A 54,582-nucleotide genomic window follows, 5' to 3' on the forward strand; every position below is an offset into this window, starting at 1 on the left:
TGGTCATGTAAAGTATTAGCTATAACTTCAGAAATAGAAGTAAAAAATTCATTAAAAAAGATATATTCAAGTTGCTTACTTCTTCCCAGTTGCAAACCTAACAGATAGAATCTTCTGCTAATTTGATTTTGTGGAGATGTATCCTCAATCCAGTTGAATGCGCTGCAGATTCTCTGAACCTGATTTTGCTTTGACTGACATTTTATTGATTATTTTCTACGGAGGAAGTTACTTTTCCTCCCCCCCCCCCCACCCATTTCATCAAATGATGCTTAATTTATCTTTTAACTACATTTACATAAAATATTGTCGATTTTAAGAGACAGATTAAAGATATTAGAAAACCCGTCATGATTCTAGTCATAGATTTACTGAATTTAAATATCCCACACAGAAATAATTATGCCTACATACAAAAAAGTCAAATTTTTATTATATGATCCGCCGCATCATACGATGATTACTTTTTATTTCGCTCTCATACTTCAGCGACTGAGAGTTATTGTTCCGATATTTAGTGGGGTGGTCTAATACAAAACATGCCTTGTGTGGTCCACGACCTTGCAGAATTTAGACGGGAGACTATTTTTCCGGTACGCTAGTTAAAATTCCAAAACAGCGATAACACTTCTTCGCATCAAACGTCTCATGGACTGCGTTCGCACACAATTTCCCCGTGTACCTCTGCTTCGAGCATCATCTCAACATAAATCATAATAAATACTTCTCGAGTACAGCGTATGATGCCGATTCGTGTAAACACAAGCAGAAGAGTTCACTGTTGCGCCTCTATTCTACTTCTTCTGTCTTCCTCGGCCTCCCATGATCGCTGGGCCACCTCTAGAGAAGTAACCTGTTGGTGACGTCACTTTATGCAACCGGCGACTTGATCCGGTGAAGAATAAGGAATCCACCGAATCCACAGACCCTCGCAGATCACCGAGCGCAAAGCGCGAGTTTGGGCCCGACTCCACTCCCGAGTTTCGCCGTAAACAAACAAAACACCGTGTACACGGACAGTTGAGTGTTATTTGACGCGTCGTGAGTGTTTTGTTTAGTGTCCATCATGGATAAGTAGATTAACAAACATTCAGCTGTCTTCGGATACGCTCTAGGATGGATGAGGTATGTTGAGGATCGTAGAATGTTCAGTTTTCGGTGAATAAATCGGCCTTGGTTAGTTGGCGTTACATTTTTGATTTGGATTGGGATGATTCGAGTTACGGCACGGTCGTTAAGTTGAAGATTATTCCGAGATTAATTATGGGGGTTTGCAGAGCTAATTTAGAAATTAATGGGGCTCTCTTGGATGGCTTAATTAGCGACTCGAGTGAAATTGTTAATTGCAACGTAATTATTTCTTAGTATCATGCCATACAGAATACATGTCATTTTAAATATTTAAAAAAATGCAGCACTTGCGACGAAATATTGTTATTTAACAAATGTAATTACTTTTAATAATGGTTTATCTTCGTTTTTATAACACAGCGTCTTTATTATAATGATTAATAATAAAATTGTAGTAAATAATGAAGGGTTTAGTCGTTAGTTAATGCCGAATAAGTAATCTAATATTGAAGACATTTTAAATTGTGTAAAAATAGTTGTGACAAATATATTTATAATAAATTATACAGGGTGATTCACAAACGGAGGCCAAAAATGAAACCTCTTATTCTTTGGTGGATTTTAAGGGGTCTTTCGTATAAAGTTTTTATCTAGGAGGCTTCGTTAAAAAGATACAGTGTTAAACTTAAAAAAATTATAATTTTTTAAAATGATTTAAAAACTAGTAAATGAAATAATTTGAAATGGGGCACATGTACCTATTTATGTAATCATTGTCGAAAATCTGAGGCCTTTTCCTAAAATTTATATGTCTTACATGCGGAGATACAGGGTATGGGTGGCATACTTTTCTAAATAAAATAGTACGCCACTATTTTACGGTAACAATCATAATATTTTTGGATTCGTCTTTCAATTTTATACTAATTATCCTCTCTTATGTTTTTCGAAAAAAGTCTGATTTTCGAGTAAAACTTTAAAAACGAACTGAAAACGCACTTCGATATTCGAATAAAATGCGGTTTAAAATTATATTGTCATGACTGCGACAGCAACTTTGACATTCTGAGCAGTTAGAAGAAAAAATAAATAATGCTTTTTGTCAGATTAAAGCAACAATAAATTTCGAACAAATTGCATTTTCGTTAGATACTAAAAAGATATCGCACCTGTGTTCGTGGAAATGGAGGCATTTTTGAGTATTTATTCAAATAAATAACCGAATGATTAGTGTTTGTCATGTCATCTAAATAAAAGTGTTTTCAATAAGTTTTTTAAGTTTTACTCGAAAATGAGGCTTTTTTCGAAAAACATGTAAGAGTAGTAATTCGTAGAAAATTGAAAGACTAATCCGAAAATATCATTATTTAGAGAATTATGCCACCGATACCTTGTATCTCCACTACTGGAGCATCAAAATTTTAGAAAAATGCCTCATATTTTGGACAATGCTTACATACATGTGCCCATTTTAAAATTATTTCACTTATTAGTTTTTAAATTATTAAAAAAAATAAGAATATTTTTTTAAGTTTAACACCCTGTATTTTTTTATCAAATTATTATTATTGCTTTAATTCTGTACTATTGAATTACTTTTCTTTAAATATACTTCTTATACAGATACCTATAGTCCTTGCTAATTAGCCGAAAAAATGGCAAGTAGAAGAAGTAACTCATATACAAATAATATTCTGTCCAGGGGTAGTTTATAGGAGTGGAAGTAAGGACCCGAAAATTTCCCGCCCTAAAGGTGGGCGCATCAGTGGAGGATATGTTAATAATCTATAGGGCATTTTTTGTGTAGAATTTAATAGACAACATTTCCGTTTCTGAACCTTTTTCCCGCCAGAGTGATAGTTTCAAAGAAAAACACGAAAAACCGCAGTTAAGTCCAGCCCAGGGGTAGTTTTTCGTGAAAAAAAGGTGGTTGTGCCCACCGTTAGGTTGATAAATTTTCGGGTTCTTACTCCTATAACTATCCCTGGACAAAATATTATTTGTATGTTATATGAATTATTTCTTCTGAAATGTCTAATTAGCTTGGACTACTAATATATTTTTACTATCTGTATCGACGTATTACGATAGATCTTATTTCTTGAATATTACAGTATTATAAATTAAGAATTACTAACTAATATTCCCTTTGCCTTGAAATGTATCAATTTGTAATTAAAATATTTAATTATTTATTATTTCTAACAATGGAATAAAAAATGAAGTCGCAGAAGATGACAAATAAATCCTGCCATCAGAAGAATCTCAATGAACAACTAATTTCTGCATAAAAAATGAGGCGGAAATTGTTTTTTATTTTGGATTTAATGATTCGAAATGAAACATCACTTTTCTTCCCCATATAAATATCAAAAGGAACTTTGTTGTCTCAAAGAAAACTTGCTACCTGTTTATACTATATCAGCAAATCTTTAACCGGAATACGATTGATTTCACTCTCTTTTAACCTAACCGCAGTTGATACGTTAAAATTATTTTAATACAAAACTATAATTTTCTGTACTAAAACGTTTTGGATGGATACTTATGAACATATTTAATCAACAGGAAAAAACATATTTTTCTATAATCAATAGTTTTTCAGTTACAATGCGATTTTTTTTAAATGATATTTACAAAAAATATCAAAGAAATAAGTACCAAAAATTATTATTTCTTTATGTAAGTATTTGAAATATCGATGATGAAAATTAAAAGTCATCATTCAAAACGAAATTTTATAGAAATTTTAAAAGTGGAAAAGTGTTAAAAAAAAGTTTTTATTATAACTGAAAAATCGGTTACTTGTAGAATAATTGCCACTAGATCCTACGCAAAAAGTCTGTGTAAATGATATCGTTACAAAAATAAAATTTATTCACAAACAAAAAAATTTAATGAACTGTGCTAGAAATGTGTCAATACATTTTTACTCCAGTCTCTTTTTGTTCGCTAAACCTTTTACTATTAAAGGTTTAAGTAATTAACAACTTATTCCATGCCCACACCGAACTGTTTGTCGCAATACATTTCGGACGAAAATTTTTTGATGGCTGTGTTTAATGTGGATTCTGACACTTAAATTACAGGCGATGCGGCATAATGATCTTTTAAAAACGGATATTATGTGCAGTACAAAAACAAAAAGTACCTGCGTATTATAATCTCGGAAAAATTAAGTCCTGTTCTCATGCATCGCAATGATTTATTAGAAAATTTTGATTGGTTAATTTACGAATATTTCTGTGGAGATTCCTTAAAAATCTCTACTGGGTTCACGCCTTTCCCCTAGGTTTTCCAGATTGTGTTTCAAGTTAGTTAAATGTATTTCAAAATGCATAGAATTGCATATTTCAGAAAGTGACAATAACATTTCAGGATAGTTAAGCTTTAGAAAATTAAGATGTTCAACCGTGGATTTTTTTATTAGGTATGTCAATGGTGAATTTGTGTCAGGTTATTGGTATTAATAAAATTAGAAATACTCCAAAATGAATTTAACATATTTAAAATTACCGGAAGCAGAGAGCTACACTGGCCATTGCTTCCGAAGATCATCTGCTACACTGCTAGCTGATCTGGAGCGGATTTCGCCAGTCTTAAAAGACTTGTGGGTTAGCCAAGGTTGAGGAGGGGTGTATTGAGGAATCAGTTGAGACATTAAAATTTCTACCTAGTATCTTATCTGCCCCCAAATCTGGTGCTTCTTCAATAATTACCCAGTACCTTAATCAAGAAACTATTGCCGTGAGCGACTTACCATCCTCGGGTAGAGTCAGTTTTCACAATTGTACAATTACTACTTTAAATTTAAACGTTTAAAAATTAAGGGTTGATTGTTAAAATTTATGTTTTTGTTGATAATAATAAATAAACTGGACTTTTACGTTTTGTAGACAAAAAAACTGTTGCTTTTCAGAAAGGAAAGTACGGGATGTTAAATTTATTTAATTAATTGACGATTTTATAAAAATAATCTCGCGTTCACTGTTAAATTGCTGCCATCTGTAAAATTAATCGATGTTTTTTCGTCAAATATACATTAAATTTAAATGTTAGATTGCCATTTCTAAAATTATACTTAACGGTAAACTAAAGTAGTTTGTTTGATAAAAGGACATAAAGAAATATATTTATCTGTCTGGGTTTCCTTTATTAATTAATTACTAACGCAAGATCGATAAATACTGGTATTCAAATGGCCAATTATATGTTTCCTTAATACGTATGTGATACAATACTAAAATTGCAGAATCGAATTAAGAAGGGGGTCCCCCGTATACAAGGCGGAGCACAGAGCGCGCGTTCGTTGCACTCCTCTTCTCCTCCCTACTTCTTTGGATTTTTGACCTCCTCGTTTTCTCTCTGTCTCTTTCCTTTTTCCTCCACTCCTTTGACATATGATTTTATACTTCTTCTATTTACATTTTTGTCGTTTATTTTTTCATGTACCTACCTCTCAATCAGGCATTGTGAAAATTGTATTCCTCCGAACTTTGACATTGTCAATGAAAGTTTAATCAATATTTCGTTTGGAATCGAATGTTTTGTTTTCAAAGCTTCGTGAAACAAGTTTATAATTCGATATTTCGACGAAAACAAGAAGGTACGCCATAAAATGTGAAACATTATTGTATTTATATATGACACCCATAAAAAAAAACAAAAATTGCATGTCGTTTGTCCATTCCGGAAGGCACCAGAGCTAATACGATTACATATCTGAATTCGACCCAATAAGGTACCCTAACCATCTTACATCAACAATGAAGATCAAAATTTTGACCGACTTATATCCTCGTAACTATTATCCCAGTTGAATGACTCGAAAAACGGGTACCCTGTATAAAATATTTGCAGAAACGACTAATGATGTCATCAATTATATTTTTTCCAGAAACATACCCAAATTATTTCCTATTAAAAAGCTCTATTTCTCACAGTAGGCCCATACTATCGAGTTTGAGAATATTAACTTTTGAATTAAACTCGGTAAAACTTTTACCGGAACGTTTCAATTGATTTAAATTCAAATGCGATTTAAAAACGGCCGTGGCCGCAACATGTTGGCCAACCGATCATCAAAGATCAGCCAAAGTCTTCGTTGAAATTCAAGGAATTGGAATCGAGCATCTCAAAAACACCAATTTATCGCATTTTGGCCGAACATTTGGACTTGTTCCGCACAAATTGACTGACGACCAAAAATTACTCAGAATTTAACATTCGAAGAACATCAAGAATACCAAAAAAAGATAAAAACTCCCTTTACAACATTGTGACTGGTGACGAAACGTGGTGTTTTGAATACGATCCAGAAACGAAGCACCAAGACGGTTGTGCCAAAAATACTTTATATTCTTATTTTTATCCCGTTTACTTTGGATCGTACCTTGTTTAAGACGGACACGAGAGAATTTTTTATTAATTTTATTATACTATTGGTGTATAAGATTGGGAAACCATTTGTTCACTCTTGCTTGGCTATTGAAACTGGTTTTTCTCGTCCCTTTCATTCCAATCATACTATTACACCATCTGTTTAATATCTATCTATAATTACGTTAATAGTCACTTTGCATATTAAGTTTTGTCTCACCTATACTCCCCTACGGAAAGCCACTCTCGTAAGGCTGGCATTCTGGTACTGTATCCGATTAGATTAGATCTACGGTTGACATGCCTCATCCTGAAATAGCATTTCTCGATATTAATAATATGCATTGTCGGCATAGCACGTCAATTGCGGATCTGAGATTGTATCTCGGCAATTTTAATATTTGATTCACAAAACGTAGGTGCTTTATGGGAGGAAACGTCCCGTGTATATGCTTCGGACACCGTTAGTTACATTATTAATACCTCTAAAAGTCGTAAACTTATCCGCGCATCTCCGGAATTCTTAAATAATTCACCTTCTTATCATTCTAATAGCCACGTAGTATTCGAACAGTACAATAAACAATTGAGTACAAAAATGGAAACGTTTATGGGCTTCTTCTTTACATTTAACACTAACTGTAAATTTCTGGAACATTATTTGATTACAACTGCACTCACTGTTATTGAATTGAATTAGTTTTGAGGCAAATCTTCAACTAGTACGGAAATACTGGTTGTTAATAAACTTATGTCAAATATTTTTCATAGAAGATGTTCGATGTACCCACCATTTGCTTGCACACAAGCTTCAGCGCAACGTATCCAATTCGCTCGTACGCGTTGCAACATTACCGATGTCGCAGTTGGTCATTGTCGCAATATTAATTTATTAAAAATTGATATTTAATCATTCCTATAATGTTGCATTACAGAAAATTGCAAAAGATGTTGATATTTTGCAAAAAAAAAATTTTTGTTAATGTTGAAACAAATTACTGGATTAATTTAAATTTTTATTTATTAACAAAATGCATATTTGTGATGTACGCAAGAAGGTACCCCAAATTAAAAAAAAAACATCAAAATCGGTCAACAAGTTCCGGAGATATAACTTGCTCGTGGATTTGTAGGTTCCCCCTCCACTGACTTACAGTCATCTTGTATCGAAGTCATTATTTGGAGCATTCTCAGAGATGCTGTTACAAAGCTATCGTCCACAAAAATTTCATATAGAAACTTTAGCTCTTTATCTTCGAAATGGCACTTATTAGAAGTCTTAATTGTTATAAACAAAGTAGCTGTGATAAAAAAAAGTGTAACTTTGCCCCAAATTAAGTTAGAGCAACTTTTTTTTTAATTTGTGTAAAAATACCAACTTTACAAATTACAGTGTTTTTGTGGTCGGTTTTTGCAGTGGTAAAAAACAAATTTTTTGCAATAAAATAATTTCTTCCAATAAAAGAAGTCTTTCTCTTTCATATGACACCCACAGAATTAAAATATCTTGATAATTTTGCGTATCAAGTTATTGCAAAAATAATGCCTCTGGGATAAACATTTAGAATGTTGCAAAAACTATTCGATGAATCGCTCTGAAATTTTAATCACATATTAAGGACTATAAAAGCCAACTATTTGTGCAATATCAAAGTCGTAGGTTGACTTTTGCAGAACTTATTGTTTATTTAGTAATAATCGAATTTTGACAGTTGTTTTGCAATTTCCCGAGCAACAAATTATCGTATCGGATTTTAAAAACCGCCATTTTAAAGGTTTTTTATTCCCTACAAGTTGGTTACTTTCACATTATAATAAAAATAATCGTTTTTTTGTGGTAGGCAAGAAAGTGATATTTTGGGTTATTTTAGACCTTTTATTGTTAATTATTAAAAAACCTCACCTGATGGTGTGTGGGTTTTGCACATATTATACTAAAATTCACCCAAATTTTATGAAAAACTTTACAGATCCTTGGCTACTCAACAGTCACCACCAGGTAATTTATTTTCTTCATATCCCTGGACTAGTACGGGGGCACGTCATTCAGGATATCTTGCACGGTACATTTGACAAGCTCTGTGGACGATTTGTTTGCTTCGCCATAAATTATGAGCATATAATATTCAGGATTGCTAAGTAAATGCGCCATTTTCAAAAGAAAACTTGGAAATACGGCTGTTAATAATGTACTCTCGAAAACAGCACAGCAATCACTACAACAAACTGACTTTCGAATACAGTCCGGCTCATCAGTTAACTCAGTTTTTGCTCCTTTTTCACATAAGTTCATTAACACCCTGTACATTTTGAGTAAGTTGACTGTGTATAGTAATCTGACTTGACCAATAAAAAGGTCATTGTTAAAGATGACTTTCATGTATCGCAGGTTTTATAGAGATGTTCATTATTAAAATTAGTTACTCTTCGCATAAAAGCACACTTATCGGTAAAAGGCTTAAGAAGTCTTTTTATGATCCAGTCGATGGTGCTTTTCGAAATTGTTGTTGCTTGTACTAATATTTTGTGCTTGTTGATTCTTATTCAACCTCAACAATTTATTTCATGAATATTATTTCATCTGCTCCAGACCTAATCATTTTTGGGCGGAGAAGTTTCAAATTTCAGTAGGTACGTATAAATTTATAATATGGGAAGCACGAACACGAACTGTAGAAATCGCTTGGGTATTACGAATTTTTAACCAAGCGTGCTAATTTTATCGTGGAACTGTCGCTACTCGAATCATTTATCTAATGAGCCAATTCAAACGTCGACACCAAAAAAACTATTTATGAAATCAATTTTACGGGCGTATTTTGACCAGCGGCAAAAATATCGTTGATCCCACACAAGACAAAATCCAATTCAACCGTTCCCATTGTACTTGGTTTGATATTTAATAAAACTCGATTTGTATTTCCTCTTGTAATAAACACAAAAGCGTCGGGTCCGTATGGGATGATGAAACGAAACGAAACGGTCCTTATTTGGGAGGATAATAACTGTTCCGTGTTAATTATTGGCAAATGTATTATAATTTAACAGGGAAATTAATTACAGCAAACAATAAACGTGTTATTACGACGACCGCGAGCATTGTGGGTATTAAATATTTGAAAATTAACGTGCATATCTAATACTTTATTGTATGAATATATCTCGTGTCTGTGAGAAATGATGCAGTTGATGAGGTAAGGGTCACATGAAAAAAATAGTTGATTAAAGAGAAAGTGTCATTTACATTCTCAAAGAACGGAAAACTGATTATGTGAAAGAACATAGTACCTATTGACATAAATAAAAATTGTACAGAAACAGAGATTTCTTAAAAAGTTGAAAGGGGTAAACTTTAGGGGTGCTTTTTACCTCTTTAAAATGTTTATCGACAGAAAAGAAAATTACTAGAAAATCAGGCGTTTTTAGAAAAACATAAAAGAGTAGTAATTTGTAGAAAATTTAAAAACGAATCCGAAAATATCATGGTTTTATCGTAAGGCAGTGGCGTACTATTTTATTTAGAAAAATATGCCTTCGATACCCTGTATCTCCGCTACTGGAGCATGTAAATTTTAGGAAAAACCCTCAGATTTTGGACAATGTTTACATAAATACATGTGCCCAATTTCAAGTTATTTCACTTATTAGTTTTTAAATTATTTAAAAAAATTATTTTTTGAAGTTTAACACCCTGTATCTTTTTAACGAAGCATCCTAGATAAAAACTTTATAGGAAAGATTCCCCTTAAAATTCACCAAAGAATACGAGGTTTCATTTTTGGTCACCATTTATGAATCACCCACCGACGTAAATGGCTTAATTTTTGTTTTTCCAAAAAAAATCTTGTTTTCTCCGCAATAAGACTTAATGCCGGATCCGTTAACTTAATACTACCAATTACATGTAGGCAGCTGATGCATTTTTTCGCCAGTGAAAACAATTATTGCTACCAGTCACCGAATATTGTCAATTGCCTGCATTGTTAAAGGGTTCGGATTGCGTGATAAAACCGTTTAAGGATGTCTCCGTGGGCTCGCAACAGATGGCATCCTTAAAAAAAACGACTTCGTCGATAATAATACAAAGCCGTTTATTCATCTAAAAACCGGAGCAGGGTGCCCGTTCTTCCATTGTATTAACATCGAAAAAAATGCTGCCATTCATACCATACAATTAAGTGACATATAGAGTATAAAAGATTATTATCTGGTGATGCGTTCCTCCATACAATCGACTCTTGAATGCCATATTTTAAAAGGTGTTACACAACATTTGTTATTGTTTGTCGTGCTGGGCCGCTAACAAATTGCCGTTTTATGCGATTTATGCGCGCTGCCGTGAATCGAAACACTGATATTTTCTTTAAAATTATAGAGTAATAAATGACAATTATGTACTAATAGTTCAATGTCTTTATTTAATGAGAGTTATCATTGGTTTTGCAAACACGTAGTTGTCAGTTGTGCTTACCAATTCACTTCCTAGGACGTGATGGACAGCAAATGAAGCTTCAAAACATGGATCCACATTAAAGAAACTGTCCAATAGAAATTTTATTTTGCAGCTAGAAAAAATGACAATGATAATGGCATTTGCGCTGACAGAATCTTTGAATCTAAATTGAATTGGGTTAATTATAGAGTTAATAAAAATAAAACTCAGTGTAAAAACTAAATTCATTAATAATTATATCTACTACAGCAAAGCAGCTCGAAGAAAGAAGTTATTTACACCATTTACACCGACACAAAGTCGCCTTGGTTGTTTGGATTTTGTCGTTTCTAAGGTGTTTACGCTGTTTTATGCGCTATCAAGCAGGTAGATGTTACAATCAACCAGTCGGTAAGAATACCCTTTCTATGATTCCTAATAAGATTGCACAGTTTTCGAAACTAAAACATCCTTAAACATATACAGTCCATTCATTCCGAAGAACATCGGCAACGTTACTGGCTAATATAGGAGTTGATGTATTAGCAGTCAAGAGACATGGTAGGTGGTAATCAGCCACAACTGCAGAAAGTTATGTTGCTGACAGTTTAAGTAACAAAAATTAAATAGCCAACAGGAATCTTTACAATGACACTTCAACTCCAGGTTCTAGTAGTAGGTACGTCGCATCATGCTGTTTTAATGGATCAGTCAGATAATATTGAGCCTCCGGAGACTGAAATGGAGCGCTCAAATCATTCTGAGAAAAATATGACAATTAGTAAATGCGAGAGGAATAATTATCCAGATTTTATAAATGTTACTAAATGTAATAACTGTACAATTACTTATTATTTAAATATTTATTCATAATAATTAATAAAATGTAACGTTCATCAAATATTTCTATTTATTTGTTCATAAAATATACATTTATAATTCGAAATCGCTTTTCCCTAGGAGGTAAGTAACCTCACTTGTCCATAGCCACATCCACTTCTACGGTAAAATGGACTTACCTCCTTAAAAACAATCTATTTACTGTAGTGTAAGCAGATAAATTAGTTTTTCTGTCTTATATACTAGGTGATGCTGCTTATCATTACTTATTATCTTAAAAGTAAAATGAATATTTAAACAACATATTTTCTCTGATAAATAATAACACCTAATGGTTATTTTCTCTGGTAGAAGAATACAAAGCTAAATATTCTTTAAAGCCAATAACAATAAACAATAACTTAAAACAGCATTCGATGCAAGCTTCCACGTCTCAATAAATATTGCAAATGAATTCCAACAACTTACTCCTACCATTTCTTTTCATTATTTTTACAGACTCTGTCTCTCTGTCATTTTGTAATTCCGTATCTCTGAGTTTTTACTCAAAAAACAATCTATATATTTTCGACTTGTCAACATTATATATTTTTCAACTAAACCCCATGTACTAATTTCATGCCCCGCGTATAACGTCTTGTAACGCCGAGTTTTGTTACCTATTTATTTAAGGAATATGGCTTCTGTATCAAGTTACCCCCGAAATACACCAATTTCGAACAGTTGCTAGTTAAATTTATAAATGCAGATAAAATTTTATACATATTTACATTTGTTATAATAAAAACAATAAAATATCAATTTTTTAATCATTTGTCTTCCATTTCAAGTGACAGTCTTACCTACGCATTTTTGCTAGAATATTTCCAAAATTTATGTAAAGTAATTCCTTCCATCTGAGCCGAAATTAATCACGAAATTTAAGTAAACGACAGTAAGTAATCAATCTCTTGTTATGTAAATTTCTAAAAACCTAACTAAATTGTTGCGGTTAGCTTGGGTTACATCCCCATAAATTTTAATAATCAGGAATTATTACCGGACATTAATCTTTTCTATGGTACCATTTAATCCTAATTTATACCTGGTCTTTGACACCGGGTTGACCTAAAACAAGTCTATATACGACTTGCACCTCGTCATTTGTGCGCTAACAGGGATTATAATATATTCTCTTAATCTGCTTACAGCATGCAGTGATGTAATGACAGAATTCTTTTCAGCGTTCTCTTCCACCATCAGGGCATTTCCGAAGCAGAAATAAACTAATGGATGAAAGTGAAGGACTATACTTGTGAAAATATGGATAGATTTAGTCATCTTTTTGTTGAGGAGTGCATACAGACTAGCAGTTCCGAATAAAATTTTGAGGGTCGATTTGAAAATTGATCCCCATCTTTTTACAAGATAGATATGGGTGAAAATGCACTCCTTTTAGTTCTTTAATTGTAGCTCGAAAGTTAAGCAAAATTTCGCTATAGTTCATAAGCAAAATTATTTAGAGTGGAATTTCCCATCGAAATAGCTTATTCAAAAAATTTAAAAGAAACATTTTATGCAAAAAATCGTTAATAAACAATTTTAAAAAAAGCAAAAAATAAGATTTTTTGATTTTTTTTACTTTTTTGACTATATTTTTTTTTAGTAGAAGTAGGCAAAGAAATCTGCTTTACAAAAAAACTAGATGAGATTCCCGTGTGTGTTATCTCATCTATTTTTTTGTACAGCAATTTTCTTTGTCTACTTCTGCCAAAAAAAAATAAAATTAGAGTCAAATAATAAAAAAATCGAAAATTTGCTTTTTTTCAAATTGTTTACTAGGTAACGATTTTTTTCATAAAATTTTCCTTTTAAATATTCCTATAATCAATAGCCTATAAATCTGATGGATAGTTTTGACCGTAAATGTTGTGTCGTCAGTTTTTTTGTACCACTTTTTGTAACAAACAGAAAAATTGCCACTAAATTTTTGATATTTACCGTTCCGATTTACTTTTGATTACGGAAACTATGTAAAAGAAAAAAATATTCTAGTTTTAATTGGTAGCAATTAAAAATATACTCCAATAATGTCTTATTTGCAGTGCCTTAAACATACAATTTTTTAAATATATTTCTTGGAGGTATTATAATGAATTGATGTAATGCAATATCCCTTTTCGATGCTTTACTTACATAGATAATCAAATATGCCATCAAATTCAATTTTTTAGCTTTGGTGTCGGTTCAATAACTTCAGTAACAGTTCGGTGAACATGTGAGCCGGTAAAAAAGGAATATGACCACAACCCAAGTGTGTTACAATTCAATTTGGTTACAGTCTATACATCGCAACTCATGATCGGGCTTTAAATTAAATTATCAGCCAAAGAAATTTTCAATTACGAAGGTTAGATTTAGTAATTGTAAACACACAAGAACTATTAGACAAATAATGGCTAATCATTTTTTTTTTTTAGTTCAAGTTTAAGGATTTAGTTAAGAATATTTAAATGTTGTTCTCCTTAAAATCAAATTGTAATGAACAAATCGATATATAGAAGAAAGAGATGTTCGCAGTAAAAAATATATTTCAAATATCAGTCAAAACTTTAAATTCTGTGGGTACTAATAATTATTACTGGTGATATAAGAGTACTATTTATTCACGACATTTTTTAAATAAATAAATTTATTACAATCCAATAAGTTATATTAAAATTAATTAAAGCAAATTACAAACTGATCTAATTTTGTTTTTGGTAAATAAAAATGTTGGTTACCAACCCAAAATTAAATTACAGTTTAACGAACCTCTGTTTTACAGTTTTCTATAATTACAGAATTTCAAGACTAACTTGATACGGTAGTTACGAACATCATCTACTTTTAATTGTGAATAAAAAAAAACTTGATTTCATGAGATATAAATGGTTTGCAGCGAATTAAGTATAATCAAAGCAATCATTTCCTTAGAAATTCTGGTTTGAATCATCCTAGGTAAAAGGCACTAACCAAATTTGGACAAGGCATAGTTAATACAATGCGAAACATCGCCTTAATGTTAAAAATGTTGTCACCGCCGTTCTTGGTGGTGAAAATTCAAAATATTTGGAAGTATTCAAATTTCGTGGCTGAAAACGTACATAGGTATTGTATTTTTGAAACCGAGTGAGTTGCGCGAAACTAAATGTGTACAGGACATAGCTAGTACCATGCGAAACATCGCCATAATTTTAAAAATGTTGTCACCGCCGTTCCTGGGGGTGAAAATCCGAAATATTTGGAATTATTCAATTTTCGTGGCTGAAAACATACATAGATATTGAATTCTCGAAACCGACAGAGATGCACTAACCAATTTGGGCAGAGCAATAACTAAACATTTGATTTTATGAAATATAAATGGTTTGCAGCGAATTAAATATAATCAAAGCAATCATTTCCTTAGAAATTCTAGTTTAAATCACACCAGATAAAAGGAAACATACCTTCATATCCATAGACTTATCTATTACATTCAGAATTCAAGAAAAATGTTTTAATATTAAAAGTTTAAAACTTTTAATTTTCAAGTACAAATTTTTTATGGCGTTGCTTTTAATAATTGCTAAAAAGAGATATCTGCGTCTAAATATATTTAAGTAATTTAAAAAAAGCGTTTTTGGAGATATGTTCATAAAATAATTGTTCGTTATTTGTGACCAAAATCCACCATTAAGGCCACTCAAGCATATTACTTATATCCGGTAAGCAATTATTTCTTATATTTCATTCTCTTTAGGGAAAAAACCACACGCTGTAAAATATATTCATTCTTTAAGATTTACTAAACCTGTCGTTTCTTTCAAACTTCCATTTTCCGTTTTATCTGCTTTCATATACAAAATAAATGTACCAAGACAAATAAACAATTTCGGACATTGCATTACGTTATCCTGTAACTGCCCCTATGCGATATTTATGCGCCTTTTGATTAATAAATTGTCGTCCACCGCAACATTTATAATAAATTCCGCACTATTTCGATTACAATATCTCGCACAATGCCGCCCGACATATTATATTGCACACATAATTCTCGTGTCGAAACAATGGACGGAGCCAGATAGAAATCTGTGCAAAAGCAATGGAAATAATCGTTTTCATTTATATAATTATCAATTATTGTTATTATCTGAAAACCCACGCTGCTCCGTCTGCGATGCTGGCAACAGATATGAAAGGGATGGGAACGGTGTGAAAAATCGCTTCATATTGTTGTTGAGGCTGACAACGAGGAGGGCATCGCGATATTAATTACCAGGAAGACGTTTTTCAACGAGTTTAAGTCCTGAGCAACACAATTAGAATATTTAGCTCTAAGCAATGTAGTATAAAGCATGCCAGTGCCATTAAATGTGAGGCAATCGAAGATCGCGAGGAAAACTATCTGCTACTACTGTAACTATTTAAAAAATATGCATACAGTACACTCCCAAAAAATATACGCTACAGAAATATTTCATTTTATGTTCTTTTTCCACTAGAATCTGCCAAATCTAGTTGGCAATGCTTGGAGGCCATTTGAAGCAGAAATTTTGCATTTCGCGAATTAATTCTGAAACAACCTTTTGTTTTTGATCCGCAAAATTTGTCAAAGATTAGAATACCCCACCCACTGACAACAGAAAGATGTCCAAAACGCAGTACGATAAAATGTATTCTTAAGAAAATCGAGGTTGACATTATACACAGAAATAGCTTCTAACTTTGCATATCTTGATACTTAAACGTAAAAATATGGAATTATTTAGGGTCACCTGGAGTAAAGTACTCTTGTATCGGATCTTATCAGAATAACTGTTTTATAAAATCGTTTAACAGACAAACCAAAAAAGTAAATATCTCATATATTAAAAATTGTGTATTCAAGTCTACACTCGTATACGCGTAAGGGGTCTTCACACTCATTATGTGTGGGATCAAAAGGCTTGTGGGTGGTGAAAAACGTGCAGGTGTTGTTAAAGCTGAAAAAATTGTAAAATATTTGGTGTGGGGTGGTAATACAGGGATTCAATTTCTAAAGGTGCGGAGTCACTATTAATTTCAGTTGTGATAACGAAGTAAACGATAAAGTAAAAATATTTCATCTGCCAAATACGAGGGTCATTTGATAAATTTGACAAATGTGCTATAATGCCAACCCACCTAAGCTAAATTTCTTCCAAAAGTGGAGTATAGTTCAGATTAGGAAGTTGTTTGAAGTGAACAATTTGAGTGAAACCAATAAAGGTTCGGAGTGAATTTGAAATGAAATTATTGAAGACATTTGCACTAAGTATTGAGCATTTTGATCGTTTCACTTATTTGTGATTATATTTAAACTGAAACTGAGTACTTTCACTCAAATATAGGTACTCCTTAAATAAATTCTTCACGTAAACTCGTATTTCGTGCACTTGTACCTAAATCAGAGCCTTGAAGATGACACCACTTACACTTACACTTCTGTAATCTTGACCACAGTTGATAGCGGTCATTTAGATGCTCCAGGAAGATGCTCCAGAAAAGCGTGATCGTAAGGGGAATAGGTCTTAGCCGGTGGCGGCGGGTCTCATCTGACGGGTCTCAGCTGACGGGTCTCAGCCAGGACAGAAGGAGGCCCCCCGAAGTGAATAAATTTCAACACTGTATATCCTAATTAATCGTTTATTAGTGATTTATTTTATTAAATTGAGTGAAATAGTTTTAGAATGTACCTCAACCATTCTATTACAACTATTAGGTAATAATATGCTTTGATTTTGTTGGTTTTAGAAAAATAAGACATCAATTTAATTTATCATCTGTAGGTCGACTGTTGAAGTATTTGATTTCAAATAATAGCAACCTGAAAGGTAGCCCAGGAAACTATCGCGTGGGGTACAACTTATTGTTCCAAGACACACCAAAATAAGAATTTATTCAAACCGTCACTTCTCAAATTTCTATTATTCTCCAAAAAATCGTCAATTTATCAACAATGAGCTTCACCTTTAATGTGTAGGAGATGCAGAACAACAACAAAACGTTCAAGACAGCACGCAATTAATTTGTTGGTTCTTCCTTGAATGAATTTCAAAATCAATTAAGGATGAGTCACAACAAACAAACATATTAAATAAATGGCACATTCATTTTGTTACTTCATAAGTAATTTTCAGTAATTAATGCGTAACAGGATGCATTTTAAATGTTTGTTTCATTGTTTTACGGTTACATTGAGAGCAAGAGAGTAATAAACATTGTATGCGAGCATCTGGTGGATTTCATATGCGTACAGTTGTACTAGTATCTAATTATAATAATTGCATAGTGTTTGATCCCGGGTCGCTAGCAAATGTTACTGTTTACATGATTTTCTCCATGCATTATGGAAGCACTCAATAACAGACGTTAATACCAAGATCAAGGTATTTTTTTAGGAAATAAAAACTCTTTAGTACAGCTGCTAGCCTGATTTTATACCTGTCTGTCCATGTTACTAGAAGAAACTTATCGCATACATCGCAGGAAATAGGTCATTTTCTTGTAACGCATTAGAAGTTTCTGGAAATATTGTCATTGGATTGGGCAATGCTTGGATGGTTGGGGCTCTAGAACTAAGGTCTAAACCGGGAATAATGTGCTTGTAAAAACGTGAATTGTAAAAATTTTGAATTTAATCAAAATATGGTATTTACAATATATGGTATTTCATATGCAAAGAGTCTTATTCAACGCAAATATTAGTTTTATGTCTTACTGCATATACTGATTAGGTATCATTCCCTGGTTATTGAACTGCAAAGCACCGGGTCGACGTTTGATCACCTTCCTTGATGAGGTCCTTTAGCAAAGTCCGCCTTTTTACTCATATTTTCCTGAGATGATTTTCTCAACAGCCATGCGACACTAACATTATCAATTTAAAAAAAAACTCATAATCGTCCTTTATGGTCGTAATGTCACTTCAGTATTTTTTCCTCTACCAACACAACTACGTAATCATGGAATCATTCATCCAAACGCTTTTAATAAAATGACATAACATTCACTCAATCTTCGAATGTAGCGGTTGGTGTTGCATTGCAATAAAAATATTGGAATCGTCTAAATTAAATAAAAACCATTACAAATCGATCGGGTTCGACTAAATTTACAAAAAACTTATCCGCCACCTTCTGAGAACCATAAATAATAAACTGGAATGCTTTTGTCTATCGCCAGCTATTTGTTTTATTGCAATTATTGCTTCTTCTTGTGTAGTTCAACATTTAGAGCTTTTTCAGAGAGAGTAGCGGTTTCTGCTTCCAAAATCCAATTAATTGCGCCACCTTTTTATAAACCCAGAAAAAAATTCAGAGAAGTATCTTCCTCTTCCTGTCTTAGTACTTTGGCGTTATTTTATCTGTATACAAGATCCATGATTCTTAAGTTGTTGCCATTTACTTGTTACTTGCCAAAAAATGTTCTGCGAATTATTTTCTAAGAAATCCCAGCTTATACCCTTTAGAAAATAATATAGCAACTTATTTCATTAAAGTTATATACATATTCATTCGTTCAATCCTTAATTTGACCGAAAGTTATATTCAATCTAATCTATTTTTAATTAATCTGGTATACTTTACTAACACCAGACAGTGTTTTGAGTTTTGAATTCATTACTGTGTTAAAACTTTGACACTTTCATGCAATATTATCAACAAAACAAAATTGTTCAAATATAACTCGATACAGCCTGCACTAAAAGTTTGTCAGAACGGAACTGTTACAACTAACATTAGTTAGAAAAAAATTGTGGCGTCTTTTTTCTTTTCACAAATCGCTTGTACTGTTTCAAAGAAATCAGCACCCTGTATCTTCATTTTAATGATTAGCAATGAATGATCTACTGTATTTTCGAGTTACTTAAATAAAAAAATATATTTCAGCACGTAATAAACGATAATTTTTTGAGAAACGTTTCGTGCTAGCCATTTACATTACTAATATCATTTATTACGTGTTTCGTCAGCTACTTCTTTGCATAAATATTCCGCCATTATCCGAAGATAATGACTTCTTTAAGCGGAATACGCAACAACGCCAAGGCAGTAATTTCTCTAAATAAGTTGCCCGGTACTTTGTACTAATTCGTACGTCATTTGTGCTTTTGGAATATTTGGTACTTGCCCCTGCAATAATGATGCATCCCGGAGCAAATTACATACCGCCAAATACAGTCGCACTCGCCTGGATACGAATTCCCCAACAATTTTATTTATGAATTACTCAATTATGCTGATCCGATGTGGATATATACTTTGTGCCTGTCAGGTAATAAATGTATTTTTAAAATCACGCTTGGTTGCTCCATCAGGTTGTAGATGAAATAGGAACAAGAGTTGGTACTGAAATAAAAATGGTGGCACTGAACGCGGATGATAACTGTGTAAGTTCTCTTGAAGAATTATAGCAGCCGGAAATTCACTTTAAACATTGACGCCCATCAAGTGCAGATGTTAATAGTTTTAATTGGTCAATAGATAAACAGGGTGTTTAGATGAAAACGAGATCTGCATATGAAAAAACCGGAAAAAACAGCATGACAATAAAGTCTAGAAAAAGTGGGAGTGTATTGTGAAATGTACGATCTGTTAAGGTGTTAAAAAGTCAAAATCATCCAATAACTCACTCAGTTTTTTGCCACTTTGATCTATCGCCGCACTAGACAGCGCCACAGCAGGTAGTAAGAGTCTCCAGTCGCGGATTGCCAACCCAACTATGATACAATAATAAAGGAAACATGTTTTAATTGTCTTAAGCTAAAAGATTGCCAACATATGTTTCAATGCCTGTCTAGAGTGATCTATACAAAGAGAGGCCAGTGTCCATTTCAATTCGTCAAGACCCCGCCCACAAGGATCTGTATATGCCACTGCGTACCTCAGCGGCTTGAGAAGGTACATGTTACACTTAGTTTAACATTTGAAGGACTAACTATAAAGGGTATTGTCGGTTTCCAATTCGTGAATGTATTTCGGATTTCACTCAACTTTCGTATGTTTCGAATCGAAATTTTCACCTATGTTTTGATTGAAATTATCGACCTCTGAATTACTTGATAGTGTTGTCTGACCAATCGCCGACGATTCTCGCAGTACTCCCAAAATTTTGTCCCATTTTCGAATGTTTTCACTAAAAAGCCAGAAATGACACGATCGATTTGGGTTACGAGGCCCATTTGTCTTACATAAATCTAAAACAACAGCAAATTCCACAACGGGATTAATCAACAGCCATAAACCACCTATAACAACAACAACAACACCAGCAGCAGCAGGAACAACGACATCAATAACATGTACAACAGCAGCAACAGTAAGAACGGAGAAGCCATACTGAAGAGAAATCGAATAAAAAATGATAATTGAGAATTGGCGGAGCCACCATGAACTGCGATCGAACGTCAGCTCTGATGATTTTACATGAGGCTGAACAAATCAGTGCGTATGAACGAATAGACGTTTTACCCAAAATAAAGATATGCGGAATATAAATACAGGACAATAACTGTATAAATATGAAAAAATGTAATCGCACTGTTCTTGAATGGACCTGTAAAAACAAATTCAATATCCAGGCAAATACGCTAGCCTAATATTAGTTTACTATTATTGCTTTTCATATTACTTACTTTTTCGTGTTAATAGACGTCCAGACCATCTCGGAACAATCAATTTTTCCGTAGATATACAATACCATCAAAAACAACAAAGGAGTCGCAACAGAGCGATATTAAAACCCGATACTGCTACTCAAGCGTAAAAATTCTCACTTAATTATTCTTTGGTATCATCGTCCATCTCGAATAGCTTGTACAGTGTAAGAAAATAATCCCGACTCGACTAAATGTTTTTATCTATTGGCAAAAATCTGTAAAATTAATAATAGAAGTAACACGGCTACACATCGATGACTTTTTAATTTATCCTAGAATTTAATTAATGGGGATAGATAGCACCTTAATAATTTGCATTTGCATGGATGGACGATTTCAAATAAAAGAGAATAAATCGCGTGACGATCCCGATAGAGAGGATGGAATTATTTTGAAGGCCGATTTGTACATATTAGCTGGACTATGCGCATTATTCGATACAAATAGTTGTCCATTTCTTAGAAACAATCAGATATTAACTAATTTGTTGATTTCTGATTCAATTTTAGTAATTTATAATAATAAAAAATATAAGTTTTTTTAAATGAAACAGGTTCATCATGTTTTTGATATCGCCAACATTTTATTCTAAACATCACTACTTCAACTCGCACATACGGAAGTGACCTGGGATTTAGTTCGAGATTTTAACGGGCTCGATATGTTCTGAGGCTGCTATCAATCTCTGTAAAATAAGAGATAATAAAACACATAATATTGCCTTAATCTATAATACATAAACGATTCGAAACACTTCGTGAGCATAATATCGTAGCAGGTTAACTGTAATTTTAAAGATTCCATTTTTGAGTCCAATGAGGCATATCTATAGTTGCCCTCATTTCTGTTCAGCATAAGAAAATGTACAAGGATACGTTACGAATGATAGATTTTCATTCTAATGTATAGGTATATAACAGTTAACAATGCATTGAAGAACAAGATATATGATATCCGCATTTACCGGTATTTACGTCCCAAAAAAATTTCAGTGTTCTTCGATCTAAGTTCAATTATACAAGGTGTTTTTGCCAACCGTTCGTTACGTCGAAATGAGGTAAATACACGGATCTGTGTTGATTAAAGTGTAATTTTAAAACCTGACTTACCTCAACATTGCAAGGAGCCACCTTTTGAGAACTGCTTTTCATAGATGTTCGATGTACCCACCATTTGCTTGCTTACAAGCTTCAGCGCGAAGTATCCAATTCGCTCGAACGCGTTGCAGCATGCCACGTCCTCTCGAATCGTATTACAAGCTTTGGCAATACGATGTCGCAGTTGGTCGATGTCATGAACTTCCGTGGAATACACAAGCGATTTTGCAAAAAATCTAGATATAAAGCACCGTCTCAGCGTCTGGGCAATTCAAAAGGTCCATTAAAGTATCATTAACGATACCGGCCCACATGTTCACTGAAAATTGTTGCTGAAACGCACCGCGACGTATTTCGTGTGGATAGTTCAGTGGTGAGTGCTTTGGACGTTAAGTACACCATTTCTACCGAAACAAGCTTCATTTGTAACAAGTATTTGCACTGTAAATTGAAGATTTCTTGCATGTTCCTGAAGCAACCATTCGCAGAAACCTTGACGTAGTGGAAAATCCTCAGGAGTAAGCGCCTGAACACGTTGAATATGCAGTGGGTACAACTGAGCTTCTCGTAACACAACAGGATGCGAAATATTTACTTGCTGTGCGATATTTCTGGCGCTACGACGAGATCTAAATATCTTGCATGGTACTCTTGACAAGCTCTGTGGGCATTTTCGTTTGCTTCGCCATAAATTATGAGCATATTATAATATTCGCGATTGCTAAATAAATGCGTCATTTTCAAATGAAAACTTGGAAATATGGCTATTAAAATATGTACTCTCGAAAAACAGCACAGCAATCACTACAACAATGTATTACAAATACATGTACTTCAGTAGTTCCAAAACAGTTTGAAACACATTTTTAATTGGCTTTTTTCTCTTTGCCCTTAAACTTCCGATACAAGTTTGTGACATCAGTTAACTCAGTTTTTGCTCCTTTTTCACCTCTTCAAAATTTTGACATAACTTCATTAACACCCTGTATATAAAAGACAGGAAAGAGCTTTCTGTGTCCTTTGGATTTGTGTAATTTTCGTGCCAAAAATACACAATAAACAATATCTTAACTTCAACCAATGCATTACATAGAGTGTAGCAGCCAAGTGGAATAAATTCAATAATAAATAAATGGTGGCGTGTCCAATAAAAACTTTTTATACAGGGTGTGTCATGTAACAGTGGTCAAAACGAACTTTCTTGTTTTAAATGCAACACTCTATATATTATTCAATTTACGGGTTCTTCAAAAAATTTAATGTAGAATGTCCTATGCCTATCTTCAACTCTTTCTGAAATATATTCAGATTTATTGCGGCGTTTGCGGCGATGTTTTTTTTTTGTTTTTTTACATTATCAATAAATAAACAGTATTATTTATTAGTTTTTGAGTGTGTTGTAGCGAATATCTGGAATCAAATAATTTTCTTTTTTTAACGTTAATTTTTGCAATAAATCTGAAAACAATTAATAGTTTCGAAAGAGTTGAAGACATTGTGCATGAAATATGTCTAGAATTTTCTGAAGAATCCAAAAATTGAATAACATACAGGGTGTTGCATTTAAAATAAGAAAGTTGGTATTGACATTTATTTATTATTAAATTTATTTCATTTGGCTGATACACACTGTATATTTAATAGTGGGCCAGAAACTAAAAGGAAATTGTAATTATAACATACCTATGTTCTTATTTTATTTTAATTACTCTTCTAAATTACATAATATATTAAACATAGTTTTTATAAAACTTCTGTGTAACTATTAATCCCATAAATAAAAGCGGAGATCTCAAGATACAAGAAACCCTTTCAAGAACTCATTTTTAACGATGATTAAGACATTATCTAAGGTAACCTGCTGTAAAAAAATAATATCTTAATTTTGTGAGCTGGCAGAAAACAACGAAACATTAAAAATAATGCGAACAAGACCACACACCACCGAGATCTCCGATAAAAACCCATCATAAATAAAGGAAAGTTATGAAAACGGATGTGCAGGTAACACTGACGTAGGTAAAAATAAAGTGTAGGGGGTATGTGGTTGTCTGCTGTGGCAATGATATAAACAACCATAAATATAATACTTTTTAGACCAAATCTGTATGAGTTTGGATCGGGTGATCCTTTAAGTTCGTAGGAAAATAAGTATAACATCAAACTGGATTGATCCTTGAAAAAAGTATTTTATTATACAAATTACAAATCCACCATTGGTGAAACATTTTACTTTGTTTAGTGTGTGTGTGTGAGTGTCTTTGTTTAATTAGGTCTCCATGATTCAGAATTAACCAATAGCTGTCTAGATGCATCCACCTTAACAATTGTAGGCGACCAATTAAGTTCATACGGAGCATTAAATCAGTTCCGACCGAAACTCTTATTGTTAAAAAACTTCGTACGGGCTTTTAAATTTGGCACGCCATTGTGGTGCGCTGCCACCCACGCTTAGGTTAATCTTGGTGATTTCATACATTAAAAGTCTGAAATAAACGGTACCTCGCCAGGTAATTTGGAAAAGATAAGGTATTACATACCTGCGTTGTTGGATATATGGCATAGCAGCAGGTTGTTAATTTGATACTACGCCCAGTTGTTGAAATCCCGTGATATATGAAATAAACTTGCAAGTTGTTTTAAAGAAGATAAGCAACGAAGCCACGTTTAAATGTGGGTTCATTTCTTTTTAAATTGCTTCATAAAATATTATGGGAACCTCAGCGAAAACAGTTTACAAATGTTATGTCTGAATTATTGTATTATTCACACTTTATCATTGACTTGTTGCATGGGGATATAACGAGCGTTCAAATAAAAACGTGGTCAAGTTGGTTCTGAAAATTTGGACGTAGGGTGTAGCGTATAGCAAATGAACTTAAACGTCATCTGTCAAAGCGCTGTATCGCCGCTTTGTTATTGAAACTGACAGCTGCTATACAGCTCGTTGAGAAATGAGGTTAAGTTGGTCGCTATAAGCTACGCCCTACGTCCAATGTGTCAGAGCCAACTTCGACCACGTTTTTATTTGAACGCTCGTTATAAGAATCTACTCGTATTCTTTCTAAAAGCGCGTTAAAATTTAAAATAATCAAAATTCTTGCCACTTATTCCAGTACAAAAGTGAGGTGTCAACAATAAAAAGAAATCATTGGTTTCCCCTTTCTCCTAACGGGGCAAAAATTCAATGTGGCATCCTAAAATTTAGAAAAACAAGTGAAATGCGACTAAAAAAGAAGTAGCACAAAATCGATTTTCTTCGAATATCTTTGAACCTATTCGGAATTTTCTAAATTTAAAAAAGAATATAAAACATGTACTATAAATAGCTGTTATTTAAATGCAATGTAAATTTCCCCCTACAGTTTTAGCGCATTCTTGGTCAACCTTTGGCCGTCTATAGTTCCACCACGAACCTATTTATTCCCCATGTCGACGAAATGAAGCCGTAAAGAGAGCGGTAGGCACCCATCATCCATATTTAAGTGGCCAATGAGCACCGGCGACCATTTTAATTACCGGCACACCTGCCCAAACCGCGCATTAATTCGCCTTCGTCTCAATTAGCCGGGTAGCGCTGTCAATTAGTCGAAAAATACGGCGCATTTGACAGAAACATTTACTAGGTGTAATGTTTTGTTCACACAGTCGGTTACGATATTAATTAGCGTGCGGTCGATGTAATCCCGCGCAAGTAGATAAGGGGACGAACATAAAGAAAATTACGATCGTAGATCTATTCCGTGATTGTGACCAAAATTGGATACAAATTGGAGTCGGGTAATTAGCGGGGAAATTTGAAATTAAAATGCTGCGTCCTGCTAGCGATTAGGGCCATAACATTTCACGGTGAATGATAAATAATAAATTTAATGAAAAAGGAAGAGCATGTGCACAATTAAGAGCTGACTTCTTCTTTAAAATTAACTATTATTAAATAATTTTTTACTCGGACTTGGTTTATATTCTCTTTAGATCTGAAACACATACTAATAATTTGAGTAGCAAAGCGTGTATTCCTTCCCATAAAACTGAAAAAGTTAAAAATTCATTTTTGTATTTAGCTTCTTATGCTATTAATAATTTACCGCTCCAGTATCACATTTTGTCAGTGACAACCATTAAGGTTAAGTTGTAGAAACAGGTGAGGAAAGGTTATTAGTTTAGGTTAGAAAAGTTATTAAATAAAAATAATCGACAATAAAATAATTCCTGTAATTTCTGCACTGCACTACCAGGCAATTTGTCAACAACTGAAATTTATGGCCGATCGCCAAGTGCAGCTGTGTTTGTGCGCCATTTGCCCGCGCGCGCATACTAGGCTATACATTTCTGCCACCTCCACATTTACTTCGACCAGACCTGTATATGGGTACCTATGGCTAAATAAATATGGGAACAAGTTTTTCAAATATGTCAATGCCGAGTTGCTGCGTAGCGATCGAACCTGGTACTTACTGCCCAGCTTTTTGGTCTTCAGTTGAGATCGGAAAGACTATAACAATCTAACTCTACGTTTGTTTAACCAAATATTAATCGATACCCAATATATTATTGTTTTTAATTATTGTAATCAAACCACTACATTTAACACAATGGTCTCCAAAATAACCGAATAAACGGATACTTGTCCAGCTCTACACGCCACCAGATGGATGACCTGAGGACGATGGAAATAGACAAAGACAACGCACGACAACCATAGAATGGGGTAAGGTCCCTCAATAATGAGGACATTTACCCTGATTTAGGTACAAATGGACCAAATATGGGCTTATCTGGAGAATTTATAGAAGAGGTACCTATATTTAAGTGAAAGTACTCAGTTTTAGTTCAAATATTATCACAATTGTGTAAAATTATCTTTCTAGGTAATACAAATCGCACACCTCACGTCTTTTGACTGCAAAACTAAGTATTTGTGCATTCACTGGACAATATTTATGAAAATCTTTTATTGTATCCTTTACAGTTTACATCATTTACCACCCAAACAGTGGATTTTCAGAAAAATATCGAGGTCGTCGGTAAATTTTGTCAATAGCATCCTATTCAGCACCTCAAAATACTACGAAAATGTTATATTTGGACAAAATTTAGGAAAAAACTTGTTTTGGCCCATACCTTTTGGGCGTTTTCACCCAAAAATTTCACTTTTCTCCGAAATTCATCGGCAAGTCATGAATTTTTTACTATAGGATCGTGTTCATGTGGCTCTCTTGGGTTTGGATTTTTTTTTGTGTGTTAAGAAACTTTAAAGCGTTTTTATTGCTATCTTTATTATTTTATTAATCAATCCCGAGATAACAAAATATAATTTTCAAGTAACTCTAGTTATTAATATCGTTAATCATTAATGAAATATCTTTTTTAAATAATATTACATTTTAATCACTTCCTGAGGCGACTACACAGTCAGCAGGTGACATGACATGTAGAAATTAATAAATTCAATTCCGACCCCGGTGCGGCATCCCGTTTCCGTAATGACATTTCATGCTTGTTCTGTCATACCGTTTTCATGTAACACCGAATTGCACCTGCTCGTCTAAGGTTTTTTCAACACTGTGAGAACATTATTCATATTTAAAAGCAATGTCAGCGGCAATTGTGGTAATTCTTTATTTGCGAGAGCAATTCACAGATTTCTATCAAATACTATATGCTAATCATCACCGAAAGACCAATCTCCATAAGGTATGAGCGAGGTCCTTTTGGAAAGATAAACAATAAGTTACACGCTGATATAAAAGAGTGCATTTTCTTAATTATGTAGTTGTTATTAGTGATTAAATGTTCCTAAAAACTTCACGAACAACTTTGTATGGCAATGATTTTAAATTACCCCACAAATCAAATTCCATTGGATGAAAATAGGGTAATCGAGCATGCAACGTCGTGGAAACTTTAAGGTTTTGTTCAATGTGGAGGGTCCCCATCTGAAGAAACGACATACGTGCTCATATTGTTATGGTACGTCATTCTACAGTTCAGGTAACCAGTTTTCCAGAAACGCTACATACAGGGTGGTCCCGAGGTAATAGGCCAAAATACGTGGGTAGATTCTCGAAGCAAAAATATTGCGATTTAGCCGAACTTACCTTAGTCCAAAAGTTGATAGTTAAAGAGATGCAGGATGTTAAATGTAAAATATTATTTTAGTTTTTTTTTCATTTATTCTTTAACAAATGCAAATATCCTCACACGATTTTGGAATTTGGAGTTTTTTAAGTAGAGAAATTGAAATTTGTTCACATTTTGGTTAAAGTTCATAGAGGGCGCTATCTGCAGTAGATATTGGATGTGTTAAAAACGACATCGCACTTGTCTTATTGCTGTTATTTGTATGCTACTTTATAAAATTACATTTTAATTTAAATTGTATGTACATAAATGTGAGATAGAATGCCGAGACTTTCGTTTTTGCGATTACATGAAATCAGTTGTTTATGGAGAAACTATACACACCTGTGAAGGACTCTGACAGCAAGTTTTAAATACTGCATTTCGCGTTAAGGATTTATACTTTAAGATAAGACAATTTTTTAATAAGCGCGTTGATAAATGTTTTAAAGTTAGAGGTGGGCATTTTGAGCAATTATTGTCAAAAAGGCATATTTTTTACTAATGTTTACTATTTAACTGTTCACAATTTTTAAATTGTAAATAAACCGTTGTTTTTAACATTTCTAAATTATTTTATTTATTTCAACTATAAGCCAAATACCTCTTGACGCTGTTAGGCTGAGGTTCCCCCCGAATCCCCAAAGCTCGTCGCGGAGGGCAATTTATTAAGTAAACACATTCCGCTGCGAGGCCGGTATCTGCCTCCTCGTGGAAATAAAACCGAGACCGCCATGAATAATGTTACCAACAGTACTATTTGTGGGTGATAGCAGCGTTGCCTTGGAAGTTGGGCGGCAGATACCACGGCAGGTTATAACAGATTTTTATCCGGCCGCTCGTACAATGGCTCGAGAAGAGGCATCCCATAAGCAGTAGTATTCAAGTTGCGACAATAGATCGTGATTGTGCACTATCTTTGTTGAAAAACAGAAGATATCTATTGTCTGGTTAGATAAATATTACCCGGTTCTCAGCGCCTCTGCTACCAGCCGTCATTATTTCATTCTTTTGTTTTTTGCTTATTCTCCTCTGGCCAGCGATGAGGAGGTGTTTTTTTTTTTTCGCCGCGTATTATAGCGCGGTCGATTAGTACCTCTGACCTATTAGATGAGCTATCCTATACATTTGGGTTTAATACCTAAGTATATGCTTAATTGAGTGGGTTCTTTACATAAGTGGTAGAAATTCTTTGGGGTTCCCCATTCATAACAAATAACTAAATTGATATAAAAGGAATAATTACCGTTTGGCTTGGAAACTATACAACAACTTAGAGAAAATTTTTAAGCTGAGAATTGTGCGCTAATAAGTAATCGAGACCATTGAAACTGAAAATCGATGCTCAAACATAATGAAAATTGTTAAAACCTTAATTAAGAACCACTGGAATAGTCCACTACATAAAAAGAAGTAGTTGTGGGCGTAGATAGCGCGCCAAGTCATATATCTCGATAAGCAATCAAGACAGGAAGCAGTAGTCACTGTAAAAAAAATTTCACTAAAATTTCACTCAATTTTACTCAATAATGTGTCAATTTCTGTCCACACACGATTGAGTGAAATTTTCACTCTATTAGTATGAGTACAACTCAGTAAACAACTATTGCATCAGAAATGAATGAGTTTTACTCAAGTCCAAATTACTGTTAAATAGAGCGACTTTTGCTGAGTATATAAAACCAATTTAGAGTTGATTTTTTCTCTAATATGATTTAAATTTAACTATTATTGAGCTGACTTGGTTTTTAATTAACTAAAGATTGAGTGCAAAAATAAATCACTCATAAATGATTAATTGGGATATACACTATTGACATTAATTCACTTCGCGGGGCCTCCTCCTGTCCTGGCTGAGACCTGCAAACTGAGACCCGCCACCGCCGGCTAAGGTCTGTTCTCCATTAAATTAAACCAAGTCTGAGTAAAAATGACTCAATGACAGTTAAATTTAAATCATATTAGAGAAAAAGTCAACTCTAAATTCATTTTATATACTCAGAATAGAGTATATAAGTAGCTCAATTGATAGTTAACTCATTTCTGATGCAATAGTTTCACTCATTGAGTAAAATTGATTGAAATTTGAGTGAAATTTTTTTACAGTGTATAAGTTAGTTTGAGATATACAATAACAATTAGTGACAGTAATTTTATTTCAACTCTCAGCCAGGGGTGAAGAAAAATAACATTTTTTTTCGATAAAACAGAAAAGGGGTAAGAGCTAGAAAAAAATTCTTATAAAAGTTGTAGAGCATAAAATTCTACATAAAAGTGGTATATTGACTTATTCTTGTACTATTAAAATCTAGTCTAAAAAATAAACTTTCTTTTCAGAGAAATAGATAATTTGTAATAAAAAAAGTTATAACAATTTCAATTTTTTAATCGTTAATTTTTATGATTTAACATTAAAACTATTTTTTTCTGTCATTCGATTGATTTATTTAAAATAATGAAAAGTTGCTTAAGAAATTTTGTTTTACGACGAAGATAAAAAATCACGTTCGCTTTGTGAAATTGTTATAACTTTTTATTTTATTATTATATTATATTATTTATTTTATCTTTTTTCATCCCTGGCCGGGGATTGAAAAAAGAATTACTGTCACTTATTGTTATTATATACCTCAAACTAGCTTATATCAAAAATGCAGGCAAGTTGACCAAAATTGCGATTTAAAAGCCCATTTAATTAGACTATATATCAACAAGTCACTAAGATGCGACTATTTGTCCATTATTTACCTATTTATTTACAAATTACAAAGTAAAATAACTTTGTAATTTGTCTGTAAATTGCTATTCACCATTTACATTTGGCTTATCTGTTTATTGTTTGAAACTCGTCTCACTTGGACAAATAAGAAATTAGTATAAAGCCTTTTGTAAATGACAAACCAATGTTCTATTATATTCAATTAGTTGTACCAGTTAGCCTAAGTTGTTAGAATTATTCCCGGTTAGGAAATAAAAGTACGTATTTTATTTTATAAAAACTTTATTTCTCTGACGAAAAACGTAACTACCAACTCTTTTTTGTCCTGTTTTTTGTAATAAACACAAAAATTGTTAGTCCAATTTTAGGTTATCATCAGTTATACTGGTTTGAGTTGAGGCTCCCTCAATATTGAAGATTTGTTCGAAACGTCGTTCTGCTAGTACAAAGAGCATTCTTCCGAACATAGTGGTGCAAAATCCAGAGAACGGGACGCTCAATCGACCGATCTAATACCACTTTGTCGTTTTAATACACATCACTTTCCGACCTGCCTTCCATTTAACGTTTTATTGCATGCCCGGTTCTTCTTCTTCCATCTTCGCTGACATGAAGATATCCCGGCCGGAGCGCATGTCATGTCAGAATACAACCGTGTAATTATTTACTCTTCGACTTTATACGTCAATAAAATCGTTCGAGTCATATTTTTTATAAGTCGTCTATTCATAGGTATGCCGCGGTTTCTATACCCATATAATATGGCGAAAAAACGTGTATAAGCGGCTTCTAATGAGGTTCTCGTATTAACTACATGACAGTAACGTTTTTTTATATTAACTGCATTATAGGGAGTCTCAGTATATGATGTGGTTTCATTCTTCGCTTTCTAAGTCTTGCTGTTCTAACAGGAGTAACGTAATTATTTATTAAATAAATGTAATGTCTGAACCATTGTTAATATAAAACATGTCAAATTATATTTCTAGTTCTCAGAAGGATGTTTCTCGAATTGGTTATTCAAAATATTAAGTGACGCAGACATACAGATATCTCAATAATTGCGAAGTTAATGGAAATAATGTAACATTGTAACAATGTAACATTTTAAAAGAAGGGATCACAAAATAAATTATTGTTGGCTTCTTGTACCGGCTAGAAATGTTTGTTTTGTTGAAACGTTACTTATGTTGGGCGCCTAAATGTTACGCGAATATTCCTGTACCCCAATTTTTTTTCATGTATGACTGGCAAAATACCTGGACTCATTTACATAGCAATTAAATAATCTCGCAGTTGAAATATATGCACGCATTTAAAATTCACCCCGTATCTTCGTTTCTTGAATCGATTTGCTAAATCAGACACAACTCAAATTATTCGTTATTAATTATTGCACGATATTTGTATTCGCATTGCTGAAGTTACAGATCGACCGTTCTCGCTGTCCTTACCGACGTTAAAACAATGATCAAGGTCCAGTCACATGGTCATCCCAGGTTATTTAAACTTATCAGCGGGGCCCAATCTCACATCATTTGTCATTGCGGAATTAGCACACAATTAAAGGTGTCGCCCGTTGAGTACATTATTTTCTATTTCAATATATCATCGTCCCCATCTAAAGAATATGTTACGCTCGTCTCTGTGACAGCTGACTTAAGTATAAGAATGGATCATTAGGCGCCATAATACTGAGAAAAATAAAGTAACACTCCCGCTGCTTATTCAGAAATATTGCAAGTAATGGCAGCTTTATCCGTAAAGAAACTGTTTACCTCTCGTTATGACAAATCAGATTTGTACACAAGGGAAGGTAGGTGGCTCGATTTTTTAGACCGAAATAAACTCTGACAAATTGTCTGTCGAAGCAACACAAAGCGTTGGAAATAAAAGTGCTCCTTGATCTCTCATAAAAACACTGCGCACGCGAAATATAAATTTATTTATAAAGGATTGCACAAATTTAATATGAAATTACGATTGTTATTTTACAAAATCACATGAATCACATCCATTTGAAATTCTCCGTCTTGCAACTTAATACTACCTCGTTGAAGACAGCATGCGGCGTGTTTGTTATTCAAAATCATAATATTGTCACATTTATTAGACGCTGTTACAGCCTGATACATCTAACCGTGAAAATAAACATTAAGATTAACTTTATGATCTTCACGGTGTATTTATTAAATGTAATGGTCAGTATCTTATCGCGCGTTACAAATTTTAGCACCACGGTACTAAAAGCACTCAAGTTTATAATCAAACAGGTATTACGCACGCAGTTGTAGATACCAGGACGGTAAACATCAATCTTATGACTTATGACTATATTTCATAGACCGCTCTTCATCTACCTACTATTTGTTTAATAATATTTTAAATGGCATTAGAAATATTCATAAATGTTTACAAGACATGTAGTCGTCGAGCAAAGACAACCAACAATTCACGGTTGGTAAGATCAAATGAAAATCCTTAAACATTAGTGGACTTAATACATACACCAGGCACAGAAATTAAGGGATATTAAAATAAATCCCAAAATTTTGGGTGATTTTCAAAGAGCTGTAACTTGGAGGCAAATGGTCGTAGAGAGAATAAAAAATAAACGAAATGGAAGCTTCAAGTGTCTAGTTTTCAGATCTGCAGTGTAAAATTTTTTAGCGTCAGCAGTTTTTGAGTAATCATAAGAAAATCAACGAAAAAAAATTGCAACTTTTCTTTTATTTAAAAAGGCCTTTAAAAATATATTTTTTTATTTTTTTAGGATAACGAACATTTTTTGATGGGGAATTGATGGAGAATGAGAGATGGATTATTGCTAAAAAAATATTTTTTACTTTAAAAAAATGGATAAAAAGTGAAAAATTACTTATTAATTGATTTTCAACAAAAACGATAAATTTAAATATTCCCGGCACTAAGAGAAAAAAAATCGGAGCGTTTTGATATTATCAGATTTTCTTTAGGACACTTTGATGTTGAAAAGTTACAGTCAATATCCTTAATTTATTCATTATTTGGAAAGTTATGCCAAGTTATTTAAATATCCATAATTATTAAATTTTTTACCTTTTTTCTAACCAACACTACGAAAAAATTTTTTTTTATCAAAAATCAATAACTACGACTTGTAGAGAATACTTTGCAGTTTTCAAAACCCTGCATGGATTTTCTGTACGACCATTATTCCCCGAGTAATTGACTGCCAAAGTCAAAAATGATTTTTTTTTGCTTTGATCGACGATAATCAGCGACAAATCATCGTACAGGACTCCGGAACCGCTCAAATTGAAGAGAATTAAATTATCTAAAAGAGCTTTGTGCTGTAATTCCAAAAAAAAAAAGATTTTAGAAGTCCATAGGCCTTATTAAAGAAAAGCAAAAATTTGCAATTTTGTTTGTTCATTTTCTTATGATTACTCAAAAACTGCTGACGTTAAAAAATTTTAAACTTCAGATCCAAAAACTAGACACTTGAAGCTTTAATTTGCTTTTTTTATTCTCTCTACGATTATTTCCCTCCAAGTTACAGCTCTTTCAAAAAATCCAACAAATTAATATTCATGTTTTTTATATACCACTCCCAGTACTGTAATCGTCTTACATAGTCAATGGGAAGTAATTCTTGCACAACAGTTACCTTGTATGGGTGTTTTCTTAAGTTTTATGATATGTTCCAACAGAAAGTTCTATAATGAAAATTTTAGAATAACTATACTTCAGTCTAATCTCAAATTCAAATAAAAATTTCAAAGTTAAAATATTTTAGACAGAAACTAAATTTGAGAATATTTGAATGAAATTTAACAGAAAAAAATACCTGCTTGAACAAACAACTTTAATGACTTTGACATTATCGTTGACAAGTATAATAATAAAGGTATATTGTTCTGGAGTAAACGACATAATGCTTTCTGAAATGAAAATATTATTAACTTCCAAATTTTGTTTTTGTTATAACCATAAACTTTATAAACTACTGCACTCACCAAACTGTCATTTTGCCTATATAAACGGCAATCGCACAGACGTGTGCGAGAGAGATAGAGCTAGTGCGGGCTTATGCTTCGTTCACAGAACTTCGACTGTAGCGCGCTACATTTAATTCAACCAATCAGCTAGCTCGATTCCTTACCCCTTTTTTCTGTTGGTCCGTATTCCCGTTTGAAATTAAAATGATTTTTACATTTATGTGTGGTAACTACACTGAAATAATATAAATGTGAAAGGTTTATTTGTTTTACCGGTATTTGCCTGCACTAGCTTCATCTGTCTTGCACACATCAGCGCGATTGACCTCTCTTTCTAGGGCCAGTCCATAGTTTTCTAGTCTATGGTTATAACTTATCAATAATTCGACGAAATGCCAAAAGTTTATCCGTGAAAACAACTAATTGATTTGGAATATGTACAATTTAATATTGAAGCATAAGAAACAATAACGCGGTGGCAGCAGATTTAATGATCGCAAATGGAAACAAACACCGACGACGGACGCCACTGAAAAATGCACAAAAGTCAGTTTAGCTTCGTATGTCATAATGATTCGTTTACAATAAACAGTAAGAAATCATTGCGTCTATACTTGAGAAAATAAGATAGGTGATTGGTTGAATGAAGTGTCGTGAAAAATTGCACCAATCATGACCCGGTAAAACGAAATGTTGCGTTTTAACGTAGTCTTCCTTGTTCCCTGTCTGTCTTTACATCCTAGCAGTTAATCTTTTTTGTTTATTAAGGACATAGTCACAAAAGATGTGATTTTCTCAAAAGTTATTTCATAATCGTAGATATGCCTCATTAATATCCATCGGGACAATAACGTCGATAAGAAATTAATCCAAAATTCCGCGAACCGCTCGGTCCACGCATCTCATCCGCGGTGTATCAGATCTCCTGGCCGATATCACCCACAATCAACCACCAGCGGCACGGAATGCTGTCCCACAAGCGAAAATATATAAAAGGTAATTATAATCGGACATAAAATAGGGACTGCGAGCGGCTCACGCTGAACCGCCAATCAGTTATGGTATGGTGCTGGTGCTAGTTCGCGGTCTGGCTGATGAAGACGTCTCCGGCGTTGGCAGCTCAAGGTCGCCCGCTCCGTGGCTCCTCCCCGCGATGCCGGCCGCCACGAAAATAATAGGTTTCGTTCCGTTCGGATCGGATCACCGGCCGGACCCTCTCTAATGAGGCCCAAATGGACCCGCCGACTCCCGTGTTACATTAACGAGGGTCTGGCGTAGATCGCGGCGTTCAATTCGAATGTTTGGGTGCCTTTTACCAGTTCCGAAACGGGTCACCAGCTGTGCTGTCCTGTGAAAAAGTCTGGAATCGTGTGAAGTTATCGGCCGAACAGAGTTGTGTATCTACAATTTTTAATCTAAAGCCAGTTTGGTACCAGAACACACCATTTTCGAAAAATTGCCCCCATGCCCCATTTGAAATTGAATATTCTTTCTAGGTATTTTGAAATTCCAATTCCAAATTTCCATTTTGAAATTGAATATCCTTTCTTTTTCAACATAAAGTATATAATAATTCTTCTATACAGGGTGTGGCGTGTATAATCTATAAAAATTAAACTACAGCCTCCTAACGATATTTGTAATAAAATAGTCTTATACGAGAAGGTTCTATTTTTGCGTTTTTTTTTTCGTAAATTAAAATTCAATTATGGATGTAGACCAGCCACGTAAACAAATCGTCGTTGAAAGATAGAAAGATACTTCTCAACAAAAACGCATTCGTTGATCATAATCCGGGGGTAAAATCTGTTGAACTGATTGCAAATGATAGGGGTGAAGTAGCTGGCGCCTTAAGATGCGATGTACGGTACGAGATGATGTTCCTACTTGCTGTGCGAGTCGTCGAGTACTAATTGTGGGGTCTTCGTCAAGATTTTCCAACAATGCAGGTTCACTTGCTGACCACGTCATTTTCCTCGAGGAATAACACTTCCCGTATCTCGCAGCCGCTGAATGCACTGTAGGATTATAATTGCACATGGGGGTGACATTGTGGCTATCGTTCCCGGTACAACCTAGTCGCCGCGAGCACATTTTCTCCGGTTGCACCATACACTACGACACGTTCGGAAATATTAAATGCATTGTTTTCTCGGTTCATTGTAAAACTAGTTTGTGCACAAACTAAAAAATTAAGCAAAGTAAGAAATAAGAATATCGTTTTAATGTAATCGGCACGCTATTCTTCATTTTTACTTCTTTATAAAAATTACACTGTCACTATCGCGGAATTACAAAATAAAAACTTTTGTCTGGAATCTTTAATTTTTTAACACTAATGGGTCGATGGACGATGCTTAATATTTAATAATTAAGTGAATAATGAATTCAATACAAATACAAAATCAGTTGACTACACAAATATTTTGGACCTAACCTTCTTTTAGTATTACTAGTATTAGATTATACCGACTTAAATTATAAGGTTGCATGTCGGGTCGCATAAAAACATTTCCAAAGTTTCTAATAAATAACACAGGGTCGGCTTTCACTTTCGTTGAATAAATGAACTTTAATTCACAGAAAAAAAACGCGAAGATAGAACTTTTTCGTATACTTAAGACTTTTCTATTACAAATATCATCAGGAAGCTGTAGTTTAATTTTTATAGATTATACACGCCACACTCTGTATAATAAAAAGTAAATAGATCTTTTAAAAGTAAGTTCTTCAGGCATATTTTTGCAATAAAAACGTATGATTTTTTTTCTGGCTTTGTTCTAAGTATTTACTTGAACACATGAGATCTAGATTATAAACTGTTTTTATCATATAAAAATAATGGCATACTGAATCTAATGTAGAATATAATGATGGTGTCACGCTTCAGAGAGCTAAAGGAATTTTATAATATTCTAATAAGTAGAAGAATGATGGCATGTGACTCAGTTATCTTGAAAATATACATGAAATAATACTCAGTGCACTTTACTTCACCTAACAAAATGTACAAACACTAAACAGTTCCAAAGAGAAATTTCAACAATCGTAACAATTTTAATTTGATAATATAATGCCAACAAATATTTATATTACTTTAGAAATAGTTGGGTCATTTTTATAGTTATAAGTTCTACATAAGCTTGTTTCTGAAGATGCTACCATAGGAAATGCAATTATTGCAATAATAAATCTGACTTACTGAAATACCACAATTATATTTGTGTAAAGATCACATCTATCAACTCTTATGTTGAGATTTAATTAACATAACGTACCTATCCTAAACTAGACTTGCAAAATTCATTTGAAAACACTGAATACATGGACCCCTCGTAGCTCGACCATAAATCTGTAAAGTGTTTACAGCGGTGGTCATGGTTACCGTCTCATAGTAGTGAAAGACGGTGTGGGAGTAGCGCATATTTGCTATACAATTTGGGCTCTGTTTAGTCTAATCGTAACCAAATGATAGGTATTAACTTTTTTTTTATTAAATGTAATTTGTGCTGCCAATGTTCTATCTTGTTATAGCGATCATCATAAAACCAGCTTGTTGCAAGTCGAAATTAGTCGGTTTTCATCGTTATCGCCATCCGATCGGCCTTCATGATGCAGTTTGTAGTTCGGTAGAACAACTTGCCTGCAATATCAAACCGTCTAATTACCGTTAAGTTTTCTCGGTTATAAGTCGTTCGTGTACAAGAAACTATGTATGAAAACTAGTTAACGTCTTCCACAGATCCTTGTCTTAGCGGATGTAATAATAACTGATATTTTTTCCTTGTTTAAACGCATAGGTAGGACATAAAATATTCACTCGTTTTATTGCAAAGAAAATACTTACGTCGTGGAGCTGCAGTAATTTTAAAATGCTAAGGGAATACCTTACTCCAAAGGAACATATAAATTTAGTTACAGGAAACCAAAGTGTAAGTAAATAAAGTAAGTGTAAAGCAATTACAAATATCTAACTTATAAAAAACAGTTTTTGACGCAAATATTTTAAATATATTATCAATTATATACTTCTTTCTTTCAACAAGAAATGAAGGTTAGTCCTGGCCTAGGGGTTCTGATATCGAGTCCGCCCCCACAAACCCAAGCCCGAGAACAACAAGGCTAGTTCTGATGAATCTGAAGATCCAGTAAAAATTATGTTGCTCCCAACGTAACTCTCAAACCGTCCAGACATTTTGATACGTGCAGACCGACACCAATAAGTTTAAGTCTGAGGTAGCTTAGTCTCGCGCAGCTCTCCCGAGCCAGAAACGCAAACTTATTTGTATCGGGTTATACGTACCTTAAAGGTTTACTTTGAAGGCAGCAAAATGAATGTGCATTTAAAATAATTGAGTATAGCTCGGGTATGTGGCGACCACCCCAGCATTATTTGCACAACGTAATTATCGTAATCATTACGGCAAATGATTTACAGTGCTCAACTTGTTTTCGGACATGCAATTTCCTACTTACTTGCTTTCGGTGAAGCCAACCGTGCGTTTACAGGAAAATAAATAAACCATAATTTAGAATTACTGCCAAGCACTTACAAATAGATTTTTGTAATCAATTTGTTTCCCACGGTAAAAAGGAATATGTATTTCTCACTAAATTTGCACTTCACGCGGAAGATAACTGGGTCATTCCTAATTTTTTCAAAACATTTTCCTAAAATATTTATATCGTAATTTTTTAATTTGTGGAATTTTTTTTGATGGACTCAAGCAGCTCCTATTCTTGTCAATACCTATGTGGTTGTTTATTCTCCGGAAAAAATAAATAAATGGGACATCTCCATTGGACCATAATATAAAGTAGATTTATTCGGTAGTACGGGCCAATCAATAATCACGGTTCATCTAATGCTTACCCATTGAAAGTTTGATGCGATTGTTAATTTAAATAAACTTTTTCGATCGCCATTGTTAGTTTTTATGGACGGAAAATCGATGATCATTAATCATTACAGGTGAAAAAAGAAATACGTATGAATACCACTTCAGTTGTTTTACTCTGACAAGTTTGAGCACCACTTGAAATCATACCATATCATTGCAACAAGTTTAAGCATTTTTTCGTGCATAAAGGCTACTAATCATATTGTTTTTAACAAGCAAAAACTAAATATTTTAACTTTGTTTTTCACTCGATTTGAAGAATATTAATTCAAGAAAATATATTCCAACTTCCAACTGTCTGGTATAAAGGAAATTTTAGGTCGGTTTGGGATTTATTGATGATCATCATCAATATGTTTATACAACGATCCCGTTGCTTTAGTGTCGTTACTCACATGAAAATGTGTATACACAGATCGTAAGTGGCTCCATCTATCGTGCAACTTCCCACCTACGTCATTCTGTGACCTGCTACAATTTTCTTTCAAGAAAACATAAATTTGATTATAATATGCTACATTTGTCTTGAATAATTCCTACATTAATACTAAATTTTAAATATACATATATATTTTAAGGAACTGGTAGTTTTGAAACAAATATCCAGTTTGTGATGAACTGTAAGAAATATTGTAGCTGATGTCCGAGATAATAGATTTCAAAACTATAAAAGATGAATTAAATTATATATATTTACAAATAATATAAATTCTAAAAATAATTATAGATTACAGATATTTCACATAGTCTGACAAAAGTATTTCAGTGCACGTGCCCCAATATCAAATTTGTCTAAATGTCCGGAAATCCTAAATATATTACATAATTTCCTGCAATATTTACACCCCTTAAAGTGAAATTTAACCTGAGGAGTAATTTACGAGACATTTAACGTTCCACAGGTACTGTCCTCAATCCCTACAATCCATTATCCTCATTTGAAGGGCGTCAATTTATTGTAATATATAGACTCAACATCTGAAAACAAAAGCCATCGTTCCACATCATTAGCATTTGTTTACCCACACGCTCGATCATTAACAACTTCGAGGCCACAAAAGATAATCCGGTCTGCCCACTGCTATAAAAATAACACCATATTAATGCCCACAGAATCCTTTGTATAGCGTCGCTTGAAGGACCCCAACTTTTTCCCATATATACAATAAATATACAATAATAAATATACAATGTCTAATGGCATAATACGTATACAATGTCTAATGTCCAATACAATCTCTAATATCTAATACATACACAATGTCTAATACATATACAATGTCTAGTTTACAAAAATGTGTTCATAATATTGTACTTTGTGTCAAATAAAATTTCTTAACATGTTAGCTTCTGTAATAGAAGTAGAGGGTGTAAGCAGAATACATATACAATGTCTAAAGTCTAATACATATACCTACAATGTCTAATGTCTAACATATAAGTACAAAGTTTAATGTCTACATATACAATGTCTAGTTTACAAAAATGTATTCATATTGTCCTTTGTTTCAAATAAAATTTCGTAGCAATTTCGAACAATCGAGTAGCCACAAAACAAATAGTTTTTACCTCTATTTATAGCATCAGTAATGACATAAAAATTTTTAGAATATTTTTCGCCCACTCACGCATTTAAATACAATCACAGTAACATAATTTTTCAGTGTCCCTCGTCGACGGCGATTTTGTAGATATATGTGTATACCAGAGCTTCATAAGCCTGTACGATTTTATCAGCGACGCCCCTACTGTCAAATTACCAAACGTGCCCAGTGAATAAATAATAAAGAGCAAATAAAATCAGTTAGATCATCGTGAGCTGATTCCGTGGTAAAAAATTCCTTTGATAAAAGTATCTGAATTTAACGTTACGTTCGGGCCGGGCCGAGATTTATCAGAGTTTATCTTCAATCTAGAATCTCCCTAGTTATGCCCACACACCGAAATAACATGCACATAAAATTGATTTCATATCTGAATGACAAGTGAGTTTATTGCACATACATCATCGTTGTTTATCAAACACGATTCTTAAATTCTCTTGAACTTGAATTCTTTTCAGAATAATGCAAGTAATGTATCAGAAATCATTGTGAAAATTGTGTCGAACAATCACAATGTAAACACTAAATTTTTGCCCAATTTATGCCCACGTGCAAATAACCACACTGCACTTGACCTACTTACTGCATTGTAAAGAGTTGAACAGTTGATTAAGTAGGGCGATGCAGGCTCGGCCTAAGTTCCGCGTAATAATAATTCTTGATACTCTGAAATTGACAGTCTCGCGTATCTTATTTGAAAAATCTATTCATGTACTGAGTGAATGTGTCAAAAATTAACTATTAAAATATTAAAAGTCGACTTTCTAAAATACATCTAAAAAATCAATATCATCCTAAACGCGATTCGAGATTATGAAACTAACACGTACCTATACACCATTGATCACAATTATTTTAAAGCGTTATTCGACAATAAATGCAGGTTGTTGTATTGTTTATAAATGCCACATTGTCTTTACACAACTCAACACTGAATAGTGTTCATTTGGAAGATTATTCCATCTCCAAGACGTCTTATCCGACAGTTGTTTAGTTCAGGAGATTACTTAAAATAAATCCATCTGATGATCGTCAATACTGATAATAATCAGACTGTATATTATTTTAGTTTATGTTTTTAGTAATAAAATATATTTATCTGCTCCCACTATAGTAAATAGATTATTAACACATTGTTTTTAAGGGAGTAGGTAAGTGGATTTTACCGTAGAAGTGGAAGTTGCTATGGACAACGGGAGGTAACTGAGGTAACTTACCTCCCTAGGGAAAAAAGCGATTTCGAGTTATAAATGCATATTTTATGAACAAATAAATAGAAATATTAGTTATTACATTTATAGTCCTGTAGCCAGGGGGGTCCCAATTGCCTCCTTCATTTAGATGGAGTTACCTAAGTGTATTTTATGTATTTTGAGCTGCAGAACACGAATTTTTTGGGTAGAAGTTTGCCCGGATGTCGACAGGTTTTTTATTAACAAAAAACTTGCAAAATACTGAGAAAAATACAATTTTTGATTGAATAGGTATTTTGTAATTCTGCTGACGGCGTTTGAAAGTTCACGTTAAATACTACAAATTATGAGTAATTGCAGTGTGAAAATTTGTTTTTTCCACTGTTATTTGAAGCTATAAACAATGATTGAACGTTCAGAAGGGTGCGCCGCCATGTAGGTATGTAAGAGAGCGGTTGCCTTGCTTGCGTAACTCCATCTATATGAAGGAGGCAATTGGGACCCCCCTGGCCACAGAGGATTATTAGTAACATTTATAAAAACTGGATAATTATTCCCTCACAATTACTAATTGCCGCATTTTTCTTAAAATGATTTGACCGCTCCATTTCAATCACCGGAGGCTCAATATTATCTGACTAATCCATTAAAATAGCATGAAGCGACGTACTACTAGAACCTGGCTGGAGTTGAAGTGTCATACTAAAGAATCCTAGTCAGCATCATAACTTTCTGCAATTGTGGCTAATTTCCACCCACCATGTCTCAAGGTTGCTAATACATCTACTCCTGTATTAGCCAATAATGTTGTCGATGTTCTTCGTAATGAATGGCCTGTATATGTTTCAAGATGTTCTAGTTTGAAAAACTGTGCAATCTTATTAGGAATCATCAAAAGGGTATTCTTGCCGACTGGTTGTTTGTAATATTTGCCTGCGCATCACAAAAAGCAAATATTTGCTAATGAAGGTAGTGACAGTCTTTTCATTACATTTTCTACTCGCTATCCATTCAAAGTTTACAGAATAAATATTCTGTAAACTTTGGTCCATTCATTAAATTTGGTACCTACCGTAGTTAGAAATATCCGGTACAATGTGAAGGAGATATAAAACATGAACATTTTTTATGTGGAACTGAATAAATCCTCCGTACTATTCGCTAATCCTCAAGAATGCGGGATGCCTAGCCGAGCAGTGAAGAATTCATCTCGAAGTGAAAACCTGGGAGATCCTAAGCAGTTTATCATAAGGCGGTCATTGTTTTCATCTCGGCGTAGAGCTCACGATCGTTCGGCCAAAGAAAAGACAAATTAAGTCATTATCTTTCATTGGGAAGCATGATTGATCACGGCGGTTATGATTTATGTTATATAATTACCGTATCTTTATCGAGATAAAATAAAAAATATATTATTTGATGTATTGTGTGTGGGTATAAAGGCCAGTTATATTTGGCTTCAAAGGCATCAGATAAAAAAACATTAGATATTAATCGAGATCTGGTGTGTAAAATTTATAAATAATTTTAATAGAATTTAAAATTTGAATGGTGAGATTTACGATTACATAAATTTAAAACGAGAAGACCAGTGTGGATCGACTCCACATCAGGAGATGGAAATGTCGGATATACCAAAAGCGTATCCTACTGCAGGACCACGGCGAAACATCATAGGGTGGGATCGAACGTCGACTCGTATACTTTAATTCGAATATTATAGACATATTTTTTTAATCAATTGTGCCTGTGGCAAAGCTCCCAATAGATATAGCCAAACTCCAGGTAGCTCACATCTCCTGAGGCTTTTCTGAGTACCTAAATGAGGAAAATTTCACGTTTGTGACACGCTATCTTAGCGTTGCACTTAATGATACTTTTTTACGAAAGAGAGCCTCCGCGCAACAGAAACTGATCGTTAGTTTCGCACTCGTAAAGCTTACTAGGGCGTTGCTGCAGCCTCTGCGCTACAAGGAACCATGCCTTATAAATAATAATTTATGGATCGCGTGTGTGACTTATTTAACCGTATTACCCCACCTTTGAGATCTTATTGTTGCGGGTTAATTCTCGTTATTTTAATGGCACTTAGATTGGACGTGGATTCCCGGAAAAAAAAACTTTTGGAAGTCTCCAATTACGAGTGCGTTTTTGTTCGTCTTACAATGATATTGTAATTGAAAGGCGGTTAAACACAGGCTGCCAGTTATTAACGATAATTTGGGTGGGATTAGTTATAAGCTGTTGCACTTAAATTCTAGAGATATGGGCAGGGAAGGAGAACGGCTTTTTTGGCTTTCCGCTTATGTAGAATTCTCGAAAACAAATTGTCTTGAATTGTCGTATTGTTTAGATGCGAGTGTAATCTGATTTTTTTTTACCAATATCTTTACAAATTCAGTTTTAGTGTTACTGAAGTTCTATTTTTAACTGATATTCATCAAAATGTGGTCGAAAGTAAATAATATTTCTTTGAGGAAATATCATTAAATTTTTACAGAAGGGCGCTTACAGAAATTCTTTTTGTCCTATTTTTCGACATAATTTCGATACGGGTATCTCACAAAGAAACGTTTAAAAGGGGTTGGTTTATGCGTAATTTTCGGTGAATTTATAGCAGTTTTTTGTCGAGAGTTTTAGAAAATCTAAGCAAGTCAGACACAATTATCTATTCACTGTATCATTTAATTATTCAAAAATATTTTGAAGTGAGCTGATACATTTGAGAAAATGTATTTAACAGTACACATATTTGTGTGAAAAATATAATAGTACCTAAAAACATTTTTTTCCAAATTACCAACCCATTTATATTTTACGTGAGAAATTATTTATGGCGTTATTTTGTTTGAACAGGGACCACTAAATGGCCTCTAACATTTTTTGTAAATACGAAAGGAACATCACACAGATTTAAAAATTTCCGCACACGTCAATATTGGAATAGGATATTTACAGGACTTCATAGAGTACTCGACATCATTAGAGTGCACATAAAAAGAATAAACAGCAGTATTTGTTCAGGCAAAATATCAGCGGATCGAATTGAGTATCGCATGAAAGCAAGTTAAACATCGATGGATATGTAATTTTTCCTTAAATGTGCAGTTACATGTGAGTATGTCATTAGGAAAAAATCAACAAAGGTGTCTCCAAATCATATTCTATAAAATTTCAGTCAGTATAGACATTGCATACCGTTTTGTGAACAAATATTTCATGCTAGTTTGTAAATGATTAATTTGGATATAGAGGGTGTTAAAATTAATTAAACGCTATACAGATTTGAATAAATGTTTTTTTTTCTTCGGTAGTAATTGATATAACTTTTTTGTTTCTTAATAAATTTGGATAATTTTTGTTTAAAAGCTATAATGAAAAGCTATTTGAAACTACTTCTACTAATATTGCGTTTTTAAGATTTTCGTACCTTTATAAAGGTATGATGGTCTTCACTAGACGCCACATGTTTGAATAATCAACTGTTGGATAATAAAAAATGTCCTTGATTCGCACAATTAAACTAATGCAATTCTAAGAAATAACGCGATAAAAAATTTTGCAAAATTTCCTTTTTTTAAAATTTCGTTAGGACCATTATTCATCGAAATATCGGACTTTTAATGGAAAAGGATCCTTTTGTCTTCAATCATCGATATCTCGGCGACAAATCGTCGTATAGAGAATTGAAGCGCAGTTTCGAAAACTGGAATAAATTTCCTATAACATGCCGCAAATTATCATTTTTTACGCAAATTTTAGGATCCTTTTCCGATATTTCAATGAAAAATGGTCGTATCGTAATAAAAAAAAGGAAATTGAAGCTGAATAAACAAGCTATCTGGTCCACGCAATGGCTTAGCTGAAAAAATGTTTCCAAGTCCGTGGACTCGGAAAAAAAAATTGTAAATTTTTTTTGTCACGCTGCTATTAAAATTGCACGATAACCGTAGCTGCTAAAAAATTTAAACCGTAAGATCTAAAAACTAGAATCTTAGAGCTTCAAAATGCTTTTTTTCAATTCCAATACGACCATTTTTCACCTAAATACAGTATGTCAAAAATTACGGAAAAATTTCGAAACTTCTTTTGATCCTTTAATTTTTTTATGCAATAATTTTAAATTGGTTCCCAGAATGATTTTTTTTCTAAGTTCAGTTAAATCAACCAATGTACTTTAATAATTGCATAGTATTAGAAAATTTCTTTTTTTTTTTTAGGTGTCGGTGGTGCTTCCGAACGGCAACAATCGCAGCGACGGCGTTGAGCTCTGGGCCGGCATCCTCGACGAAGAATCCGCCCTACCCTTGGACGCCAGCGAGGGTGGCCTCTTCGCCGGAAACTTTGTACCTCCCCCACCGCGACCCCTCTTCCTCGACGAGTCTGTCACCCCCGACGGACTAACCACCTGTGATCTGTGTTCGTGGGCGTGGCAGAATGGAAATGGTGCCTTCGCCTTTGACAATACCAGAGGTAGGTATACCTACACTAACAGGTGATAAAAGGGTACATTCTAACAGATTTTTACCACACAATTAACTGTCATCTTCCAGAAGATTATTGGAACAAGTTCAGTCAGATTCTAAAATGTCATATTTTCTGTTAGTGTTATCATATTTCATTCCTGAAGCAAATTTCGTAAACTATCAAAACATAGATTTATGAAGAATAGAACTGTGGTGCTATCGAATATTTTTTTATCTGTACGGCTTTCAAGCTGATACTCTGAATTGCTCGTGAAAGCTGTTAGTTGTATCACATAGCTCTTCCTACTTTTGGGTAGATAAGGACGATAATATTATTCCAAATTCTTGAATTTATCGCAGCTAGTACGTTTTTTAATTAGGAATGGCTTTTTACCGAGATAAATGACTGAATAACAACTGGTGATTATAAAATATCTAAAAGCGTTACTAAATCACAAGTAGAAAGGCAGTAAATCACCAAATTCTTGAAAAGATAAATTAACATCCGTTTGTTTTTTCTTGGTATATTTTCGAGTTGAATGGTCTTTTGACATGGTATCTCTGATGAAATTTGTATACTTTTTTACGTTTCACACATAATTTCAGTGTCACATATTGAAGGAGTTCCTTGTTTTTCAGAATTAGAGTTCTCAGTTATTCATTTTTTGTAAGATATTGCATTTGTAATATATTAATGTATTTCCTCAATTAAAGTTTATTTCGGACAAAAGCGAAGAATGGACTATCACTATAAAAAATAATGTTGAACACATTTTCCTTATAGTTCAATAGTTAAAATAAAACTGACCAATTACTTTAAGCATTTTTTTCAATACTTTGTATTTTTCCGGCCTCCCTGGTATGGCAGTTAAGAGTCGCCATTGTGTAGTTTTACATAAAAAAATTAGATCTGATTTAGATTAATCATTTTTCTGACTAAACAAATATTCTCTTATTCCTTTATCTTTATTGTGCTATTAAATACAGAAAAACTGATAGCAAACAAGTCAATCTAACTCTTTCGCTCCTATTCTTTCAATGGATTTTAGAGAAGGATCGATAATTCTGAAAAAAAAAAACATATTTAATATGTATATCCTGATAAATTGTGGAGACAATTAAATGACGAGGCAAAAAAAACCTCCACAATATCCTCTTTCTCTTTCGGTCTTACGGGTGCAACATATAACCAGATCCTAATAGAGCAGTATGTGACAGAATAAAGATACATTGTAATTACTGCTCCATTTTTTCTTTTCCGTTTTCGACGCGATAATTACTCGTTTCCTTTCTCGAACCTCCCGGCAGTCTCAGAATTATTACTCTACATGCAAATGAGGGTAATTTGTACGACCTACCTTGGTTTCTGATCCCGAAATAGAAAATTTATTTCAGTCCTTCGCTTAGATGCACGCTGTCGTCGTTCAGACTAAATTTATAAAGCAGGCAGATAATTTACTAAAAAAGAAAACTAAAAAAATAATATGTAGGTTTTATGGCTAGGTGATCAAATCGACGGCAAGTCGGCAGAAATGTAAAAGCCTTCTACGGGAGCTCTGGTTGATAAGCACCTTAATGATATCCTCTCAAACATGAGCATTTTCACCTAAAGCACCGCCGTGGTCTTCCACATTATCGGTATCGCGAATGGGTTCAATTTCTCTGACCAGTGGCGGTACATCTCCATGGGAGTATTTTATATCGCTCCAAATTTATTTTTTCCTATTAATCAATTAATTGAAAGAGGAAAACGTAATCAAATACAGTAGATACATGTACTATTTCGATAAAACGGGACGACGAAAAGGTGCTCGAGAGGATTGTTTAATACCCATCTTTATATGCCTCAATTATCTATCAACCAAGATAATATATGTCAGGAATAAAAGGAATGAACAGATTAAAACTAATAAACTATGTAGAAAAGCATATTGAATAGTTTTGTTATCAACAGTTTAACTTTCCATACGCAATAATGTTTGCAATTTTTTCAAAAATTCAGTTCTCCAATGAAATATAAATTACAAATATCATTTTTTCAACGCATTTTTTGTCAAAATGGCATTTACAAACAACTGTCTCCTGACAGTTAATTTCAATTGTTAATATTATTTGTCTTTGTGAATATATTTATTATTTCTATGAAAGAAGCAGTACTGAATTTGAATGTTGACGAGTCGCCACTGTCTTCCATAAAACATAAAACATTAATTTAATGTCCAAGGCAGGAAAAAAATCAGTCAGGTGTTTCGGAGATATGAGGGTACCGGTATGGGCGGCGTCTTTTCTTACAAAAAATATTTATCTTAACTCCAAGTTAATAAAGCATCAAAGCGATTCGAGAAGATATCTAAGACAGTAGCTATCCTCATTTTATAATATAACCTGAAGCGCGATTATATGATAATAATGTATTTAAAATATGAGTGATTTTGAGATGTTCAGATTTTTATTGTTGCTGCTCTGAGGCAAGGGGGCAAGTGATTATTATTGCAGATAATTTGTATACAGTCTCTCATTTGGCACACCCACTAAGTAAAGGAAACTCTATTGGACGAGTCAGAGAAAAGTTTCATTATGCACCGCTAGAGGGCACTTTACCTAGAACTCAAAATTTGTTTTGTTCATAGCTCTCTCTTATGTAAGAAATGTAACAATTTAAAGGGTTAAAGCATCTCAAACTTATTTTGAAAGATATTAATCGAAATTGTCCTCACCAATCCCATTAATCATAGTAATTTTCATGTGGACCTTAATCAACCAGTGCAGGTAGCTAAACACCAATTAGTTCTAACTTTATCAGGTCGAACAGGCTCAATATTGAAGCAGATGTCAGTAATAACAATTAAAAACCTTCGGTAGGATTAATTAATTCGGCTGACGAACGGTTCCTTTATTTTTGTAGTTGGAACCGCTAATAGAGCAATTTTATAAGAGAATTGAGGCATCGGCAAGGTAATTTACATGGATAGATAGACTGAGACCTGGAACAGGTTTATAGGTAGACAAAAAAGGTAATTGTGTCAGCAGAGCCAGGTATAAAGTAATAATTCGTGGAGTGTAATCGGCGGCAAAGTCCCTTTCTTGTGGATGAACGGGAGATGTTAGAATTGAACATAGAAGGTACCTTCGTGGGTTTTATAAGTTGGGAACAAACTTAGGAAATAACTTTTTTATGGCATTGCTTTTTTGATAAAAAAAAACCTCCAGTATATCATAATGAGAACAAGATAATTTTTTTTTTTTTTAAATAAAATAATTTAGTAGAAACTTGAGAATTTAAGTACAATAAAATATTAATAATGTATATACCGTGTGTACACGGATTGAGTTGACGAGAAACTCTTGTTTTCGACTTTATCGAAAAATGTCACTCTTTATAAAAAGTTCTGCTCCTCAAAAAAGTGAGACTGTCATACAAACATCTTGGATTATATATAAATTAAAAAAACACGAAAATACTCAAGAGGGAAGTACCATTATTTATTATTTTACACAACATTTTTATAAAATAAATCTGTTTATCACTTCAAATAATATCCTAATACAAATTTTAAAATCAAAATTTTAATTTTTGAGGTGGAAAATAGCTATACAGTCAGAATTGAAATTTTGATTTTAAAATTTTTATTAGGACATTATTTGAGGTTATAAACAGACTTGTTTTATAAAAATGTGTAAAATAATAAATAATGGTACTTCTCTCTTGAGTATTTTCGTGTTTTTTTAATTTATGAGCACCCTGTATATCTAAAAATACTTTACAACCTCTTATTTTGAAGGAAATTTTTTCTACTTTTTTTTCTATGAAACTATATACCTATCTTTACTCAAAAAAAAACTAGAGGCAAAAAAGTAAAAAAAAATTAGAAAATCGAATTTTTTGCTTTTTTTTTCAAATTGTTTATTAACGATTTTTTTTACATAAAATTTCCTTTTAATTTTTTTAAATAAGCTATTTCCATGAGAAATTCAATTCCCTAAATAATTTTTCTTATGAACTATAGCGAAATTTTGCTTCGTTTTCGAGCTACTATTAAAAAACTGAAAGGGGTGCATTTTCACCCCTATCTCCAATTTCCACCCTCTAATTTAAAAGCACTCCGCGGTTTTTTCATCTAAATTGACCATTTGAACGATTCATGCAATAATATATCTTGAACGTCATAGTTCCTTTTAAAATCTTCTATTCAATAGCCTTTTAGTGGGTGTGCCAAATGAGAGACTAATAGAACTTGAATTAAATAAGTTATTTAATTAGAAAAATAAAAAAACTGAACTTTGACAAGATGTAAGTTGTAAACGATTGACAATTCGAAAAAAATTTACATTACAGACTGCTTTTATTTTAATCCTTAGAGCCACCTCCTGGAGTTTTCTGATGGACTTTCAGAACACCCTGTATATTTCTTTTTTTCTTTCTCTCTCTCTCTATAAAGTTTGAAAGGAAATAACAAAATGAAACAAAAACATTAAATTCTTATTTACACAATTGTATTAATTGATGTTTGCGTTTAATTTTAATTCTTATTTTTCAGAAGTCTCAGGAGAATGGATGCTCACCTTAGTCATAGTTTCATTTGTTTCTGCACTGATAGGTGCTATAATTATGATAACAGTTATCCACTGCAAAAGGTAATCATGAAACTAATTTTTCTTAATATCATTCGTAATAATTTTTTTCTTTTTTTCCAGAATGAAAAGCTCAACGACAAGTGGTAAGCTCTATTTTTTATAAATTTCCTATAAGATGTAATGTAAAACAGTATAATAAGTTATTAAATGAATAACGTACTTTTTATTGTATTTACAAAAAAAGGGGTGTCCTAAGAACGTTTACAAATAGTAACTATACGACTAATAGCGTAATAGAATAATGCTGTCAAAATTGCTTTAACGCATACTTGTTACTTGTGATTTCTGACGAGTAATGAATCACCTTTTCAGAAGTAGAGCACGGGCGTTCCCCAAGCCAAAGGGCTCTCAACTCGAGGCCTCCGATAAATACGCCCGATGACAAAGAAATAAGCACCATCACTCCTGCCAACTTTCCCAGCATCCAGAATAGTACAAATTCCAGTAACGGAGTGTGGTCGTGGCTTTCCAGAAAGTCTACCACAACACCATCTCAACTAAACACACCCCCAACATCCCCTGCGGAGAACCACTACACTCACATGGAAGACGGTAGGAATTTGTTTTATTTTTTTTTTTCAGTAAATTATATAACTTTTATTATATTCAGTTATCAAATATAGATTTAATTTGAAAACATTAATTTTTGTGATTAGCGAGCGTTTGAACTATTTGAAGAAAAAAGTTTAATTTAAAATCCCATACGTACTTCTTTTCAAAATGTTTGAAAGATACGATCAAAATTTGGAGTGAATACAATGAAAATTGCATGAAATTTTTAAAAATGCACGTTTCAGGTTACAACAGCGTGGGAGAAGCGCTATACGCCGAACTCGATCGAGAAAGTTCCACGGGTGACAACGACAGAGACAGTAACAGCCCGGCTTATCAGAACTCGGCCTACACAGATCCAGACGCTCAAGTCTCTAGTGCCCCCAGTAGTGCCTACTACTCAGATCTGTCTGTAACCACCGTGCCAGATCGTGCTTATGAAGTGGTCGGTTTAGTCACGATGCCTTGCTGGGATCCCAACAATGGAAATAGTGATCTACGGAGGTCCGTTGCACCTAGATTAGCTGCCATTAGTGAAAACGTAAGCGTTCCGTCAGACTATGTTTGACGTCGTTTAGTAAAGTCCTTTTGGTGATCGAACATTCGTCACATATGGTGATAGTTAACAGTGGAAAAAAAAATAGAGAGAATTACAAAGAAACTTTCGTTGCTTGTTTAGAAGATGGAAGTTTTTTATAACAAAAGCGTAAAATGTAAATAATGTACAAATGTTGAAACACACATTCCATTAATACCTGAGTAATGATTTCGTGCAATGATAATATATTTAGATGTAAAAATTGTAAAATAACGTGTAAAAACACTTGTGTCGTAAAATAATGAACTTTTTTTAAAATATTAGTGAAAATTAGTTGTAAATATAATTTACGGGATGCAGTGCATTTAAAGCTTAATCCGTTTCGAAGGAAAAAAATGCACTGTTCATGTGATACGTAAATATAAGCAACAATATTATATTTTTGCATCAAATGCTGCTGTAACTTATTTTAATAAAAAACTTACCAATATGTGCCTATTTAATCAGTTGACCCTTGTATATATGTATGTATGTATGTCGGAGGGTGGTGGAATTGTTTTTCCGGTGCGGCACTTAGGCCTTATTAGGCCCCTTGTACACCCTGCTTCATTATTCGAGTAGTTTTCTTCAAACCATCCTATTTACTACAAGGGTGACTGTTCTCATTACCATTTATCCGACCCAGGTCTCCGGTAGACTGCCACAGCCACGTCCTCGAGCCTGCCTTAGGTCACCCATCCAAATTCCAGCCTGCGTCCGTGATGCTTACCTTGGCAGATCGAAATCCACCGGCCAAGACACCCGGCTAGGTGGTCCCTCAGTCGACCCTTATTCAACTTTTCATTCATTTAAAACAATCTGTGTGGTCACCATAAGTTCCCAAATTTCTTTTGAATAAAGTAATGGCGAAAGTAATTCTCCGCAAATACCCTTTTATCGACATGAAATTCAACATGTTTAAGATTATGAAAGAAAAAATAGTTTATATTTCAACGACATAACACAGTAAGTTTCAAGCTCACTTATAGTAGGTGCATTACTATCTTAGGAGGGCTCTATAGCAAATAGGCCACCAGCAATACATTTTTATAGATTTTATTACACAATTTATCTAAACATGAATTAATGCACAAATAACAGACTTTCCCCCATTTTAACGCTGATTTTCTGTAAAATTGACTTGTTCGAAACTCAAATTACTTTTTAGTGTAAAGATATTTGTAATTTACCATACAAATTACAAATTTCTTTACAACAAAAAGAAATTTGAGTTTCAAACTGACTCCATTTTATAGAATGGAGGAAAGTCTGTTATTTGTGCATAAATTCACATTTAGACAGACTGTGTAAAAAAATCAATAAAAACG

At 33.4% G+C, this 54,582-nt stretch overlaps 1 protein-coding gene across 1 annotated transcript; it reads left to right on the top strand.

Moving 5' to 3' along the window:
* The first annotated feature begins 915 nt into the window (after positions 1 to 915).
* On the top strand, positions 916 to 53,705 carry LOC108908222. Its single transcript, XM_018712173.2, has 6 exons — positions 916 to 1,125; positions 47,245 to 47,497; positions 52,029 to 52,125; positions 52,186 to 52,208; positions 52,438 to 52,677; positions 52,923 to 53,705. Exons 1-6 carry the CDS (start codon positions 1,117 to 1,119, stop codon positions 53,243 to 53,245), a joined length of 945 nt encoding a protein of 314 aa, XP_018567689.1. The 5' UTR covers positions 916 to 1,116; the 3' UTR covers positions 53,246 to 53,705.
* Positions 53,706 to 54,582: the final 877 nt, after the last annotated feature.

The sequence above is a fragment of the Anoplophora glabripennis genome, unplaced genomic scaffold, assembly GCF_000390285.2.
Source record: "Anoplophora glabripennis isolate ALB-LARVAE unplaced genomic scaffold, Agla_2.0 scaffold18, whole genome shotgun sequence".
In the NCBI taxonomy this organism is placed as follows: Eukaryota; Metazoa; Arthropoda; class Insecta; order Coleoptera; family Cerambycidae; genus Anoplophora; species Anoplophora glabripennis.

Bases quoted from the DNA above. Each gene is read 5' to 3' on its own strand.
- LOC108908222 (XM_018712173.2), top strand. The intron at 47,498-52,028 runs GTAGGTATACCT...CTTATTTTTCAG, and splicing joins CGCCTTTGACAATACCAGAG to AAGTCTCAGGAGAATGGATG. The intron at 52,126-52,185 runs GTAATCATGAAA...CTTTTTTTCCAG, and splicing joins ACAGTTATCCACTGCAAAAG to AATGAAAAGCTCAACGACAA.